Source organism: Spermophilus citellus (genome assembly GCF_964194105.1).
Source record: "Spermophilus citellus genome assembly, chromosome: 9".
NCBI lineage: Eukaryota > Metazoa > Chordata > Mammalia > Rodentia > Sciuridae > Spermophilus > Spermophilus citellus.
The window spans coordinates 121,882,377-121,951,376 of NC_138191.1; the positions used below are offsets into that span (position 1 = coordinate 121,882,377).

At 58.3% G+C, this 69,000-nt stretch overlaps 1 protein-coding gene across 1 annotated transcript; it reads left to right on the forward strand.

Annotated features, from left to right (window-relative positions):
- The first annotated feature begins 1,193 nt into the window (after positions 1-1,193).
- Positions 1,194-52,574, forward strand: RUNX3 (RUNX family transcription factor 3). The gene is made up of 6 exons (XM_081306700.1): positions 1,194-1,273; positions 27,328-27,596; positions 29,461-29,617; positions 36,503-36,607; positions 46,065-46,223; positions 50,054-52,574. The coding sequence occupies exons 1-6, from the start codon at positions 1,216-1,218 to the stop codon at positions 50,575-50,577; spliced, it is 1,272 nt and encodes a 423-aa protein (XP_081162826.1). The 5' UTR covers positions 1,194-1,215; the 3' UTR covers positions 50,578-52,574.
- The last annotated feature ends 16,426 nt before the right edge of the window (positions 52,575-69,000 follow it).

Here is a 69,000-nt window from a genome sequence, read left to right on the forward strand (position 1 = left end):
GAGAACCCCAAGGAGAGGCCCAGGTGGGCAGGCTGGGTACAGGGCCAGAGTGACACACTCAGGCTAGACCCCAGCTCTGCGAGGGCCTCCTGGCATGATCATGTGGCCAGCTTTTTCCCAAGGAAGGCCTGCCTCGGTGGGCAGGCTGCGGCCGCTTCATGTGTTTCCCATTTGTGTGGGATCCCAGCTCCCCTAAACCCCCTCGAGTGCCACCCAGCCGCACACGTGGTACCGTCCCAGGCAGCAGGGCGTGAGGCGGCTTGGTGAGGAGCCCTCTGCCCGCTGGTGGACCCGGGCTCCTGGCGCCTGGTGAGAGGCCTGGGGGCTGCCCTTAATTAAGCAGGAGCCTCCACACGGCGTCCAAACCGCGGCCCGATGCCCGCCCCAAGCTGCTTTCAGTTCTGTTTCTTGGGCCGCGTGCGGAGGCCGGTCCCACAAATAAAAACCATCACCTTTTTTTTTCTTTCTTTAATTTTCTCTCTTTCTTTTCTTTTTCCAAAAAAAAAAGAAAAAAAGAAAAAAAAAACACAGAGGGAGAGAGAGGGAGAGAGAGACAGCCACAAGTTCTTCTGAGAGGCCTGACATCACGGCCCAGGTGACCGCGGCCCAGCCAATGGGCCCAGGCCGCGAGCTGGCTTCGGCATCCTGTAGGCTGAGGCTGGGTGACACGGCGAAGCCCGGGCCTCGACCACAGAACCACAAGGCCAGGCCCTCACCGCCTCCAGGCCCTGCGCGGGAGCTGGTTGGCTCCTGGTGGTCCCCACCCCCGGCCGCCTGCAGCCCTGCTTGGTGGCCGGGAGGCCAGCCTCATTCATTCATTCCGGGCCACCGGGCCTGGCCGGCTGCTGCAGCCCGGCCTCCACTGGCCGCCGTCTAATGACCCAGGCTGCGTGCGCCGCGCTGCTGAGTCTGTGGCAGACATTCCTGTGGGACCGGGAATCCGAATTCTTGGGTACAAACAGCAACTTACTTTCCTCGGGGACTTTCTTCACCCTCCCGCGCACAGGCTCGGGCTCTTTCCTTTTTTCTTTTTTGAGCAGCCGGGGGGACACAGCCAAGAAAACCCCAAACAAACAAAGAGCCCCCCTGCCCCCCCTTTTATTTTCATAAGTAGCTAGAAAAAAAATTTAAAAAAAAAACAGAAAACGAGGACAGCTAACCAGGCAGCCCCAGCCCAGCCCCCAGGGCTGGCCTCTGTCCCCTGCGGACTGCGGCATGGCGTCCAACAGCATCTTCGACTCCTTCCCGACCTACTCGCCCACCTTCGTCCGCGGTGAGTAACCACGGCCCAGGCTCCCTGTCCTGGGCCAGTCCTGGCGGGTGGGGAGCTGCGGCCCAGGACCGCGTCCCTCCACTAACAACAGACCTGCTGTCCCTCGAGGGCGAGGTTGTCCACCTGAATCCCCTGGCCTCCCGCAGCCCGAGGGGAAGATGGGCTGGTGGCCCCCACGTCCCTTGGCTGTGGGACCTCCCCCCTCAGCAGGTGGGGACACTGTGCCACGAGTGCCGCGTGACCTCCAGGGCCAGCTCAGAGGGTCTGGGGTGGGGAGGACAAGGGGGAGTCTCCATGGCCCTTGGCCCCCGCCTCACTCACGGGCTCCAGGCCCTGCTGTCCCAGCCCCTGGCCCGCCAGAGCTTGGATCTGCCATCAGACGTGGGCTGGCCGGCTCAGAGGACAGCCGAGGAGGCCGGTGAGGGTGAGGCTGAGCCTCCTCTCTGGGAGGACCAGGCCGCGGGCTTTTGGGAGAACTTGTTCCGCCCAGGGCCGCACCGAAGCTGCGTCTGTGGAGTGGGGGGAAGGTCTCGGGGAGGTGGCGGACCTGGTCACGGTGGAGAAGAAAGTGTTTCTGGGGTGGTTTTTGCCTCTATTCATGACCCGGAGGGTCCCAGAGCTCTGGGCTGTGCTTCTCAGCAAGGATGGGGGTCCAGGATGCCCCCTGGAGCCTCTGACTGGGGTCCAGGCTCCGGGGGAGGGTCCCTGCCTGTGTCTGGTCCTTAGGGTAGTTGTCTGACCCTCGGGCACCTTTCCTCCCCAGCAAGAACTCCAGGAGACGGTGGCCCTGAGACTAGGGTCCAGAGCCTCTCGGCTTGAGTCCCAGGGACCAGTGGCTTCCTTGCTGAGTGACCTGACTTCCCTGTGACCCTAACAGTGTCCCCTGGGATTCTGACATTCTGAGGGTCTGAGGCGAGGGAGGGCTGTGGTTGGGGCTGTGCCGCCGCGTTATTTAAGGGACCCGTGTCTTCCAGTACAGGATGGCTGAGGGGGGCCGACGGTCAGGGTTTGGGGGTCGCACCGCCTTTCCTGAGCCGAGGTGGTCAGTGAAATACCCAGGTCAGCCGGGCCGTCCGCCCTTCTCTCCTGCCTGGCCGCTGGCTGACCAGAGCAACTCAGGGCCAGTCCTGGGGCAGCCGGCTCGGGGCCAGGGACACATTTGGGTGCTTGGCGATGAGCTTCAGCTGAGGCACTTCCCTGTGGGGGCTGAGGCTCAGAGGGGGTCCCAAGGGCCAATAGGGGGGTGGGGGAGATGGGCCCTCTGATCCGTGGCGGCTGGCGGCGGGGTGGGGGAGCACTCCCGCCAAACCCGGCTGTGGCTGGTGACAGGCAGCAGCGGCCCAGCAGCCCTGGGCTCCTTCCTCCCTCGGCTGCTGTTATAACACTCCCTTTGTAGTCCTCGGAGCTAATTAAAGGCAGCTCTGTGGCAAGAAAATAAGAGTTTATAAAAACCATTTGCCGGGGCTTTGTGATCTGTGCTTCTCCCTCCGCGAACAAGATGGAGAAACGCAGGGTATAAGACAAAGGGACCTCAGGAGACAGGGCTTTGGGGCTGGCCCGGGGTCCTCTCCTGATGAGCCCAGGAGGTGGCCGCTCACAGCCCAAGGGCAAAGGGAGGGGACAGCTGGAGGCTCTGGCCCAGTGTGTGCCCAGGACGCGAAGCCCTGGCAGAGCAGGCCGATCCTGGACCACAGGACGCGCAGAGGTGCCCCCGAGGCTGCGGTCCAGGGCGAGGCCCCGGGGCCCGGGCTGACCCTCGGAGAAGCTCGTTCACGCGGCTCTGGCCCTCTGCCTACATCACGCTCTCTCAGGGGTCTCTCAGACAGTCCCCCACACTGTCCCTAAGGCTCACAGGGCCACAGGTGCCAATTCTGTCCCCCACGTGCTCCAGCCCCAGGTCCCCTCTTCAGGGCTCTGACCCCACATGGCCCACGCAGGGTCCCCCACCTGTTTGGAGCGACCCACCTCTTGGGAGTCTTGGGAAGCCTGGAGGCTCCAAAACCAAGTCCAAGCCACCAGAGAACAGGCCCTGGAGAGGCGGGCTGGTGGGTGGTGACCCTGCGCTGCTTTAGGGACTCCCTGAGTGGCGGGGCCAGGGTGCCGCCGCGAAAAGCCAGAACGGTGTTGTAGGATGGTCTGTGACGACCCGCTGAGGTCGAGAAACACCTGTGACTTCCCTTGGTGACATGGTCACGGTGAGAGATGCTGCATTTCACTTAGAGGTGGCCCAAGTTCACGGTCCCCTGAGCCCCCCACAGGGCAAGAGCTCGGGTCTCACCATCCTACGTGGGGATGCTGCCGTCCAGGGGTCTTAATGGAGGGGAAAGGGCCCTGTTTGTCCTCCTCTCCCTCCTTCCTGCCACCTCCAAAGGCTGCACCACCCCAGGCCCGGGGCCAGGTGTCGGGATCCACCGTGAGAGCTTTTGAACACCACACTTCTGGTTCTCAGCTCCGACTGTGGAAACAGAACTGCTTGGGTTTGGGTCTGGGTAAGTCCCCCCAAGAGGTTCCCATGTGCAGCTCAGGCAAGCTCGGGGACAGCTCCTCCTCCTGGCTCTGCCCTGCTGTGCTGGGTGACATCTCTGGGCCCAAGGGGAGGAGTGGGCTGTACTGGGTGTTCCCCAAGGTGGCCCAGCCCCTGTGGATGCTCTACCTTGCCATCCCCCTCTACAGGGGGTCCCCAGCACGGTCACGGAGCTCCAGCTTCCCCAGAGACCACACTGGCCAGAGTGCGGCTGACTCTGTCTGAGTTTCCGGTGGCAAAGGCCGTCTGGGGACGAAGCATCCTCTCTCGTCCTCGTCCCTGCTGTGAGCACTGGGGCACAACTGGTGACAGGAGGCCTCCTGAGCTGGGGAAGAGCCACGGCCGCCTGGAGGCTCGGGCTGAGGGGCACCTCCCGACGGCACCCAGCTCCGAGGCTTCTCTCCATGTACGAGCAGGGCCTCCACCCGGCTCCCCAGCTCTGCGGAGGAAGGAGGTTTGGGAGAAAGGTGGAGAGTCTTTGGGGGGCCCCTGCCCTGCCCAGGGTGAGGCCAGAGCCTCACCCTAGGGCTGCACACAGATGGTGGCCTGTGTCCCTGAGATGGAAGACAGGGGAGGGTGAGAGGTCCCCAGAAGCCTCCCAGGCAGGACAAGGGGTATTTACCCCTCCTACCTGACAAATGGGAGGGGACCGAAGGACTGTCACATTCTGGGTCCCTTTCTGGGCCTCAGTTTCCCCATCTGGCAACTCAGGCAGTGGCCCTGAAGACCCTGGGGTAACACCCAGCTTAGGAGGGGCCAGCAGCTTCCTAGCCCCCCATGAGCAGGCCCCCGTCAGCACCTCTGCACCACACCCCGCAGGCAAAAGCTCTCTCCTGGGGACACGAGGGGGTCCCCTCCAGGGAGGGAAGGGACCTAAACCATCCCGTGTGGCATCCAGGGCCTCTGGAGAGGGCAGAAGTTCCACTCATTGACTCAGGTCCTCGCCACTCAAGTCCTGCCCCTGCCCTCCCTAGCTCACCTGGGCAGGTGTCTGCGCCTCAGTTTCTCCGTCTGAAAGGGGTGACGATGGCCGCAACCCCACGGGCTGTTGGGAGCACTGTGCCTGGAGCACCGGGCCCAGGGTCCTTGCTCAGAGGACGCTTTTGCTCTCCCCCCTACCTGCCTGGGCGGAGCTCCGCTCAGGGACCTGGGCCAGGCTCTCCGTCCTAGGAGCTCGCCGTCTGGTGGGACAAGGGACGGGCCCACAGAAAAGTGCACCAGGGCATGTGTCACAAGGGGGAAGACCCGGGGTCTGTGAGCTCAGACAGAGCCCCTGACCCCGGCCTCGGGGAAGGAGAGGGCAAGTCCCCCGAGTCCTGCAGGAGGTGACCAGGAGGAGAGGCTCCGCCCAGGCAGAAGGAGTAGCCCGGAGGGGGGTGCAGAAGGCAGGCAGGAGGGTCCTGGGCGCCACGGGGTGGCTGCAGGGCCGTGCAGGGCGGGGAGGGCCGGAGGGCCAGCTGCGGGCCTGAGCGGGGCCTCTCCAGTGTGGCCGTGGGCCTTTCTTTAGAGATGGGGTTGGCCAGCAACTCTGCCCCAGAGATGCCTGGGAGAGATGGAGACTGGACCTGTGTGGGGGCAGCGGGTGGACGAAATGGCCCCGGGCACGTCTAGCCAGGACAGGGCTAGCCGGTGACTCAGAAGCCACCGGACAGGAAGGAAGCTGCTTGGGCCAGTGAGGTCAGTGCCGTGTCCTGTCCTGAGCCCAGGCAGTAGCCCACAGCAGGGGACTCTCCGGGGTTTAGCTGCAAGTCCCCGAACCCCAGGCAGCCTGGAAGGTTGTTCACCCCAAGGATATCTGATGTGGAGGCCTCCTCCGCCCCCTGGGGCCCTCAGGATGGACAGGCTGACCGCAGCCATTCCGTACCTGCTGCAGGGCCTGCCTGGCGCCACGTCTGCGGGGCCTCTTTGATGGCGGCTCCTGAGGCCACCCGGCACACGCCATCTCCCCAGACCACCCTGCCTGTCCAAAGTGCCCCCCAGGCTGGAAGGGCACTCCTAGGAGCCCCCCACTGCCCACAGGCCGGTCATGAGCCGGCCCCACACAGTGGGGCTGTGTGTCCAGGCCTCGCCCGTGCCCACGACAGCCAGCGGCAGCCCCATCGGCCCTGCTGGTCACATAGAGGGCCCATTGACGCCCGGGCCCTGAGCTGGCCGCACCAAAGCCGAGCTTGCGGGTTACCTGTGGGGGAGGGGGTTAGGGCACAGATGCCCCTGAGCAGCAGGGCTTGAAGCCTGACCTTCCAGAACATTCTTGGAGGCTGGAAGGGAACAATGACTAGAGGGAACCCTGGCTTCAGAGCCAGTCCAGGCTCCTGAGAGGCAGGGAGGCAGGCCGGCCTCAAGGTGCAGTGGGGCAGCTGAAATCCGGGCCTTGCATCTCCTGGGGACTCCTCACCTGCAGGCCCTCCACTGAATCCACCACCAGCGTGTCCAGGGGTGGCCGGGAGTCCTCCCGATCTTCCATGCTCAGCTCAAACAGCCCCTCTGCCGGGAGTCTCCCCGGGCCACCTGCAGCCACCAGGGAGCTCTGTCCTCAAAGCTTGGTCCCAAGGCCAGCCTCAAGGCTCAGCCCAGGCCCGAGGGGGGAAGGGCTTGGGGTCTGAGTGGATTTGCAGCCTGGGCCTCCCAGGACTGGTCTTGAAGCAGCGCCCCCTGAAGGAGGCCCCTGGGGTGACAGGGCAGGGGTGCAATGGTGGAAAGACCCTGGTCTTGAGAAGGCACAGGAGCCCATCCAGGGGACCGTCGGAGCTGGGAGGCGGAGGGAGCCCCTTCCCCGTTTCAGACAAGGAACCTGGGGTCCAGGAGGGGTGTGGTCTATGGAAGACCCATCAGGCAACAGGACAGCCGCTTCTCGCAGCCACCAAGGACCCGCCACCCACCTTCCCTGTTGTTTAGGGGTCAGACAGACTCGGGTCCAAGCTGCTCAGTAGCACGTTGACCCGACCTGCTAATTAGCCCCTTTGCTCTCAATTTCCTCCTCCGTAAAACAGGGCTAGTGACACTGGCCACAGAGGGTGGTGGCACAGAGTGGATGGCCCCGCCTTGAGCCCTACCCGCCTCGTCTGGCCTGTCAAGCCTCAGTCAGCACGGGCCACCTCCTGATGGGCCCCTCTCTCCAACCCTGGCTCCGGGCTTTCCCCACTAGACAGAGCTGAGCAGGGGACCTGGAGATGGTCAGGCCCTGTGACAAGGGCTCCCCGGGGTGAAGGTTGAGAAGAGGGTGCTCTTTGGTGAGGAGGTGGCATGAAATACAACATAAAAGGCCAGGCTGCCTTTCCTCGCTGTGTGGCCTTGGGAGATGCACCTCACCTCTCTGTGCTCTGTTTTCTCATCTGTAAAATGAAGATAACTCACAGAACCCACTGGAGGCTCGTTGGGTGGACTCGATGAGATCATTCATACAGAGCCGGGGGCCGCGTCCAGGCTCCATGGACGCCAGAGATCATTGCTGCTCAGTACCCTTCCTTCCCTTGTGCAAAAAAAAAGTCTCTCTGACTCTGAGCTGAGACGGGGAGGTGATAGAGCTGCCCTACTGTCCCCTCTGGGAGCCCTGACCCCTTCCCCCAGATCTTGGGGGTCCTCTGGTCCTCGGAGCAGGGGCAGGCTCACGGGTGACATGTGGCTTCTCTCGCTAATGAATGGAGGGAAGGAAGAAGAGAGCGGTGAGTGACGGAAGGACGTAAAGGCCACCGGCTGGTCAGCCCAGGCGGCCAGCCCCCCACTTCCCCCTCGCTGTCTGGTTTTTCTTTGAAACGCCTGCCTGGACCAGCCCGGGGCCTCCCGGCCAATCGGGGCCGCGGCTCGGGGTTTAGGTTCCTCTTTGGGGTTTTCTTTCAAGTCTGGGAAAAGGGTTTTTGGCAAAAGCTTCAGACTTACGTGTGGGCGGGAAGGCGGCGCCGGGAGCTGCCCTGTGCGGGGAGGCCACCGCAGCCCCCCAGGTGCCCTTCCTCGTGGGACTTGGTGACTGAGATCCTCTGTGAGCACCGGGCCCTGCAGGGTGAGGCCCTGCCCATCCCGGCTCCCGTCAAGGCAGGTCCCCTGCCATCAGGGGCACCTGTGTGGCCACATCCTCGGGGCTGGGCTCAGCTGGGCTCAGGAGGGAAATGGGGAAGGGAGCTCAGGGGGAGGAGGCAAAATGAAAGCTGGGAGGTTGGGAGGGGGGCCATTTGGGGCATGCCCCTGTCTCCAAGCTCAACTCACCTGGGTGCCCGTGGCTGGGGACAGTCTACAGCCCCTACACCTGTCTGTCCTCAGGACTTGCCCCTCGGGGAGCCTGAGCCTGCCCAGCCACCCGCTGCAGGACACGGGGGATCTGTGAGGCGTCACCTGTGACCACAGCACCCTGGCATCTTGGGAAGAGGCACCTGGACAGGGAGGTGGTAGGGGTCCCGTGGGAAGCCCAACCCTGCACCCTAAGTCCCCACCCAGGGGCCAGGGCCCTTCCCAAGGGGCGAAGGAAGCCACCTCTGAGAACAAGGTCACCTTGGGAGCCTGGACAGACCACAGTCCATCCGTGCTGTAGGGTGCGACTGCCGCAGGGGAATGTGATTTGAAACTCTTGGTGACTGTGTGTTTTCCAGTCTCTGAAACACTGACATGTAGGACTTATAGATTTAGGAGGAAAACGCTTTTTTATTTTTTCCAAAGAAAGAGGAAGAGGCAGCCCCACCCTCCCAGGATCAGGGCGCCAGTTCCCCCCATCCAGGGCTCCAGGCCCCTGGCCGCCCTCCGCTCAGAGCCCCTCCGGCTTTTCCCCAGCTGCTGGGGCTGCTGCTTTCTTCCTGGGCTGGGCAGAGCCATGCATACAGCAGGTGCTCAGGACATGCTTGTGGCCTGAGGTGAGGTCCCTAGAGTCTGGAGGTGAGTCCCTGAAGAGGCTGTTCCCTCGGAGTCTCAGATCCTCAGTGGCTGGGTGATGTGATGTGACAATCATTCATTGGACATTTATTGCGTATCTACTGCATACACGAGCACTGATCTGGCCCTGGGCCTGCAGGAGTGAGCACGCCGGGCGGACACGCTAGCCACATGTGCACAGAGGGCATCTCTGGGAAGCCCCCTCCAGTCAGCCAGCACTGTAGCTGGGGAAACTGAGGCCCGGAGAAGAGGCGTCCCGGTCAAGCCCTGCGGTCGGGCAGTTCCAGACATGCTCTCAGCTCCAGGGTCCCTGGGGTTCAACCCGGACCCCCTGAAGGTCACCCCACCTTCGCAGACCCTCAGCCTCCCGGGGCGTCTATAATGCTCCCCTCTACCCCACCCAGGCCTCATCGTGGCTCAGGGTGGGCACCACCACCCTCACTGCGGAGACGAAAACACAACAGACCCGGGGAGGCGGTGCAGCCTGCTCACGTACATTTAAGAAGAGAAAAGGAAATGAGAAAGGGAGAGGGAACCACATTTGTCGATGACTTCCTGTGCACCCGGCCTCGGGGTGGCTCCTTTGCAAGAGCATCTCATTGTGCTCAGTCCCCACCCTCTGCGCGGTAGCTGTCACTGTTACCATAGTCCCATTCCACAGGCTGGGAAACCGAGGCCCCCAGCAAAGGCGAAGCGGCTAGTAACTGGCCAGGCCCAGATTCATGCCAGGGTGTGTCTGACGTCAAAGTCAGCCCGCCAGACTGTCCTGGAAGATGCCACCTCTTCCTTAGGGCCCAGTCACATCACCTCCGTGAAGCCCACCCTGATTGCCCCAGGTGAGGTGACATGTTCCCCCTCTTTAACCACAGAACCTCCAGGCCCTTCCCAAAAACTTCCAGAAGGCTTCTTAGAAAGGGCATGCACAGGGCCACGCTCTGAAGTAGACCAGGCCGCTGTTCCGCCCACCCGCAGCACGCCCGTCCGTGTGCGAGCGGCGCCCACAGAGCTCTCCGGCACCAGCCCGATTCTCACCACTCCCTACACACAGCCTTCCTCCCCGCTTCCTTCTTTTGACCCGTGCAGGCTCCCATCCTTCCTGAGGCCACAATGTAAACAACAAGAACAACAAATTAAGGCCTTGCCAGGACCATGCCCTGCAGATTCTAGAACCAGGAAGAACGTGAGGGGAAACCGAATCCAACACCAACGCCACCCCGGGGCACTCCATGTTGTAGAACACCTAAGGGGATCCAGGAGGCTTAAAAATAGACGTGGTGATCTCCATAGCCAGAGAGAGCCGCTGCGCTGGGTGTGTTTCCTTCTGGGCTATTTTTCTCTTGCATCTTGAGAAAAGATGTTTCTATGAGGTGGCTTCCCTCGTGGGAGGCCAGACGGAAATACGACCAAGAACATCATTAAGAATATCAATTAGGGGCTGGGGACACAGCTCAGCGGTGGAGCACTTGCCCAGCCTGACGAGGCCCTGGTTCAATCCCCAGCACCAGAAGAAGAAGAAGAAGAAGGAGGAGGAGGAGGAGGAGGAGGAGGAGGAGGAGGAGGAGGAGGAGGAGAAGAAGATGTCAATCAATGTTTTATTTATGTGTCAGGATACAGCCAGGAGGAATCTAGAACAGTAGTGTCTGAAAGGGCTTCCCACGGTGGTGGAAGCAGGAAATGAATTTTTGATCTTCCTTCATTTAAGCCTCGGACCCTCCAGGAAAAGAAAGCTTTGGGTATCGTAAGAGCGGGTCAGAAGGGAAGATGGATCCTGGCAGCATGGGGCCTGGTTCTCCCTTTCCCCTCGGTGGACAGGAGAAGGAGGGTGAGGTTCAGAATCAGAAGCCGTGACCTGCCACCCGTCGGCTGTGTGGCCACTTACCTCCCTGAGCCTCCACTTCTCAAGGCCGGCCTCCCGGGCTGCTTGGGGAATGAATGAGGCAGTGAAGCCCACGAGGCCCAGGTCAGCCATGGGTGCTCATTGCTGCAGGGGCTTCTGCAGAGACGGGAGGCTCTTTGCCGTGAGCAGCTGTCCCTCGCAGACCTTGCTCCTGTCTCCTAGAGACAGGGAGCCAGGGCGGCATCTCCCAGTGTGTGTCCAGCAGAGACAAGGGGGGCTCAGAGCCTTGATATGCTAGGAAGGTTCACCCCACCCCACACCATTTAGGGATAAGCTGTTCTAGGAGACACCGTAAATCTGCTTTAGGCCACAGGCACAGTGGGGGCCAGGAAATTATCTTTTCAAGGACCCAGGAAATTGTGTGAGACTTAAAAGGAAAATTTCTCGGATCCTAAATATATTTTTTAAAAAAAGGAAAGGACAAAATTGGAACTTAGAAATGAATAATTAACTGTGTGGAAAATAGAAATCATGATGACTCAACTCTTAAATAGTTACACCGTTGGCTGCAAACATTTACGCAGCTCTTACTGTATGCCAGGTCATGTCTGAGTGCTTTCCGTGTCTGCATATTTCGTCCTCACAGTGTGTAAGACAAATGCTATGATGAAGCTCATTTTATAAATGAGGAAACAGGCCCAGAGAGTTTGTGACACCTGCCTAATATCACCCAGCTGGGGCTCAGACCCAGACAGCCTGCATCCGGAGCTGTGCCTCCCCACATCATGGCAGCTCTGAGTTAACTCAGGTTTCCCCAGATCGAGGAACATCTGTCAGCTCCTGGTGGCCCTCTTCCTGGGAACAGCTGGTGGCTTCCATGAACTAGGGTCCTGTGTCCTCTAGCCACATCCAGAAAGGCTGGGGGGACATGGAGTGGGGAGACCCTGGGGGACCCGCAGAGCCGGCTAGCACGGCTAGCCCCAGGTCCACCCCGACGGCGCCCACTTGCGGCTCTGCTCCAAGTGAGAGGAGTCCAGGCCCGGCAGGAGGAGGAGGCCACAGCATGAGGACGTGGGGGTGTGGGAGCTGTCCAGTGGCCACGCTGTGGCCTGAGGGGCTCAGCCATGCCGACCCTCCAGGGGTGGCCTGTGCCTGAGCCAAGAAGGGCACCGGGCTTCTAGGTTCACGTGCAGCTGAGCCAGGCCCGAGGCCCTCCCTGTGTCCTTGGGCGACCTGGCCCGAGGCTGGTAGGCAGGCTTCTGCTGCCCTCCCTTTCCTGCGCACAAAGAGCTGAGCGCTGGACACACGGTGGCAAATCAAAAGCTTCTAAAACCCCTGGTGAGTGAGTGAGGCCAGTGACCAGCTCACGGTCAGAAACAATCCCGACCCGGAACCAAGCTGTGGCCACGATGGGGTCTCGGCGTGTGGTCATTTGTGGGCCCAGACTGAGGCTTCGTCCATCCGAGCTCCCCGGAGGAGTGAACCCCTGGGAACCTTGGCCAGGGCCAAGAGTCCAGCCCGGGGCCCTTCAGCCAGCCCACCGGCCCTGGATTCGAATCTCGGCCTCTACCTCTGCTGGAAGGAGGTCCTAGCCCTCCTGTGATGAGGGGAGGACCCAGCGGCCTTCGGGCCTGAACACCTTTTACCGTCCTTCTGTATTTTCAAGTGTTTTCCTTGTGCTCAAGGGATCTCTATCAGGGCCATGGGGGATCCATTCATGTCCTTATCCACACTATTGTCTAAACACACAATAAATAAGGAGAGGCTCTGCTCAGGCCTCCCCCAGGCTCCTGGCTGCCCCGAGGCCCAGACAGTACAGGGGCCCTCTGCTGCCAGGCCCCCCACCCCGTCCCCACCAGGTGGCCCAGCCAGCCCCAGCTTTTGGCGCAAGCCCAGCCCACCCGGTGCGCGCAGGATCACCCACACTGGGCCAGGCCACCCGGAGGCCATTGCCCCTGCTCTAGGCCCTGCCTTTTCAGGAACCTCCCTGGGGGACAAGGGACACCTGGTGGTATGGCCCGAGACGTGCTGCAGGGAGAGGCCGCCTGGCCCCCACCCAGACAGGTCTCTGCTTCTCTGGCCAGGAAATCCTCCCTTTTCCTGGGGGCCCCAGACACCTGCCGCTGGCCCCTGTCCACAGGCTGATGCGACAGTGGGGGGCAGCCCAGCAGAACCAGAGGGTGGCGGGGAGGCCCGTCCTGGCCGGACCTCCCTCAAACCGGACCTCGGGCTGCAAGGGGGGCTCTATGGGAGCCTCGGGGGCCCGGGCAACTCCAGTGAGTCCACACAGTTCCCTGGCTGGTGGGGGAAGAAGATGCAAATAGGGAGGGTCCCCAGGGCCCTGGGTCAACCCCTAATCTCATTTCTGGCCTCTTCTTCCTGTGGGGTTGGTTAAAAAATAGCCTGTCACCCTCCAGCTCTGGGGGGGCCGCCTCCATCTGGGCTAGTCAGCCCCTCCCAGCCCGGCCTGGGACCCAGACTCGCCTGGTCCAGCCCCTGAGGACCAGGCCGGCTGCCTGCGGTGAGGGGCGTCTGGAGAAGGTCCTTCTCCCTTTGACTCAGCACCGGGGGCTCCCCGCTCAGAGCAGCTGGGCTGAACCCCGCTCTCACACGGCAGCACAGGTGAAGGAGGTAAGGGCTGCGACCTTCCGGGCCACCGCAGAGCCAGGATCTGGCTGCCGGCTTAGGCCCAAGCCTGTCCTGGCCTCCTGGTGAGGCCTGGGCCACCCGCCCAGTGGTGGACAGCAGGTGTTGTGGGGCAGCACCTCTGCACCCTGGTTCTCAGGCCCAGGACTCACAGTTCCCTGGGGGCAGTAGAGGCCATCTCCAGGGTGACCCCATGATGTCAGAGTCAGCCTCATTCAGGGCTCAGACTTGGGTGAGTCCAAGATCCTCTGGGACCTGCCCAGGACATGCAGCACCTCAGACCCTCGGTATCCTCTTCCATGTGGTGGGAGACCCCATCCTTCCCTCTGGTGGTTACTGTAAGGGACACACAGATGCCCAGGGCCTGGCACACACTGAGCCCAGTCAATGATCCACGGACAGCACGATGTCTCACGGCCCTGAGGCCACAAGCGCCCTCAGTTAGTGGTGACCTCCTTGGCAGGTTCGGCTGAGACTGCATGTTTGACAGGAAACAGGGAGGCTGAGCCCAGAACAGAGCCCACGGCTGCGTAATGGTGTCTTGGCCTTGGATGGGCAGTGGCCGGCTCCCCTCTGGGGTCCTCGCTTCTTGCCACGACGGGTGTCCAGGCTGCTGGCGGGAGGGGGCTGGAGAGCAAGCAGCACGGGGTGACCGGCACGTCGAGAGCCTGACGGTGGCCACCATGGGGTCGTCCTAAGGGAGGAATGAGGAACAGGCTAAGGCGCCATACAGGGGCGTCCCTGCAGAGTGACAGAAATCCACAAACACCCCGACAGCAGACCCGAGGGAACACTAGGGTGGTCCAGCCCGGGGCCCCTCTGTGCCCCAGCCCAGGCCCCCCGTGCCCACTCAGCTGCCATCGGGAAGGGGACCCCGTGACACGGGGATCGCACATGTGAGCAGGTTCAGAGTGGCCTGTGCACGTGTTCCAACGCCACAGGAGACGGGGAAGGACAGGAGGGGGCGACCCACGCGTCACAGTTCACCGGGGGCTCGGTGCCAGATCCCTGCCATTATTCTGGGTGGCAGGATCCTGGGTGGTTTTCATTTTCTTCCCCCTAATTTTATTATTCTCCAATTTTTCTTTAATGAGTCTGTATTATTTTCATACTCAGAAAAATATGTGTTTTGTTTTAAGAGATGAGGGATTAGGGCCCCCGCTTCCCTTTTCATGGACTCCAACGCTCAAGACCAAGTGCGCGGCCGGCGGCGGGTCCACGCGCACTCTTGGTTCACCTTGAAACGCTCGGACCCTCCCCACCCCAGCCGCAAAGCCAGGCTCGGCTCTAAGTTCCATGGCCAAAGGACAGACAGTGACCCACGACTGTCCTCAGGGAAGTCACAGTCTGGGGGACAGAAGGACGCAACAGCCAGTCCCTACCGTCCCTAGGGACGAGGAGTCACGGAGCGCGAGCGCGGAGCTCTGGGGGCTCGGAGATGGTCTCACAAAAGGGGGATGAGGACAGGGCTTTGGTGTAGGAGCAGGAGTTTGGCGGTCACCGAATGGGGGAGCGTGTACCCAGAAAGACACCCTGGGCCGTGAGGAAGGACCGGAGGCGGGGTGGGAGAAGGCAGGACTGGTGCGGCTGTGAACCTGGCTCTTGAGGGTTTAGAACGGGCTCCGCCATCCGGTGGTGTGGGACCCCGAGCAAGTGACGACACCTCGTGAGGCTCCGTTTCCTCATCTAGAAAATGGACGCCTGACCTCCTGGGGTCACTGCCTGAATTGTGCTTTCGTCACTGGCTGCGGTTGACGCTTGTGTCCCATCAGCTTCCCGGAAGGCTGAGAGGCGCCCAGCTGGCAGGGAGGGCTGCTGCCCGGTTACTGACGTGTCACTCAGGTGTCTGCTGGGCTCCCAGCATGTGCCCGGGAAGTGTCCCCGCTGCCCGGGTGGAAGCTGCCGGACAACGTGCAGGACACCCCAGTTATCTGAGTTGCCTTGAGACGACTTTATCCTGCGAAAGTGTCCCTGGCTCATCTGAAATGCATCTGACAGCCTGTCCTGGGAGGTGACCCCAGCAGCCAGTGGTGCTTTTCAGGGAGAGAAGTGTGCTGAAGGGCTGGAGACCAGGGAAGGGACACCGTGGGGTCCCCACTGCCACCATCATGACAGCAGCAAGCCCCGCAGGTTGAATCGGCACAGCCTCACGTTTCCCGCGCCAGAAACCCCAGGTCAGGTGCAGCCAGCCGCCTCCCCGCCGAGGCCCTGGGGGGTTCATGTTGCTTTCCTGGCTCCGAAGTCTGCTCATGGCCGCCCTCCCCTGGAAGCCGACCCCGCCAGCCCCAGTGCTGTCCCCGGAGCCTCTCCCCAGCTTTCCCGCCACCCTCTCTGCTGTCCTCACCTGCCTCCCTCTTGCACCTGGAAGGCCCCGGGTGGTGGCACTGGGTCTCCCAGATAACCCAGGAGAGCTTCCCCATCCAGAACCAGGGACCTTCATCAGATCTGTGAAGTCCCTCTTGTCACACCGGGTGAAATATTCACAGGTTTGGGGATAGGCTATGGACACTGATGGGGGCCGTGATTTTGCCACCACAGGGGGCTCAGAGACAGCCTCTTGGAGGAAGTGATGGGGGCCGGGACGAGGTGGGGATGTAAGAACTTGCAGGCAGAGGGAAGTATGTGAAAAGGCCCTGTGGTCGGCAGCTGGAGACCTGGGTGGCTGGAGCCGGGAGGGAGGGGCGTAGTGGAAGGAGATGAGGACAGAGAGATGGAAGGGGTGGCAGGTCATGTAGAGCCCCGGTGAGGCTGATTCGGAGGGGACAATCAGTGATGCCTCCCACTTTGTCCCCCAGTGCCACCCTGTGCCTCCAACCTATACCAACTCCAAGAGGCCTCACTTCAGTGTTAGTCCACCTGCTGCGAAGCTCCAGGGTTCCAGACAGTGGCAGAGGTGAAGAAGGCACTGTAGGGTGGGGAGGGGCACATTCTCCCCGCCTCGGCACCAGGGAATCTGCAGTCTTTACTGACATCCCAGACCAAACTCTTCCAAGTATCTTCAGAAAAGAAAGTTTCCCTGCAGCATGGGGGACTCAGGTTAGACATTTTATAGGACTTTCAGTGCGCCAGCAGGAAACTATTAAAGTTGGTGACATCTGAGAGAAGAGGTCCTGACTAGATAGTCAAGCAGGCCACTGTCCTCAGAGACCTCACATTCAGAGGCCAGCTGGGCCTGGAGTAGTGATGAGGTCTGACCTTGGATTCCCCGTGCCCACTGGCCATCCTCCGCCTTCTGCACATTAGACCTGTGTCTCCAACACCCAGGCCTCTAAAGGCCCCTCCAGTGCTCCCCGGCCAGGGTCCGCACATCTGAGACGTGATTCTGGGGACCTTGTGACCTAGGACAAAGTCCTCGTGTGTATGTGACACAGGCTCCTCAACCGGGCAGGGCCTCAGTGTCCCGTCGGCCACCGGAGATGGGCCTAAACCCGCTTCCTGGGGCCCAGTGACCGAGTAAAGCCAGCGAAGCGCTCGGCAGGGAACGGCGGCCGTCAGACCAGGGCTCCCCCGTCCTGGCGCCCGTCCCCGTGTCCCCAGGGCCTGACCTTCCTGGCTGTGGGCTCCTGCGGCTCCAGCCCCCGCGGCCAGCGGGCCCCTGCCGCCCGGCCTGCCCCACGTGCTGGGTGGCATGGCTAGTGCGTGACCACATGAAAAGCCCTTCCCCCGGGGTGTCCCACACCTGGGGAAGCCGGCAGCCTGCCCGGCCGCCCCGCCCAGTGGCTGGAACACCGGGCGAGATCAAGGCGCGGCCGGGCTCCCTGGGGCCGCCACCTTGTTCCAATCAGGGCTGGGCGCCTTCCGCTTGCCGGGGACCCCCGCCCTCCCTGTCCAGCCTGGCTGTCCACGTGTCCAGCCCGGTGACCTCTCAGGAGAGGTGGCCGCAGCCTGACTCTGCAGGGGCCGCTCCGCCTGGCCCTGGGCCGTGGAAGCCAAGAGCTGGGGGAGTCCCCGGGGGAAGTCCCTCCTCTGCTCCTGAGCCAGGGTCCCCACTCCAGGGGGGTCTCCTGCACGCCCCTTCTGGCTCTGGGGGCTGATGTGGAAGAGGCACAGGACTAAAGGGCTGAGAAGAGACTGGGCCCCAGGCAGGCGGGGAGCTGATCCTCCTGAGCAGGGGTCCTCCGTGGGGTCCCTTCCCCCTCCCCTCTCCGGCTCCTGCTCCGCCCTCGGGGCTCACCTCCAGTGTCACCTCCTCCCAAGGCCTTTCCAGACACCCCAGGGTTTTTAGCATAGTGACACCACTTTCCTCCAGCACCTGGCCAGTCACGTTACCCAGTTCTCAGCCAGGACCGTTCAAGACCCCACCAAGCACGGGCATGTTCATTTACTGCCTTATTGGTCGATGATCTTCCCTGCTAGAGTCGAAGCCCAAAGGGCCAAGCCATCGCATCCCTGGCTGTATCCCCAGCAACTAAAATAACTCCTGGAACATAGTAGGTGCTCAGTAAGTGTTTGCTGTCTGCATAGATCCAGTGCCGCCCGCTCTGTTTCTTTCTTCTTTCCATTTCTATCTCATCCTTTACCCCATCTAAGTGCAGAGCTCCCTGAGGACAGGACTGGGAAGATTTTCCCCCCGGGGACAGGCTGGGGATGGGGACAGCCCAGGCCTCGGTGAGCTAAAGGGGCTCCAGGTCTTTAAGCCCTCTCTGAGCTCTGTCCTGCTCAGCTCTGACACATGCCTGGTCCATTAGGGACGTGGACACCTCACTTTTCTGGCTGTTAGCAGGGGGTGATGATGATAGTGTCTAATACACAGGACTGGATGAAATGAAATGTGAAAACGTAGGTGGCCTTCGCTGTGAGAGTCGAGGGTCTGGTGTCCGGCGTGAGGCCCCCACAGAGAACAGACTGGAATTTCAGCCTCAACAGATCTTGGTTCACGTCCCCGCTCTGCCCCTTCCTGGCTGGGTCCCAGAGACTTACTGAACTCACCTGTGATGTAGGCCAGGACAGGGCCTGGAGGTGCAGGGAGTCCCGGAGAGCCATATGAGCATGCTCAGTTGTGGGGGCTACCTCCAAGGGCTGTCAGGTTTTATATGCACCACTCCTGCTTGGCTGGATGCGTTTTGCTTTTGAGGTCATTTTCTATCTGTGAGGGCACAAACTTGGGGGCAGTGGACAGGCTCACATAGGAAGGTGAGCTGCTGAAGCTGTGGAAGGGTTTTGCCCTGGAGCGCAATGTGGGAAGTGACATGTTCTCCCGTTTTGCAGACGAGGACACAGGCTCAAGGAGGCCCAAAGTCACCCAGTTGGCAGGTGGAGGTGCCAGGTGTTGCTCTCTCGGTTGTTTGCCAAGAGCCGGGCCCCCTGGCACACACGCGCCTGTGGTCCCAGCAACAGGGAGGCTGAGACAGGAGGATCATAAGTTCAAGACCCGCCTCCACAGTTTAGTGAGGCCCTAAGCAACTTAGCGAAACGCTGTCTCAAAATATAAAATTAAGGGCTGGGGATGTGGCTCAAGCGGTAGCGCGCTCACCTAGCATGCGTGCGGCCCGGGTTCGATCCTCAGCACCACATACCAACAAAGACGTTGTGTTCGCCAAGAACTAAAAAATAAATATTAAAATTCTCTCCCTCTCTCACTCTCTCTTTAGAAAAAAAAAAATATATATATATATATAAAATTAAAAAGGGCTGGGGATGTGGCTCAGTGGTTAAGTGCCCCTGGCTTCAACCCCAGAACCAAAAAAGTTTTTTAAAAGTTTTTTAAAGTCCTACCCTATCTAGCACTTGAACTTCCTCTTAGATACCGATCGCACCTTGAATACCTCCCGTGACAGGGAGCTCTCTACCGCAGGCGGCCCAGCTTGTTCTGTTTCCTGCTGATCCTTGATGCTTCTCTCCCTGAGTGGAGCTCAACTCCCTCTGGCTGTAGCTCCCATATGGCCCTGCCACCAGTGACAGCCACATAAATCTGCAAGTGGAGCTGTTTTCCCCAGGCCTGCTCCTCTGCAGGACAGAGGCCCAGGTTACCTTCACATCATGTGACATGGTCCCTGGGGGTGTCACATGGGCCTTGGCAGAGGGGCTTGCACCGACTCCCCTCAAAGGCTGCCAGATTGGGACAGTGCCATTACTGAGGTTCTGTGGCCGCGACCCCCGCCCTTGCCCCGCTTTGAGCCTCAGGAATGCTCCCCATTCTCAGGGGACGGGGTGAAGCTCAGAGAGGTGACCTGCTCTGCCGAGGGCTGTCCGACTGCCACCCTCCAGCTGTAGCTATAGCATTGCTGTAACAAGACCCCTGAGACAGGGTGCTTTATAGACAATAGCAGCAACAGGCAAGTCCAAGATCAAGGGGAGCGCAAGTGGAGCGCCTGGTGGGGGCACCGCCTCTCTGCCACCAAGATGGCACATTGAGGCTGTGTCCTCCAGAGGGGACAAGCGTGAGTCCTCACATAACAGAAGGCAGAGGGCAAAACCGGCCAAGGCTGGTTCCCTTTAGACCTTCTATGAGACCCTGATTCATTCATTAGGGCCCCATGACGTTGATAAGGTCCCACCTCTGAATACCACCCTAGTGAAGGCTGTTTCGACCACTGCATTTGGGGGACATTCAGGCCCACAGCAGGTGACCTTCAGTACCTACCAAGGACCCGTTGCTGTGGCTTCATCTAACAGGCCACTCTGGGCTGATGGACAGCAGGACCAGGGTGAGCTGTGCCCGTGCGATGCCAGGGCCTCCGACAGGCTCTGCAGAGACAGTGGGCAGGCAGATGGGAGCCTTGGGCAGGGTCCCGCTGCCAGTGAGCACCCGGTGGCCTTGGGCAAGCCCTGACCCTTCTTGGCCTCGGCTTCCCCGCCATGGGATGGGAAAATCCACAGACCTGTCGTAGGTTAATCTAGAATTCTGGAATGCTGGAGACCGCCTTTCTGGGGATCGATACGATCCAGGGCACTTAGCTCCCTGCAGGGGAGTGTGAAGCCCAGGGAGGAGAGAGATGGGCCAGATGCACCCATCAAGGAGCCCGGAAATGGAGCTGGCAGCCAGGCACCCAAGTTGTAGGGCATGACAGGGGCTTTGCCCAACTTTCTGAGATTCGCCTGGAGTGTGGGCGCCTTTGAGCTCAGTGCAGCCACTTTCAAGCCAGGAGGCCGCGGATGGAAAGAGCCTCTAGTGGACGGTACAGGAAGGGCTTGGGGGACTTAGACTGCAGGGCTGGGTGGGGGCAGGGCTCCAGCTACCCCCAGGCCAGGCCCCCACAGGGAGAGCTAATCCGTTCACAAGTGGCACCACAAGCTATAAAGCTGGGCCCCAGCCCTGTGGACACAGGCCCCGGCCCACCTTTGCCCAGGTCCCCGATTCTTCATGATCTGTGAGAGGCTCTGGGCACCTTCACTTCTCAGGCCTCTGTTGTGCCGCTGGAGTCCGCCCTTCGCCACCCTCAGGCCAAGACGAAGGGCAGAGAGCCTGGAGAGGGGAAGAGCCTTCACTCTGGGTTTCAGAGGAGTCCAAACCTAAGCCTCCTGGCCACGAGGATGCCTCTCGGAGCCTCAGTTCTGCGTCTGCTCCGTTCACAGGTTGTTTGCAAGCCCAGCTCAGGTAATAGCAGCCAAGTGGATAATAGGTGCTCAGCAAACAGGCCTCCCAGGCCCAGAAGACATCCAGAGAGCTGTGGAGATTGGCTGATGGGGGACCAGGGTGGGGACTGGCCATGTCATCGGGTGCCCCAGTGCGAATATAAATGCAGGCCTCTTGTACAACAAGAGCATCCACCCCTGCTCCCGGGAAGCTGGCCCTGGGTGACAGCAGGGGTCACAGGCCCAGGACGTGTGTGGAGTGGTTCAAACCCAGCTCAGGTGAGGGGCTGAGCCCCCCCTCTAGCTCCTGCCACTCGGCAGCTGTGATCGCGACCGCTAGGCCCTGGCCCTGGCGGTGGCCGTGGAGGCGGCATAAAAGACCGCCTGTTCTCCACCCCTTATGCCCATTTTTATCTCTTGCCATGTGCACAGTACAGAGTGGATTTCTTTCCGCAAAGGGTTGCGCTTTTTTCTCTTCCAAGGGCGACGCTAGAAAGCCATGTGGCTTTTATTGCTGGCAGGAATGTCTGAGGCGTTCCTTCCCCGCCACATGAAATGCAGCCGTAATCTTCATCTGCGCAAGGCCAAAGCCCAGCTCCTCCAAGCCCTCGGCCTCTGAGGTTAATTAGAACCTCACAAGGACTGACAGTCTTTGGGACCTTTGGGGGGAGGTGGAAAATCCCTAATGGGACCGGCTGGGCCCGGAGCCGCTGGGTGGGTGGTAGGGAAAGGAAGGCCCGCAGAGGAGACCCAGGGAAGAAGGTGCGGGACCAGAATCAGTGGGAGGTGGCAGCAGCAGCAGAGACAGGGGACCAGACTCTGCCCTGGCCTAGGCTGTGACCCTGAGCCTCATTTTTCTGCCATTTGAAATATGGGGATGTAGACCTGATATCCCAGGGCTCTTGAGGGACACTGCAAAATTCTAACTCCTGCCTGTGGTTCCCATGCCAGGATTCTAATTCTATTCCATGATGGTAACTTCAAGCATCTGATTCTGGTCCATGAGAAAAGAACACAGGGGTCAGGAATGTGGGCTCTCAGGCCAGGCTGCCTGGTTGGAATCCCAGCTCCACGGTTTCCCAGCTGCGTGATCTTGGACAAGTTACTTAACCTCTCTGGGCTTCCATTTTCTCATATGTAAAAATGGGTGGTGGCAACGACTGTATCTACCCGTGAGACACACAGGGATATAAATGTGGGATGTGCCAGAGGTGACAGCCACTCAGAGGTGCCCTTTCTCTCCCTGCCTGCCATAGCTGCCCTCTCCTGGGACTGGGGAAGCGGCACATCTCTTCAGAAGCCCCCTCAGGCTCTGAGCCACCTCTCACAGTCCCAGGCCCCCCAAATGGAAGGGTTCTTCCACCAGGTGGCTGTGCACCAGCCCAGGATGGAGCCGGAAGCTCTGTCCCCAGCCAGCAGAGGTAGATGCTGACTCAGGGAGACCCATTGCGGGAAGGCTCCAGGGACCGTCCTCCAACCGTGGCTTGGGGTCCAGAGAGGAGACACACCTTACTGCCAGCCTGAGTTTCCCACTCCTTGAAGTGGAGAGAGTAAAACCTGCCCTGCAGAGGCACCCCGAGGTCCGAAACTCCGCACTCATCGGGTGTCCAAAAACCAGGGCACTGATCAGCCACAGAGCAATAACTGAGGTCACAGACCAGGTCATTTCCAACTAGAATTATTTTCTCAATGTATAGATCCCCAAAGTCAGGAGCAGAGAGGACAATTAGGCCCGACCAGGGCAGCAGAATCCAGAAGCCACCTCTGGGGTCCTGGGGAGTGGGGCCTGTGTGCTCTGCTGGGGCAGGAGCAAGCTGACCGCCACTCTCCCCTTCCCTCCCCCTCCCATCCCTGAGGCCCAGCGCCCCCTCAGGTCACACCCAGGGTGGGGGAGGAGTGGGGGAGGGGATCTGAGGCAGCAGGGACCAAGGGTGCTGACGCCCCCAGGAGGTGGCAAGGTGCTGGGTGTGTTGGAGGGGCAGAGACTCCCACCAAGGTCACAGAGAAGCCTGCTTGTTCAGGTGGGGACACTGAGGCCCAGAGGGAGGCGGTAGGCTCCATCCTGCCCCTGGAGCGCCAAGTGCTGGGGTCCCATCCAGCCCAAGGCCACACGGCATGGCCAAGTGCTGGCTCCAGCGGGGCCACAGGGCTTGCCCTGGCCTTGCTCAGGTTTGGAGCAGGACCCTGGTCAAGCCTGTCCCCACTTTCCCTGCCTCAGTGTCCCCACCCAGAGAGTGGGTGACAGCCTGTGCCCTCTCCAGAAGTCCCAAGGCAGAAGGAGGGCGGTTGTGGGTTGACGTCACCCTGGGACCCTCCCTAGTGACCCTGGCCAAACCTGTCTTCCAACGGGCCCGAAGGGTCTGCTGATTTCCAGGGTCGTGGCTGTTCTACAGATTTTACCTCCTCTTGGTCACCACCACCTCCATGGCTCATGTACGTGAGTCCTCTCAGCTCTATACTGGATTCAGTCAGCCAGGGGACGAGAGGGTGACATGCAGGACCTCAGGGGGCCCCCAGCCCTCACATTGGAGTCAGAGCAGGCTTTTTATCTGACTCTGGTCCTTCCTGTTGGTGGACTGCCGCAACATCCCTTTTCATTCAACTGGGCCAGACACCTACCACCGCCCATTGGGTGAGGCCTGCACCTGCCCAGCCCCAGCGTAACACCTGCACATGGTCAGACGCAGCAAGCCTGGCTGCCCCCAACCACCAGAGGGTGCAGGACCCGGCCAGGGCCACCCAGCCAATCGACAGTGGAATCAGCAGTTCCAAACAAGGTTCTCTCCCCTCGAGTCCTGCCCTTTCACACAAATCCAAATTGTGTTTGGAAAGCACAGCTGTCCTCTCTCGAGATTCTGGATCCTTTCAGACAATCGGGTGGGCAGTCTATCCAAAAAGGCACCCAGGAGGGATGACCCCGGAGCTGATTCCACCGTGCAGGAGACAAGCTTCAACTTAGATACATTACTATTCTCATTACTATTTCTCACAAGTTTTAAATTTACATACATATATATATATACACCAGGGTAGGGTACATAATGTGTTTACACATATATACACACAGATGTTAGACAATATATTTTATGCTCCTGTATAATATCCAAATTTATATGAATACACGTATCTGAACTGGGCTGCACAGGAGTCCCAGTTTACTTGGTCACATTTTCTTTCACAGTAAATGATAATGGCATTTGAGTTACACTGAAACACAAAGTCCCTCTCCTCCCAGAGGGAATCTCTACTCCTCCACACTGTGAACTGGAGCTGTTAGAATTACCTCCACTAGCAGAGTCTGAGGCTCAGGGAGGGACAGGGCACTAGGCAGGAGACAGGTTCCACCTTGGTCCCTCCCGAGGGGGACTGGAGACCAGACTGGAGAAATGCCTTTTGGGAAGAGTGTTCTGCGCTCTCTTCACTGGCCGTGGCTCCTGGGATATTTGGGATGGACCTGGTCCCTCCTGGGGAAGGGGGGGGGTGGCACTCTGGAACCAGATGGTCCTTCCCTCCCCAGGCAGCCTGGGAAACCAAGCTCTGTGAGTCCTGGCCAGCTTTGAATGTGAGATCTGGACATTTCTTAGATGGGAGGTATGAGTCCCACAGAGCAGAGGGGACGGGACTTGCCAAAGGTCTCCTTCAGGGGCAACAGGCCCTGGCACTTCCTCCCTCTGCATGGACCCTAGGGTGCTCTCACGGAGGGGCCATTTGAGACAAAGTGGGTTGTTTGTCCATCTGTGGTGCAGAAGGGAGAGGAGATGACTTTCCATGCAAGATGGAGAAAGGGGGTGCTGAGCACCCGGGGTTGGTGGAGAAAACTCCAGGAGGCGAGGAAGCAGCCTGGGTGTTGGAAATGGAGAACCAGCAGGCCTGCCTCTCCGTGCTCCCGCCCCGCTCCCAGAACGAAAGAGCGGTGCGTTTCTGGTGGGGGTTGGGGAGTTCTGCTGGTGGGAGGGTGCGGGACCGTCCTGAGGCTCCAGATGCGAAGGCAATAGCGTCTGTCCGTGGGAGGTGGGGAAGGCGGCCTTCCGTCTGACACTAAGCCACCGTTTGTCCAAGACGTGGTCGCACAGTTGGCGTGGAATCGGATGGGCAGTCTATCCAAAAAGGCAGCTCACAGGAGGAAGCCCGCAGCTGGCACACATGTGTGCAGAGGGCCAGGCCCGGCAACTCCGCGGCTGGCAGGGCGCAGGCGCCAACTAGCGGTGGCTCCAGCCACTACTCCTTCCCCCTGGAGGCCCCCGCGACCTCTGGCTGGGGACCCGAGTGCCAGCCACCCCAGTCAGTTGGTTCTGGCATCCACCAGCCGAGCGCCTTCCCGGGCGCTGGAGTTGTGCCGGGTCCTGGGCCGGGTTCTGGGACCCACAAGAGTCCCCTTTTCTGGAAACCCGTCTGTTAATTCTCCATAGAGGGAGAGGGAGAAATCAGGCGGAGGGACAAGTAAAGGGCATGGCTGCAAATAGAAACCACTCCACGAATGGAATTTACAAATCCTAGAAGCGGCAGATCATGGTTCCACCGCCGCTCCGGGGAAGAACCGGCGGCAGACCCAGGGCCCTACCTGGCCACGCCCAGGTGGGCCTTTCTCCTGGAAGCTCCAGAGGTCCGATCAGCCAGGGTCTGGTACCGCATTTTCCTCGGTTCTGCGGCTCCTGCCAGCGCTTCCGAGGACGCGTGCGCCTTGGCCCCGGCCACCGACAACTCCAAGGAGTCGTCTCTCTATAAAGGTCCAGTAAGAGACCACCCACTGTCCTTGCTTCGGAATGGGCCTGAAAGGCTAGGATGAGGCCCAGAGAGCGGTGTACCGGCCAGCTCTCCAGGTGGTGGTGGTGGTTGGGCCACAGCCCATCCCCCTGGAGAGCACTGGCGGCTTGATTTCGTTTGGCGAGGACGAAATGGCCTGCGCTGGGCAAAGGTCAGGTCCAGGACAAGATCTTACCACCTCGGTCAGACTCTGTGATGCTTTGCTGCGGAGGCTGGGAATTTGTCGTTTTGCACCTGTCCAGCGCCAGAGGCAACGAATATCCGCCCAGTCTCCAAAGCGCCGGGAGGCTCGGCACGCGTTCGTTCACCAGAGCCCAGGGAGCGCATCTCGGGTGATGATGCCGACTGAAAGGGGGCTTGATTTTTCCCTCCCCACTGTATCCCGTCTTAGGCCCAAAATCTTGGCCTAGGAAGCGGGAGAGGAAAGGTCTGTTAGCAGTGAAGCCCAGAGTGATTGGGAGTGAGAGCAGAGACGCCCAGCCCTGAGGTAGGCAGGGCCAGAGCACCGCGGAGGTCCTCACAGAGCGGCCCAGAGCGCATCCGCCCACGGGGACCACTTTCCATCTCAGGGAGAAAGAAAATCCCCTTCTCTGGAAGCGGGGCCCTGAGCTGTGCGTCCGCTCCTCAGTTTTCTTCTGGTCACGGACCTGCGTCCTTTTCCACGATGCAGGACAGTGGTGACTTGCGTGGAGGAAACAAATCCGGAAAGCATGCGTTTTGCAGGCCCCACCATGTTTTTCAAAGAGCCACGGGTCGCCACAACGAAAGAAGAACGAGGCCTGCGCCATCCTGAAACTTGTTTTGAGGGGAAAGTAGAGAGAAACGGGGTGGTCAGCCTCGGTCGACTGAGGGCCGGTGGGGAACTCCCTTCCGTCTGCCTCGAGATTGGCATCGGGGCCACCGAGGCAGGGACCAGAGCCGCGCAGGGCTGGGAGCAGCGCAGGCCACTGGCTGGGCACGTGGAACCCCGTGTGCGGTGGCGGCTTTTAGATCAAAATAGTTTGCGGGCCAGAGCTGGGCGTGTGATCTCTTTGGGGCTACTTCCCGCGCGGTGTCACCAGTCTTGGGGTCTCTGGGCGCCCAGCTGAGGATTCAGGCGTCACCTGCCCAAAGCAGCTAGAGTAGGGGAAGCCCGGCCGCGACAGGCGGGGAGGAGGAGGAAGGGCTGCGGCCCCGCGTCAGGGAGATGCCACCTGGGGACAAGGGCCAGAGAGCCTTCCGAGCAGTCCGGACGGTCCAAACCGATTTCCACCACTGTCCCCGGCTGCTCACAACCCTCGGGGGCCTGGGCGACAGCCCGGGGGCCTTCGACCCCGGGCGTCCTCCTCGGGGCGGGGCCTTCGGCCCCTCCCCGCCGCGCAGCCTTCGCGGGCCCGTTCCTCCCCCGCGAGCGCCGCCGAGGTGCCCGCGATGGGGGCTCCGATTGGCTGCGCCACGCGTCGCTCGGGCGGGCCCCGCCCCGCGGGCCCCGGGGTACTAACCCCGCGCGGGCGGCCGGGGCGCCGCCACTTGATTCTCTAGGTTTTGCGCTGGGCTGCGGCCGCCGATCGGTGGGGCGGCCGCACGGGCTGCGGGGCGGGAGGCGGCGGCGGCGGCGGCACAGCCCGCGCGTGCCCCGCCGTGGCCCAGGCGGCCCGGTCGCTGCGAGGGTCGGCCGCACGCGGGCCGCGCGCCCGGGATGCGGGACTAGCGTGCGGCGGCGCGCGGCCGTCGGTCGGGGCTGCGAGGCCTCGCTACGGGCCGGCCCGGTGGGGCGGCCACGGGCGCCGCCCCCTGTGCCCTGAGGCCGCGGCCGCGCCGCTTCTGCTTTCCCGCTTCGCGCGGCAGCGGCGGCCGAGGAGGCGCCCGCGCCGCCGCCGCCGCCGCCGCCGCCCCGCGCCCTGACGGCCGCGGTTATGCGTATTCCCGTAGACCCGAGCACCAGCCGCCGCTTCACACCTCCCTCCACGGCCTTCCCCTGCGGCGGCGGCGGCGGCGGCAAGATGGGCGAGAACAGCGGCGCGCTGAGCGCGCAGGCGGCCGTGGGGCCCGGCGGGCGCGCCCGGCCCGAAGTGCGCTCGATGGTGGACGTGCTGGCGGACCACGCGGGAGAGCTCGTGCGCACCGACAGCCCCAACTTCCTCTGCTCCGTCCTGCCCTCTCACTGGCGCTGCAACAAGACGCTGCCGGTCGCCTTCAAGGTGAGTGCGGGGCCTGGGGCGGGATCCAACGGCCGTGGGGCTCCGCGCGTCCCAGCTGCCAGGAGTGGGGAAGGGATGTGGCCCAGACTCTGCGGCCGCGGTCTGGGCGGCTGCTGCCCGGCTGTGCGCTGGGCACGGGGACTTCGGCGTTCCCCTTGGGTTGCGCCCTGAGCCGGTGACTTCTAGGGGCTGGCTCCCCTCCACCTGGGCTTCGTGGAGCCCTACGCAGAGACGTTGAGGCGGAAACGGCCGAATGGGGCTTCGTTCCCCTGAATCGGGGTCCCTCGGATACAGTCCTTTGGGCTGCCGGGAAGAGGACCCGGTACCGGCGAGGGCACCGGAGGTGGAGCGAGGAGGGTGAACGGGGCCTAGCCTCTGCTGCCAGCACCCCGCCTTGTGCGCCGCTACCGAAACACTTCCTGCTCACACCCTCAACCTCTGGGCTTCTGAAATTTTACACCCGGCGACCCTGGGTCTGGGAGTGGGGCACTGCACCCTAAAGGATTGTCCCCGGGATCTTTGCATCCCCAGTGACAGGCTGGGAGTGGGGTGCTTGCTCCCACCCCTGGTAGCCCCTAGTCATTTGGAGAGTCTTTTCCTCTATGCCAGAGAGTAGGAGACTGTTTCATTTTCATTTTTTTTAAGGGGGCAGCGAGATGAAACGAAAAACGCCTTGGTTTTCCCCTAAACCTCTCACAGCTGCCGTGAGAAAGGGCAGGGCAGGAAGGGCCGGCGGCTAGGGAGGTGGTGGTGCCCGAGGTGGCTGGAAACAGCAGCTGCTGGCAGCTGAGGCCATCCCTACTCCCATTAAGACGACTCCGAATTAGGGGGGAAAAAAGGATGAGTGGCTCTTTGAGGTCTCCCGGGTGACATCTTAAAATACCAGCGGGGAAAATCTCCCGGGGAGGAGGGGGGAGGAGGCCCGTGTGACTGTAATCGTCAGATCGGAGGTTTTACTGTCACTTGGAGCTTAAAAGGAATCTTTGAAATTAAAAGAAGACAGGATGTTGACAGGAAATCTGGCCTTTTTAATCAGACCCCAAACATTTTCTCCTTGAAATTTTTACCATCTGGATCGCGGAGTCCCTGCACGCGGCAGCCACGTTTCAATGGCTGTGACTCTGTTTGGAGTCTGATTCCTTTTTAAAAGGCATCTGCCTCTGGGTGCTCCTTTGGGGTGGGGGCTGGGGGGGCTGGTGCACTGGAGGACATCTCCAACCCTCTTGAAATTCCCAGCAGGTGCATCTTCCTGCTCTCAGAAGCCCTCTCTTGCTTTAAAGGGGCTTTCTGGGTGACCTCTCTCAAAGCGGCAGTTTGTTTTGTATTTTGTATTTTCTCTTCCTAACGAACCCAGGCTCTGCAGAAGCCAGTCCACCGGGCCTGGGCCACATTTCAGGACCAAATTGCATGCCCCAAACGGCTCTTGCGTGCACGGAGTGCAAGGAGCACTTCTGTTATTATTGTTGATATTCTTTTTACTTAGAGACTTGGTTGCTAGGCGCATACTGATTCCTCTTTTTGCTCCAGCCGAGGACAACAGGGGAACTACAACCCACCTTGGTAACCGAAGGCATTCACAGCTCGTGCTTAGGTTTCATAGAATTGGAAGGATGATTTCTTGGGACACGGGTTAGCCAGTTGACTTAGGACTTAGGTGTGGGAGGTGGCAGACTTTACGTCCTTGATTTTGTCCTAGTTGAGGGAAGGTCTTCATCAGCTTTAAGTCCCTTCCCTCCCTGCATTTGAGAAATCCGCAGTGCGGCCGCTGGGGACCTTGGGCAGCTGCTAGCGGCGGCCGGCCCCTCCTCTCATCCCTTGCCTTCCTCTGCCTTTCTAAGCTGTCCCTCCTGCCTGGTGTCCTCAGGTGGTGGCACTGGGAGATGTGCCGGACGGAACCGTGGTGACCGTGATGGCCGGCAACGATGAGAACTACTCTGCTGAGCTGCGCAATGCCTCGGCAGTCATGAAGAACCAGGTGGCCAGATTCAACGACCTTCGCTTTGTGGGCCGCAGTGGACGAGGTGAGGGGAAGGCTCTCACCAGGGACGGCAGGGGTGGGGCTCGGAGGCCGAGAGAGAGGCCGTGGGGTGGGGGCCCCAGAGCCGCAGGCGCAGGTCTCCAGGCCTTGCTGTCTGAAGCTGCAGACGTCCTGGCTTAGGGCGTTACAGACCCTTTGAGGGGGTAAGGAAAGTAATGGTCTCTCGACAGAAAAAGACCCCGCTTTCTCCCAGATTCAGAGGTTTGCTAGCTCCTGAAGCCTCCCAGGCCGCCCCTCTCCCCATTAAGCACCACGGGTTTCAGGGAAGAAACTGGGGGGAAGATTGTGGATTTAGGGGCTCCCAAAGGAAGCTCTGGGCCTTTTGGCTGGGGGCTTGGAGGACATACCCTTGATGTCTCAGCCACTGTGCCCCTCCCTAGGGCAGGAGCTCTCCGGCTGTCTCCCCAGCAGCTCTTTGAGCCCTAAGGTGTTTTAAACAGAAGAGAAAAAAGGAGGTTAGGATGCCGAACTTTGGAGAGCACCGCTTGAGGTCCCTGCCACCCTGCGGTCTCATCTCCCTGGGCAGTGGAGGACGCCGCAGTGGCTGCCGCCTGGGGCTGTTGAGGGGAGATTGCGGGGACCTGAAACCCATCATCACTTAACTCCAGGGTGGAGAAGCCTTAGAAACCCTGCCCTGGCGAACAGAGGCTTGCTGGCCCGCTGCTGGCCCTTTAAGATCCTCCTGCCCAGGGAGCCAGCTGAGCTGCAGCCCCTCCAGCTCAGGCGCAAGCCGGTTCCGGGGTCCTGACTCCTGGGCTGCAGCCGCGGCTGGAGCCGAATTGTACTTTTCATCACCAATCAGCGAGGCCTTCTCAAGGTCCTAGTTCCCTGGGAGCTGCCAGCCCTTCCCGTGCGGGCATCTGGGCACCATTTTGTCCTCTCCAGCCGCTCAATGTATACACACAGACGTCAAGCATATTTTGACTTTTCAGCATTAATTAAAACCAGGGCATTATTTGCATGTAATAACTGTTTACTTGTTACTTTTTATGAAACTGAAATAGTTTACATTCTTTCAGACATTTCCTGTTCCTGTTGGCTCCTTCCCCGTGCACAGATTTCTTTCAAACGTTGCCCTTAACTGGTTGCAGGTTGACGGATGGAAAATGTTTGCTTTTATGAATTAAGCTTTCATTGCTGCTCCTAATTAGTCTCCAAGCCCCCTTTGTCATCCCCAATCTCTCAAACCCTTTGCAACTTAATCCCAGCCTGGGCCTTGAGTGGCAGGTTGGTGGCGGGGCCAGGCTGGCCCAGGTGTGTGTTGGGGGTGGTTTTGGGCCACTGTGGCTGCCTCCCTCTCCCTCCCTCCCTCCCTGGTCCGCATTCTGGGAGGTGAGATATGGAAGGAAGAGAGGTGGTGAGTCTCTGATTTACTGAGACCTCATCCGGCCTCTCTGCACACTGAAAATATTTTCTCAGTGGCTCCCGTGCCCACAGACCTGTGCCCGCCACCCGAGGCTTGCAGGGAAGGAGAGAGGTTTCCAGATTACCGTTGACCTGCGTGCTCTAGGAGTGGGCAAGGCTGGGGCTGGTACTGTGGCTCCGGAAGGTGCTGGAAGCCGTTTATAAACCATTCTCACGTCCAGTCTCTGAGGAATCTCTGGGGCTGAGCAGGGGTGGGGAGCCCCTGCAGGAGTTCAGCACCTGTGGTTCAGCCCTCAGGGGCTCCTGGTCTTTTAAGAGTCTGGGCTTGAACCTGGCAGCCCCAGATTGAGTCCCAGCCATGTTAGTGACTTTCTGGAGGACGTGAGCAAGTGGCTTCACCTCTCTGTGCTGCGGTTTCCTCGTCTGTAAAATGGGTCTGAAAATGGTAGCCGCTTCATTAAGGGAGTCGATGTAAGTGTGTTCGTGGGCTCCCACTGAGACCTGGATACATGTTAGAGATTTTGTTACTTCAAATGCTTGGGACTGGAGGAAGCCTTTGAGGTCCCTTTGAGCGGTGACAGTCACTGATTCTCTGATTGCAGTGTGGTTTGGGCGGGGGTGGGGGAAACCCAGAAGGTGTGAGTGTGCAGTGGGAGAGGTGGAGGTGTCGAGGGAGGGCTCAGGGTCCCAGGGCTCAGGCTGCAGCCACACCCCGGCTGTGCCCATCCTGCTGACTGGGAAATTCCCACCAGAGGACCAACTGTGATTGACAGGGAGTCTGAGCCACTTGAGTCAGGACAGGTTGGGATTCAGGATCCAGGACCCCTCCCTGACCCTTTTGACTTTAGCCAGGACTAAGAATTCAGGTGGAAGTTTCTGCTTTACTCCTCCATTTTAAAAATCCCTGGATTCTGTCTGAACTCCTGGGAGAATAGCTTCCAAAAAGACACCCCACAGAGCTCCGACTTCGGGCTGCCTGTGTGGACCCCGGAAAGGACTGGAAAGAAAACCAGGCCCAGCTGCCTCCCGCAGCAGGCAGGGCCGGGCTTCCCACCCGCCAGGCACAGGCCCCTTTCCTAGGGTGGCCTGTGGTAATATGCCCTTCTCCTGCTTGACACCGCAGACACAAGGGTCTACCTACTTACGGTTGCAAAATCCACATCGTACCATAGCTACAGTGCAGGAAAAACAGGAAAGTAACTTACAACAAAATATTGACTTGAAGGTGTAAGTGTCAAGGCCAGACTCCAGTTGTCTAAGGTGGAGAAGGCCCTTGGCCCCATGGTGGCCACAGAAATAGAGCGGTCAGGGTTAAGGACTCCATGTCTGAACATAGCCTCACTAAAGATGTGGACACTCTTGGAAAGTTAGGGACAATTCTTTTTTCTTTTATGCAATGCCAAGTCACAAACCTGGGCTCCACACATGTTAGGCAAGCACCCTGCCGCTAAAAAAGGAAAAAAAAAAAAAAGAAACTATCTTCCCTTCTAGAAAAGTCCATAGATATTGAAAGTGCAATAACTATTTTTCTTATTCTATGAAAACTGAGTTGGGTCCAGGGCTCAGGGAATTTTAGCAAGTTTTTTTCTCCTAGAAAAAAAAAATGGCTTCTTCCTGTCTGGTGCAGTGCTGGGCTTTTACGGCTGCCCCCACCCCACCTCCCAGGGTCCGTAGTGCTTCCTGGACAACGCACCACCCCAGATCCCCAGATTGTCCTCTAGGAAGTGACCACCGGCCTCAGCACAGACGAGTCGCATGAGCCCCTGAACTGCCACTAACTGGCTGCCGGGGACAGCAGTGTGTGGAAAGAGTGGCCAGGTGTGTGGATGCAGCCCGGGAGCCACTAACCAGGGAAGGGACAAGGATGTCTTGGCCAATGTGGAGAAGACCCAGAGGTCCTCTGAGAGCTGGGCAGGGTCAGGGAGAGACAAGGGCACTTGGGGATGGCTTTCTCCTACCCCTGGTTCCCAAGGTCCCTGCTCTCCCCTCCACTCCTGCTCCCAGACCCCAGACCCTGGGTCCTCCTGACACTCTCATTCCTCTCTGTGGATACCTGGAGGGTGGTGACAGGTCTGGAAGCTGGGGGGAAGCTGCAGAGGCGTGCAGTGATCTCTGGTGGCATGTGGTTTGCTACTCCGTGGGGCAGGGGCTCCACAGAAGTGGGTCTTTACTACCTGTGTAGAGGGGCAGCTTCTAGCACATTCTAACCTTTCTGGGTTCTGCTTGACCTCGTCAACTCCCTGCCCCCCCCCCGGGAGGCCCAGTTTTCTTATCCAGTCATTTCTGTGCTGACTGCAGTTAACACATGTTTATTGAGCACCTACTACGTGCCCGATGCTAGTGGCTGGGGACATAGCAGTGAACAAGGCATAAATTCTCATCCCCAGGAGCTTACAGTTTAGTACAGGGAGACAAAGAAAAACAAATAAGCAGATGGATTATTAAAGCCGACGGGCATCCCGGGGAATTTCACACAGGTGCAGGGAATGGAGGGGGCTGGGGGAGGCTGCAGTGACCAGGCCAGCAGCTTCTGGTGTAAAATAAGCAATAGATGGCAGGGCCACCCGCTGTGCCCAAACAGCAAGGTGCTTAAGAAGTTGTGATAGCCTGTGCTCTGTTGGACATGTCAAATGACGAGAGCTGAGAGCTAGCACCGGGTCTGATGACCACGGTGATTTTAAAGTTGTGACGAGCATGAAAGTATTTAGAGAAATCTGCACGGGCTGTAACGTGAGACCGGAGTGTCTGCTGTCTGTTGGTGACAAGGTCGCAGGTACAGCCTGCAACTCTGTGGTTTGTTGCTTACGCTCTTACTTGAGAGATGCTAGATTTCAGTTAGAGGTTGGGGACAATACCATTCCTGTCCCAGTTCACAAGCCTACTCAGTGGTAAGAAGGTCCCCCGAGGAGGGCAAAATTAAAGATGCCTATTTTATTGTTATGTATTTATTTCATGGCGCCGGGGATGGAACCCAGGGCCTTGTGCGTGCTGGGCAGGCACTCTGCCACCGAGCCACACCCCGGCCCTAGAAGAGCCTACATCCGAGAAAGTGACAAGGGAAGCCCTCACTGAGAAGGTGACTTTTCAGTCCAGACCTGAAGGAGCACTTTAGTAAACCGTCAAGCAGTAGAGGATGGGGACCCGTGGGTCCTCAGTGTCCGGTCAGGCCACTAGCACTCTGGGTGTCCACTTGAGGTCCCCATCAGCAAGGACCCATGCAATCCAGGTGGTGCTGGGAAACGACTGGAGAATCTGAGACCCCCAAAGCATGCCTGGCTATTGTGGGGAAGGGGTCCAGGGTGGAGATGACCTCACAGCGAGGGGCAGAAGTGTCCAGGAGTCACCTACCCTGCATTTCCCTAGATGGTCAGCACTTGCTCTTTGCAGAAGTCTTGCCAAGTGCCCCTGTGGCCCGAGAGTGGGGGTCCAGGGTTGTTCTGCCTTAGGGACCCAGGGGGCAGTGCCTTAGTATTTCTATCCTCTCAGCCCCCGGCTCCACGGCCCCATCCAGGAAGCCTCTAGTTCCCGGTGGACCCCCAGCTCGGCCACTCTTTGGCTTTGAACTCTCCCTTGCATCTGAAGCTGTTGGGGTCATGGGCCTGCTCCTGCCACCTGCCAGGTTTGACTCTGTTTAGGCTGCTCCTGGGCTGGGAAGGGAAGGGACATTCACAAGTTCACTCAGCCAGCCAGACCAGACGCCCCAGGAGCATTTGGACTTGCTCACCCTGCTTCGTCCCCCACCTGGGGGTGGGCTACTGAAACCTGCCTGCTGGCCTCGAGGGCTGTGGACAGGACACAGAGGGAACCCGTGGCTCCCACTGCAGGCCAGCTGGGGGGGCAGGGTGCGCTTGGCCCTCGGTCCCTGCCCTCGGGGACTTCCCAGGCCCTTGACTGAGCTCCAGAGACCCATAGACGGGTAGGCACACAGAAGAGGGGAGGTGAGGTCTGACTTGGGGACCAGGAAGCTCCCTCCATCTTGAGTTGCGTGGCACTTCGGAGCTTAGCAGAGGCCAGGGTAGAAGAACTGGTGGCCCTGGAGGAAGCCCCTCACCCCAGACCCATCCAAGAAGTCACTCCAGAAAGCACAGGCCGTGCCTCTGCTGGGAACCCGGCAAAGTCACCTGCGGGCGCAGAGCTGGAAACCGAGGCCGGCATGGCGTTGGCGAAATGAGAAGCCAGCCACCGGGGGGGCTGAGGGCCACCGAGATGACACGGAAAATGTTGGACCTTGATGTACAGCGATTGTTCAAGGCGCTCAAACCCGCTCAGGAGAGCAGAGGGGAGCCAGAGCGGCCTGTGGGATCCTGGATACCAGCCGCCTCAGTTTCATTCTCACTAATCGCGGAGAACAGAGCAAGAGGGTTTGGAGATCTTCCATCTTGATAGACAGGGTCGCTGCCCGGCCCTCGGGTGACGTGCCGCCTCCGTGATGCTGGAGAGTCATCTCGCGCAGAGACCAGCGCCCGCAAGCACGTCTGTCCCCGGCTGGCCCAGGCGCTGCCATCGCTCGCCACTTCTTGGAATTTATTCTAAGGAAATAACTGAGATGCAGACAGAGATTTCTCTAAACAGAAGGTCATTTTCATTTTATTTTAAATGGTAAAAAAAAAAAAAAAAGGTATTATTCAGTATTATTTTAAAGGTTTTTTTTTCCCCCTCTCAGGAATTTTGAATGGAGACTTTGGAGCCAAATGTGTGTCTAAAAATAGAACAGGGCTCTGGAAATAACAGTTGTGTCTACAGAATGAAATGTCTGCAGCTCCCAGGTCTGTCCTTCCCCAGCTGGGGCTGCGCCCGCCAGCGAGGAATGGGCAGCGCGTGAATACCTGAGGGTCAGGGGACAGAGAGGAGGCGCGGCTTCCGTGAGCCCGAAGTGTTCTGCAGCCACTAAGGAAGGAAGCCTGGGGAGAAGTTTTAATGACACAAGAAAGTGCTTCTGATGAGATGTCAAATTAAGAGGGAAAAAAACGCTGGGGATGAGAACATATTTCAGTCCCACTGCCACCATGTGAATATGCAGAGTCACGCAGAGAGGCCTGGCGGAGAAGATGGTGACGGTGGTGATCTCTAGGTAGTGGAGCGACGGGGAGGGTCTGCTACTATTTTTTTTTTTTTTTTTATGATTTCTTTGTGCTCAGAATTTTCCACAAAGGTCACAGCTTTCAGAAAACACGTTGAGTGTGAGTGTGAGTGTGAGCGTGTCTCCTTGCCCCCCCACTCCAAAATCATGTGGGTCCCTGAACAGAAGAAATCGCACAAGAAAGGCCAGGATACAGGAAGGAGCCAGGGTGACGATGGGGGACGTGACGGCTTGTGCCAGTCTCCTAGGGACCGGGAAAGCCAAACCCAGCAGCTTGACTTTCATCCAGAGCCTCATCTTCTGCCCAGGACTCAAGGGGAGAGACCTGCCCCTTCCCGAGAGTCGGGGGCTTCTGGGGCGGGATCTGCGTGGGAGTCCAGGGTACTGAGTTCAGGTGCCAACCTCCTACCTTTGTCCCCCCAGGAAAGAGTTTCACCCTGACCATCACTGTGTTCACCAACCCCACCCAAGTGGCCACCTACCACCGAGCCATCAAGGTCACCGTGGATGGACCCCGGGAGCCCAGACGTAAGTGTCACTGAGCCCCAGGCCCGGGAGCAAGGGCCAGTGGGGGAAGGGCAGCAGCAGGGTCAGACAGATGTCCCTGGACCCCTGGGGCACAGGTGGGGCCGGGGTCCCCGGCTCTACACATGCCCCCCACACGTGTATCTGCAAGCAAGTTCCCTGTGGGCACAGCGCCAGGCTGTGGGAGGCTGGGGCTGGACGCCGAACCAGCTGGGTGACCCCTTTGCCCAGGGGTGGACAGCAGGGGGACAAGGAATGGAAAATTAGCGCGGAGGAGGCTTCAGATATGACGTGGGAGCCAGGGTGGTCTGGGGTACAGGTTGGCCAGGTTCTCCCACACTCCAGCTTCCTCTACCAGTGGCTGAGGGCAGGTAATCCAAAGGCAGGGGTCAGGCAGGCAGCAAAGCCAGGGCCCCTTTCAAACTGTCTCTTGAAATCTCAGCATCTGACTCTCAAGTCTCAGAGCCCAGGCACTGTCCCGGGACCCACCCACCCAGATGAGACCAATGCAGATTTGTTCTGCAGATATGTCCTGAGCATCTGCTGTGTCCAGGGGTCTCGGTCCCCCAGAGTTTATGGTTGACTCCTTCTGCCTGCTGAAGGGCCTGGAGTCCGCGGGTAGCTGGGGAAGCCGGTGGGAGGCCAGGGTCTGTGTTTGCTGAGTGAGTGAATGAACTAGCCCGCCTCTGAGTGAACTCAGGCTGCTCCTGAGCCCCGTTCCCGAGCTCTGCTCCACAGCCCCTCCCTGGCACACTCAACCTGGGGTGTGGAGAGCTGGCCTGTCCCTCGCCTTCTTGTAAGCATGGTCCTCTACAGTTTAGCAAAGCCCTTCCTGCTTCTTATTGCATGGGATCTCATGACAGCTGAGCTGAAGGATCAGCTCACTCCAGGAAGAGATGATGCAGCCCCGAGGAGGTGGGGTGCCAGATAGGGGCTCGTGCCGGGCCTCAGGCTTCCAGGGCAGCTCCCATGGCTGGCTGAGCTGGCCGGGGCAGGAGGGTAAGCTCGGGACCTCTCCCCAGTGCCCAGGAGCTTGGAAGGAGAGTTGCGTGCCAGGGCGGGTCAGTGAGATAAGTCGGCCTGGCCCTGGAGTCGGGGACCTCACTCCCCTGCATCTGGGTCCTGAGTCTGGTCAGCAGCGGCCACTTGGGTCAGGCTCAGAGCAGGGCCAGGCCACCCTGGGATGCCTCATGGGTCACCCCCTACAGCCACCCTGAGGCTTCTGCACATGGTCATCAGCTCCCAGCGGCTCTGGCAGAATTCCCGCCTGCTGGGATCCGACATGGACAGGTCCACACTCTTGGCCTTGGGCTTCGTGACCCGCCGCCAGTCACGTGTCCTTTTTGGCTTGATTTTGTCTCCTGTGAACTGGGTCAGTGAGCCCAGCAGTCTCAGGGTAGTGGTCACTGGGAAGCCCATTTGGTCTTCCATGGTGCAGAGAGCAGAGTCCCAGCCAGCCTGCCTGGTTAGTCGAGCCCTGGGCCAGTTACCTCCGGGCCTCGGTTTTCTTGTCTGAAAAATGGGTTCAAACAGGCAGCTACCTCATGGTGCTCTTGTGGGAAGACAATGCTCTCACGGGGGTTGACAGGTATTCCGTTGCCTTAGCCAGGGCTTCCATCTGCTGTGCAACCTAAGGCAAGTCACTGATCTCTCTGGGCCTCCACCCGTGAAGTGGGACGATCCCCCTCCCCCACCCCCCCGTAGGCAACATGTGAACAACAAATGGCTCTGTCAGAATCCTCATGAGTCACCAGGTCCCTGGCCCTCTGCTCTTCCCGGTGCCCACCCCCACTGACCCCCTCCTCCACCATCGCTGGATGGTGAGCTTCCCCAGGAGCCATAGGGCGGCTGCCAGGAACCAGGCCCTGCTCAGAGGGGCCGCAGTAGCCTCCACTGGAGGTGGCCACAGTCCTGCTGAAGTCCCCAGGGGCAGGATCAGATGGACAGGAGCCACTGCTGGATTCTGTGCGTGTGCATGCGTGTGCATGCGTGTGTGTGTGTGTGCGCACACAGCACTTAGGGCCACTCCTAAAAGAAGGAAGCATCCCGTTCTGGGGTCTTGTTTTGGTAGAAACCCCCCTGGGGGGACCTGGCATCCCTCAGATCCCTGTTCAGCCCGCCCCATCCCGCCCACTCTCCTCTACTGAGGGTCCTGGATGAGCTAAAGGCACGGCTCTGTCCCAGGGAGCCCCTAGTTGAGTCCCTGGCCTGCACTCCTCTCCTGGGGTCTCCCCAGCCTGAGATGGCCCCTTCTGGGTGAGTGGCCCAGAAGAGAGAGCACTGAGTTCAAGGGAGACAAAAAGAGGAGAAAGAAGCAGGCTGAGAGGGCGTCAGAGGCCAGGATTGCTGTGTGACCTGAGGCAGATGGTATCCCTTTCTGGGCCAGAGCAAGGGCCAGATTGGCAGTGTTAATGTGACTTGTTCAAACAAGATCTTAGCAGAAGCTCATTTAGGAAATAGCAGGAAGTGGGAGGGGCGGGCTCTCCAGGTCCCCATCCTCGGGCCCGGCTTGCCCCTGGCCCTGGCCCAGCCTGGCCTTCAGTCTGGGACCCTGGACACACCTTCCCACTTCCCTGGCCTCCGTCTCCCAATCTAGAAGAGGAAAGAGGCCAGTTCCAAAGCTGCTGGCCACCGTGGCCCTGTGTGCTGGGCTCCATGGATGTCCTTCACCATGGTCGGGGGACGGGCCCAGGGAGGCAGAGCCAGCTCCCTTGGTGCCCGGGGCTCGGCTGGGGCCAGGAGGTGTGGGCCGCCCAGCCCTCCACCCCAAACGCTGGCTGTGCCGTGGGTGGTGTGGTGTTCTCCTGCTCTGGGGAGCTGGGAGGTTCCGTGAGCTTCCGGCGCTCGGCCCACAGGAAGTGCCAGCAGCCCTGGTGTTGTCACCAGCCTCCTGTGCCGGGGTCTCCTCTCTGGGCTCTGCTCTGCAGCCCTGAGCCCCTGTGAGGCCTGGGCCTTTGTGGGGTGGCAGGCGGGAGCGGGGCTGGTCCTGGGGGCCAGGGAGCAGGAGCCTGCCGTCCCTGAGGCCGGGCTGTGGGTTCTGTGGCTGGGTCGTTCCCCTCTGATGCCCTGCAGAGCGTGCCCGACCTGCAGCCAGGTGGCCAGCTGGGTCTGAGGCTGGCTTGGTGGCTTCCTGCCTGTGTGGCCTTGGTTTCTGAGGTTCCTGGGGCTGGTGTCCCTCCGAGTCACTGGGGCTGGTGAGAACACAGGTTGCTGAGCTGGGTCCAGGGCGGGCGGGTGGCAGCTGTGGGCCGGGACCACAGTTTGGGAACCACAGTTTGGGAACGGCTGACCCCCTGCCTGTTCAGAAGGGCTGGCACTAGAAGGGTGGGACCCGAGTTCTAGTCCTCCCAGAAGCTGCGGGTCGAGGTACTCAGGATCTCCACCAGGACCCTCCTCTTCCCCAAGTCGTACCTGGAATGAGTCCAACAAATGCTTCCCTGGGCACCCACACCAGACCACCCATGCCACGTCAGGTGCCATTCCATGTGCTGGGGACACTACTGGGAACCCAGGCTGATGGCTTCCCACCTCCTGGGACTTGCGCTCCAGAGGGGAGAGGTGGAAAACAGTTTTGCTGTCACCATGGCACCTAATTTTTTCCCCTCTTCCTCCCCCGCTCTGGGCACCCTGGCCTCCTGCCTGGCACACTCCTGCCTCAGGGACTTTGCACTGCTGCTGCTCCCTAGATACCGCCAGAGTGACGCCCAGCTCCCCCCTCCCCACCCCGAAGGCTCTGCTCAACCTTCTCAGCAACTGCCCCATCTTACATGCCACACACCCAGCCGTCCTCACCTGCCCGGGTCCTGCCCAGCCTTAATTGTACCAAGGACACTCATCACCCTCCACTGTGCCCTCCAGCTCACTGACTGTCATTTATTTTCCATGCCACCCTGGGTGATGCTCACTGTGGAGGAGGGGCACTTTTCTCTGTCCTGCCGGGCACTGGCTGAGACCCCTGGGTGCAGACAGGAGCACTTCAGGTGCTCAGTAAATATTTGGTGAATAAATGAACCAAAACTTGTAAATACTTCATTTAATTTCAGGTAACGAGAGACCCCTCGAGGAGCTGGGGCCAGCTGCCGAGCGTGGGCCGGGCAGAGGGGCGGGTGGGGTCCTCGGGAGGGCTCGGCAGGGGCAGGAGCAGTGACTGAGCCTGCAGCCAGGTCTTGGTGAAGGCTCAAGTGGCCACAGCCTCATCCTGGACTCTGGGTGTGGGGACCGGGGAAGGGAGGCCTGGGCTGGGAGAGGCCAGTGCCCCGGGGACCCCAGGAACCAAGGCCACCGAAGCCCAGGAGCTGGGGCAGGCCCAGGGGAGCCAGGGCGCCGGCCCCGCAGCAGGGAAGGGGTTAACCTCAGACCTCCCGGGTTCCCCTAATCAAGCCCAGGCCGCTGGAAGCCCCATGGCGGCCCTGGGAGGGCGCCACCGCCTCCCTGCCCGCTGGCCCCCCGCCAGCCCGTTTCCCTGCCCAGCCGCCGCCGCTTTCATCTGCTCACAGGGGGCCGATTCACGGCAGACCACCCCGGGCAGCGCCGCTCCACTCCGCGGCCGAGAGGGTCCGGTGTAAATCTCCTGACAGGCCGCAGCCCCGCCGCAGACAGTGGCCGCTGTGTCTGGGTCCCAGCAACGAGGCTGCGAGTGGCCTCGGGTGGGCACAGGCCTGGCGACTGTGGCTCCCTCTGTCTTCAGCAGACGACACTGTCCCCTGGACCCCTGGGCCCTGCTCAACCCTGTTTCCCCTGCTTCCTGCGCCCTCCCACCTGGCTGAGCCTTGGGAAGCCAAGCCCCCTGCTCCAGCCCAGCGCCGTGGAACGCACTGGGGTTCCAGGTTGAATGTCACTGTGTGGCCTTAACCTTGTCCTCCACTTTCCTGTCCTTAAGAGGGGGTGATGGTGACCACCTCTCAAGGGCTGTGGCTGCGGAGGTATCGTGTGTGACGCCGCAGTGGACACTGCCTGACTTGTCCTAAGACGAGTGGGCTGTGTGCCTCCCTGGCAGGGGTGTGTGCTGGGCTGCACGGAGGCAGGGGGCTGGCCTTGATGGACACCCGGTAGGGAGTGGGACCCCGTGCTGGCCTGACTGGTGGTGATGAGCGGTGTCCTGGGGACAGGGTCAGGAGACCCCATGTGACCCTTGGTGATTCACCCAGCCTGCAGGGCCCCAGTGTTCTTCCCCACCCAGACCTGTGACCTTGGCCACCCCACTGTCCAGCTGTATCCTAGCGGAGCTGCTGGCTTGGAGAAGGTGCCCTTGTCAGAACTGGGGCCACAGAGGCCTCCCTTGAAGCCAGTGCCTGGCTCACTGTCCCCTGCTGGACCCATCGCCCCCCTCGGGGCTCCTTTTGCGTGATCCCACTTCACAGATGAGGCAGCCAAGGCCCAGAGCGGGAGGTGCCTTGCCCAGGACGACGAGCAGGTTGCCATGGGCCCTTGGGAGGCCCCTGGGCACTACTCCAGGCCATGTTGGGGAAGCCCAGCTACTGGCCACTGATGGCAGCCCCCCCGGGCACCTTGGGCGGGGGCTTCTCCCCAGCGTCTCCCCAGGAATTTGACTTCTAAACAGCTGTGCTCTGAACCCAGGCTCCTCCTCTGTCATCTGAAGACAGTGAGCCCCAGTCGCCAGGCCTTTGCCCACCCGAGGCCACTTGGCAGCCCCTGTGCGCTGCTCCCCCACAGCCAGGGTCCGACCGTGGATGTCGGAACTGAGGCCTAGAGTGGGGAGACTTGGCGGGCTGGAGCAGGATGTGACCGTGGACCTGCCCCTCCATCCCGGACCTCAGAGCAGGGCAGAGTCCTGGTGGGTCCCCTGAGAGACCCCAGCATGCCCTGCCCAGGCCCATCCTCCTGCATCTGCAGAAGCAGCCGTGCCCTGGCCTGGGCTGGGGCCGACACCCCTTGTCAAGCCCCAGGCTCCAGGGAGACCAGGTGGGCAGGTGGCTCTGTGTGACCCTGAGCACAGGACTGGCCGTCAGGGACGGGTGGCAGAGCTGCTCGCAGGACCTCGCAGAACGAGGCAGGCAGTGCTGGGCTGCTCGCCCGCTGTGGGGACAGGCACTCAGGGGACAGCGGCTGCAGTTGGTGGGGTTCCCACTCCTCCAGCTCCCACACAAGGGCCGTCGCGGGCTCCGTGGCCCGAGGAAGGGCGCTTCCTGGAGGAAGGGCTCTTGGGTCTGGCCCCGACAGTCAAGAGGGCCTTGCTGTTCTGAGCTGAGGCTCTGGAGTGTGGGGTGGAGAACATTCTAGAAGCTGGCCACAGCAGCAGCAGGAGAGGGGCCTGGGAGGCAGCCCCGCCCTCTTCCCAGGTGCCTGTGGGCAGCTGACCAGGGGCTGCTTCTTGCAGACCTGAGTCGGGATAACCAGAGGGGGCTCGGCGAGCGGCTGCGCAGGGGGACTGAGGCACCAGCGCGGGCCCAGGTGACCCCGGCGAGGGCCAGCCCCTGCCCGGCTCCCGGCTCCCACCATGGGAACCGCGATGAAAGAAGCCCTTTCTGCCACCCCGTCCTCTCCTCGGGCTCAGGCACTTCCGTTCCCTTGGCTCCCAGTGCAGGGGCCCCAGCCCCATGGCTCCCAGACTCTCTGGCGCCCTGGCCACGTGAGGCCGCCCGCTGCCCCCTGCCCCTCCCCGGCAGTGCCGCCCAGCACCGGGAAGCAGGTCCCGCAGGCTATGGAAAGTCCTCCCCCAGGAAGTCTGTCCTCTGCGAAGGCAGGACCGCCACAGAGCAGCCCCACTGTGGGGCCAGGTCACTGGCTCCCAGCTGGGACCAGCCACTGGGTACTGGTCCTGCTCAGAGCAGGGCGCAGAGGCCGAGTGGGTCCTGCCTCCTCGACCTGCATTCCAGACACGGGCAGCACCTGGCCTGGGCTTGCTGTCTCCATCCTACCCCCTCCCTCAGTGCACCAGCAGGGGCCGAAGGAAGGGACACTTGCGAGGGCAGGGACCCAGGGGAGTGGACAGGGACCCACGGGAGTGGACGGTGGCCAAGCCTTGAGGCCAGCACCTCGGCCCGGGAGGGCGGCCCGGTGAGGCCCCTGCAGCTTGGGGTGGGCATGCGACTTGAGCAGGCTGCAGGCAACAGGGCCGGGCCTCAAACCCGGGCTGCTGTGAACCCTGCCCTCCTTCCGCCAGCCACAGGGTACCTGTAAGCACTCTCTGTACGTGGTGTGACTCAGAAAATGGGGACTTTATTCCCCAGTGACAACAGTGACATGGCCTGAGGTTTTGCAGCAGCTTTTGTGTAGCCTCATTGGCTCACTTCAGGCTTGTGGTTGACTGAGACACCCAGATCCTTCGCACCCAGCTGCTGTCAGGTCAGTTTGCGGTCTCCACATCCATCCGGCTGCCTTCCTTCCTGTGGAGATTACTCTAAATTCATTTGTCCCCCGCCTCATCCGTGCCTCCCTGCCATGTCCAGTGGCTTCTTCTTGGAGCCATGGCATCTTCTTGGAGCCCTGTCAGGGCTTGGCTGACAGTGGCCACCAGCTAGGTGCCTCCCGTGGCCCCCTCTCCACCTGCCCCACTCCCCACCCATCCCTCTCACCCTGTTGCCGTGACTCACCCAGCACCCTGCCCAGGCATCTGAGTTCGCAGCCCCAGCCCTGCTTTCCCCTTCCTTGTGCAGAGGGGACAGCTGGGGAGAGGGTCTGGCCAGAAGCCAGATGGTCCTATTCCTGCCACCAGGTGTCCCTTCTGGAAAGGGGCCTTGTCACAGGACACAGGGTTCCCTGGGTCTCAGTGGCCTGCTGAGCCCCCGGGGCCCCTAGGACTCGCAGATGCCCATTGGAACTTGTGGCAGGGTTGTGGAGGGAGCTCGGGGTCTTCAGGGACCAGAACCCTGTGTCCCCATCTTAAAAACCAGCAGTGAGGCCTCTCCAGGGCTCCCGGCTCTGCCCTTAGTTCCCGGCAGTGGTGGGTGGTTGTTTCCCACTCCCAGCCCCGGCAAGGACAGCAGGGGACTGTCATACCCCCCCTACTTCTCTCCTCTGTCAACCTGAAAACTTCCACGTCACTCCAGGACTCGGGCAAACTTCTTCTGTCTTTCCCCTTCTCCCCACTTTTATTTTATTTCAAATATTTTTTTAGTTGTAGATGGACACAATACCTTCAGTTTATTTTTTTTATTGTGGTGCCGAGGATGGAACCCAGTGCCTCACACATGCCAGACGACTGCACTACCACTGAGCCACCACCCCAGCCCCCCTTCTCCCCACTTTTTTAAAGGGGCCCAGGTCCAACAGATCCCACCAACTTCTTGCTCTGTGACCTCTGGCAAGCCTGTGTGCCTCTCTGATCCACAGTGCTCTGATCTGTAAGAGAGGGCCTGGTCACCTTCATCAGGGAGGTGACGGGCACCTCCGGCAGATGTGACACAGAGCGAGGGACAGCCATCGGCACAGCAGTCCTCACACAGGAAACTGAGCTTGTCCTCCCAGACATGCCACTCAAAAAGGAAGGGACAATATGATATATCCAGGGTGACACCATTCTAGAAAGTTCCATGAGAGTCTTCCTGTATTCCATGCACATAAAACAAAAACAAAGACTGGGTAGAAAGCCTTCTACAGTGGGGGCTTCTGGAGGGGTCCTGGGATGGGTCAAAACGCCTCATCTGCAGTGTTTTGACTTTTGGAAACTTGATTTGTTGCTTGCGAAATGTAACCTGAGTGACTGAAAAAGTGTGTGTGTGACGGGGAAGGTCCCCGCAGGCTTGATGTCATTCAAAAAGAGCTCTTTTGGCCTTCAGCAGGCTGCAAGAGGGCAGGGGCATGGCCACCTTGACCCTGCCAGCTCCCTGGGGCCCGGGAGGTGAGGCTGGGGTTCTTCCTTGTGGCCCAGAACAGAGGGCTGGGAAGCGCCTGCAGTTTTCTCCAAGTGTGACGCCCCAGGCCAGGTGTGCTGGTCCCCTGACCCCAGCTTCCAGGAGCTCAGCCCAGCCCCTCCCTCAGGTGCGCCAGCCCTGCCCGGTGTCCTGGTGGCTTTGAGTTCTGCCAGAGGCTGAAGGGACGAGGGGGTCCCTGTGCCTTGGGGCTGGAGCAGGGCCTCTTGTTCTGTCGGAGGTGGGCACTGCTGACCTCTCTCCCTGCCACCCTTGGGAATGGAGGCCTCCCATGCCTGGTGCCTCCGTGTCCCCCTCTGCCTCACAGTAGGTGGGGAGCATTAGGCCACAGACTTTGATGTGAACCCTGAGTTTGGATCTTGGGTTCACAGGTTAACTGACCCCGTCCAAGAATGCCTCCCCGATTTGTGCAGTTAGCAGCAAGCTCCTGGCAGCCCCCGTGGCATGGAACCACCATGCTCTGTTCAGAGAGTCTTCTGAAAACCTCAGAGGAGGCTGGTGGTGACCTCAGGGTTCTCCCTGCAGACCTGAGGTTAGAACTCAGGAAGAACTTCCCAGGAGAGCGAGGCATTTCTGGGTTGCCTGGGACTCCAGGGAGCCAGTGGCTGATGGCTTCTGATGCTCCCCAGGGCACCGGCAGAAGATAGAAGACCAGACCAAGGCGTTCCCTGACCGCTTCGGGGACCTGGAGCGGCTGCGCATGCGGGTGACGCCGAGCACACCCAGCCCCCGAGGCTCACTCACCACCACAACCCACTTTGGCAGCCAAGGCCAGACCCCCATCCAAGGTAGGAACCGGGGCGTGGCCCGCCTGCCCAGCCGGGCCCTTCTGAGAAGCTCTGGCTGCTCTTGGTTCACGGAGGAGGCGCTGGGCAGCTCGCTCCTGCGGGTGTTTCCCCGGGGCCCCTTCCCCCACCCAGCACCCACCTCCTGACTTGGCAAACCACGTCCCCGGGATCACCGTGAGCGGACACAGCCCAGGATATGGGGTTAATTCCAGAGGACCAGTGAAAACTGGGGTGATGTGTCCCCTCTGTGCCCCAGGACTCTCCCCTGGCTTCAGCCTCCCATCTGAAAGTCAGGTGAGGGGGCTCCCAGGGATGGGGGGTGTTCAGGCCACAGGACTCAACTGCACTCAGACTGTGACGAGCGACAGCCCCCCGAGAGACACGCGGCACTGTCTGGGAAAGGCCTCCCCGCTGCCCAGAGACTACCCCAAACAGGGGCACTGAGGACTGGGGCTCTGTCCCCATTGCCCAGTTGGGGACAGCAGGCAGGTAGCAGCCGGACTGCAGGTAGGTCTTCCAGAGTGTGTAGGTGCCCGCAGGCAGTGGACAGAGCCTGTCCTGGCCTCCAGGACTCAGCCAGCGTGTCGGCTGGGGGCTGCTGTTGGCTGGCAGTGGTCAGGCAGGGGCAGGACTCCGGCTGGAGGGCGGGGTGCGGGGACGGGCTGCCACAGCACTCTGGCCTTCTCTCCCAGTTAGCAGAGCTGCATGAGGCCCATTTGGCAGATGAGTGAATTGAAGCTGAGGAGGTTAAGAGTCACCCAGGTCACACGGCCCATCAGTGACCAGGTCTAGTCTCCACAGTGCTGCCCCCAGGAGGGTCTGTGCTTCAGGAGGCCTCGAGAGGGGGCTGCAGCAGGACTGCAGACTGGCTCCCCCCTGTCTCCCCCTCCTCCCCCTCCTCCTCCTCCAGCTGACCAGAGGCCTGGCCCAGCCCTTGCTCTGTGCTCCAGGCCTGACGCAGCAGCTGGGGGCTGGATGCAGCCCCTCTAGCCTGGGCTCAGTCCCCTCCACCCAGCTTTCAGCCCGAGCCCTGGGGAGCACAGGAGCGGGTCTGGCCCCCAGATGGGCTGCTAGGGACCCGCACACCCTGCTCTCACCCCCCTGAGCCAGCGCCTTCGACGTGACAGCAGCCCCAACCCAGCTGACCTCCCCTGCCTCGGGCAGAGCCTGGCCTAACGTGTGGGGGACCGAATCTGCCCTGCCACAGTCGGAGGGGCATTGTCTGGGTCCCTAAGCAGACCTGCCCATCCTCCACGCAGCCCCAAGGGGTTTGGCCTGCCCCGCAGCAAGCACAGCCCCTGCCTCTCCTCAGGTCGGGGGAGAGGAGGTCAGCAGACTGTGCAGGGCAAGTGGCTGACCCGTCCTTCTCCTCCTGCCACATCCTGAAATAGGGCCTGGCCCCTCATGAGCCACCCACAACACTGGGCTGTAAAGTCCCCCTCTTCAGGTTTGTCCCCTTTGGGGTGAGAGAAAGAGCCCTTGACCAGGACAGCAGAGGGGCAGGACCGGTGCAGTCAGGTGGGCCTGGCTACGAGCTTGGCTCTGCTTGTCACTGGCTCTGTGTTCTTAAGCAAGTCACCAAACCTCTCTGAGCCTCAGTTTTCTCATCTATAAAGTGGAAAGAAGGATGCTGGCAGCCCAGGCATGAGGACTGTCCCTCATGGGCCCTCCCTTGGGGTGGGACCAGCCTTTCCCTTCAGGCATCCTGGGATGCCCTCAGGACACCCACCACTTCCCTGGTGCCTGTTACTAGCACTGACCCCCTGGCCTTGGTCACGGGGAGCAGTGCTGAGCCCGGCCCCCCAGCCACAGCCACCCACAATGGGGGCTTCTCACCACTCAAAGGGCCATTCAGCCTCCACGCAGCAGCTGGGGCAATTTGGAGAAGAAAATAAACATTTCCTCCCACTGTTGGGATTGGCTGTTGGACAGTGGCCGCCAGCTCGGGTTTCCCGGGGCGGTAAGGCTGGGGGTGGCACAGGAGACTCGAGGAAGCTGCTGGGGGGTCCAAGGCGTGCTCAGGGCAGGTAACCCCCACCCCTCGAGGAGGGAGGCAGGGCGGATAGTGGCAGGTCCAGGCAGGCCGAGCTTGTCGTCCCGTGCATGTGGACTCGGATGCCACACTCCAGGCCCAGGCCAGCCACTGCAGGACCTCGTGTTCCCAGAGCCCGAGACCTGCTGTCCCTTACTGGGTTCCATTTGGGGTTCCTTTGCCCTGAGGATGGGAACCACCTCCACCCTGTTCAGCAAGGAGGTGCCCACCTCATGCTCTCTGGAGGGCCTGCTCCCCTGGGGTCCTAGATGCAAGCTGCCACCAGGCACCTCTGACCTCCCAGGCTCCAAGGCAGAGTGACCAGCCGGTGACCACTGGGGAGGGTGTTGGACATTCCAGAAGGTTCCAGCTGCCCAGAGGCACTGCCGAGGGATGTGTACCCAACTGCCTGAGCAGACCCCAAAGCCCCAGAAGGGACAAGTCTCACCTGAGGAAGCAGGAGGCCTGAGCCAGGCCTGTCCCCAGCCAGGCCTCAGTCCTGGTCAGCAGTGCCCACCAGCTCTGGCACCAGCCCCACTGGGACAGGGGACAGAGCTTGGTTTCCTAGGCCCTCTCTTCCTGGCTCTTTGCCGTGGTGGGTGAGACAGAGAGCCGGGCGCCAAATGGGCTTTGCTCCTGGACACTCCCAGGCTCCCTCACCCCCGCTGCTGCTGGAGTGCAGGAAGGGTCTGGGTCAGGCCCTTCTCTTCAGGGTCCTGCAAGGCCCATTCTCCTGGGGGTCAGCAAGAGATGTCAGAGCAATGGCAGCAGTGCAAAGCCCCACAGGAACTACCCTTTGCCCAGCTCTGTTCTAAGGTCTCTGTCAACTGAAACCTTACAAAAGGCTGTGGTCCCCAGGAAACTGGTACAGAAGGCTAAGTGACTCATCCAGGGACACACAGCTGGATGTCTGTCCAGTTCTGGAGGCCACGTGGTTAGCCTCAGCTCTGCTGCCTTGATCATGAGAAGGCTACGTTGGGGCTCCACCCCAGAATCCCTGGGGTTTTATGCTAGAACCAATGTACTGTGGGGTCCTCGTGCCTCGCCCTCTCTGGGCCTCCATTTTTCCACCAGTTGGGTTAGACTCAGTCCCAGAGTCCATTTGAATGTGAGGCTCCACAGCCTGTGACCACAAAAGTAGGGTAGAGGCTGGGACGCCCTTGTCCTCCAGCCCACTGAGGAGCCACACTCCCAGGGGAGCTGGCACAGGGCCAGGCTGGACACTGCCCAGTGGGGGCCTGGACCCCAAGGTCCCTCTAACTGGCCTTTCCTTTGCTGTCGAGGCAGGTGTGGGTAGCTGCTGGTCATTGTGTGGCCACGGTCAGCTCCAGCCTGCAGGAGAGGGGCACAGAGCCGGGAGGTAGAACCCGCAGAACTGCAGGGCGCCAGCTCCATCCCGGATGTGAGCTGAGGCCCGCAGCCTGGGCGCAGAGCCCAGTATGCACCTGGGCACTCACACTACCCCAGGCCGCGGGGGTCAGGGGCCTCCAGGCAGGTCCAGTTCCTTCTGTGTCTCTCTCTCTGTCTCAGTCACCCTATTCTCAGAGGCAGGGTCCCCCTCGGCATCTCAACAGACCCCTAAAGGGGGTCACAGGCCCTTTTCATCCCCCGGCCTTGTCAGCCCTCGACAGGGAGCCGTCCCGAGCCGAGCCAGGTCCCCAGTGGCCACCTGCGGCCCAGGCACCTGCCCCCTGCGCTTCCCAGGGATCCCCAGGGCGGGGGTCCCCTAGTGAGCCCTGTGAGCTCAGGAGGCCCTGCGTGGCCTGGCTGCGACTGACCCTCCTCTGCTGTTCCCCAGGCACCTCGGAGCTGACCCCCTTCTCCGACCCGCGCCAGTTCGACCGCTCCTTCTCGGCGCTGCCGCCGCTCTCGGAGAGCCGCTTCCCCGACCCCCGGATGCACTACCCCGGGGCCATGTCGGCCGCCTTCCCCTACAGCGCCGCGCCCTCGGGCTCCAGCCTGGGCGGCCTCGGCGTGGCGGGCATGCCGGCCGCCAGCCGCTTCCACCACACCTACCTCCCGCCGCCCTACCCCGGGGCGCCGCAGAGCCAGAGCGGCCCCTTCCCGGCCAACGCGGCGCCCTACCACCTCTACTACGGCGCCTCCTCCGGCTCCTACCAGTTCTCCATGGTGGCGGGCGAGCGCTCGCCCACGCGCATGCTGGCCTCCTGCCCCAGCGGCGCCGCGCCCGCCGGCAACCTCATGAACCCCAGCCTGGGCGGCCAGGGCGACGGCGTGGAGGCCGACGGCAGCCACAGCAACTCGCCCACCGCCCTCAGCACGCCGGGCCGCATGGACGAGGCCGTGTGGCGGCCCTACTGAGCGCCGCGCCGGGGGACGGGACCTCGCTGGCCCGCGGCCCCGCGCGCCTGTCCAGCCACGGCTTTGTACAGAGGGGGCGGGGACCCCCGGACACTGCCCCAGCCCAGGCCCAGCCGACTCGTCCTCCTGCGTCTCCCGGGACCACCGCCCGGCTCCAGCCGTGCCCAGGGCTAGCTCCTGGGCCGGAGGCCATCTCCATCCAGAGAAGTGGTGGGGCCCTGCCCATAGGAAAAGCCCACGGCCGGCCTCCCACCACACCTGCACCCCGGGCCCGCCCGCCCTCGCCATTAACAGGAGTCAGAACTGGAGGCCCCGCCCCCGCGGGAGGGTCCCCTCACTGCCCACTGGAGGGGCTGGACCTCGGGCAGAGAGCAGAGAACACACCCCAGACAGTGCCCCACCCCGCTTCCCGGAATTCCTACAGCCGAGAAGTACCCCCACCCCCCGCCCCGTCCCGTCCCAGCTGCCTCTGGGTCCCAGGGGGCAGATGAGCTGTGGCAGCAGGTCCCTTATACAGGGGCGCACTTACAAACGGGCCCCTCGTGCACTTTTCCAGCCCAAGGCAACCACCCTCTGTCCTCTTGGTGGCTGGTTTCATCATTTCCATTTTTGGAGAGAACTCAGGGCCCAGATAGGTCCTAGCAGCAATTGTTGAGGAGAGGGGCGGTAGGGTCAGCCCCGCGGCCCTGTGCGCTGGGTCTGGGATGGCCTGGCCACGCCCCTCTGTTGCACTGCAGAAGCGAACAGTCTTGAACCAAAACCAGTTTTTAACCTTCATTTTAGAAAAAGCTTTAGTCAAACATTTTCAAACAGAAGGGCTCTTACAGATGAAGCACTGTGGCTGGGAACAGCACCCCCACCCCTGGCTGCCATCTGAGTAGGTCATTGGGATCCTACCACCTGCAGATGTCCTGATCCTACAGCTGCACCTTCCTCAGGGGGTCCCTGCGAGAACCCGGTGGTGAAGTTCCAGAGGTGCTGGAATCTCACATCTGTGTTCAAAGACATTGGTCCTGGAGGAGGGGGGGGGGTGGCACTGGCTGTGTGACAGCAGAACAGTGGTGGAGGACTCTCCAGTCCTGGCTCAGCCACCCTGTGCTAAGAGGTCACCTCTGGAATCTGCAGACAGGAAGCAGGCCTTGCCCAGGGGCTCAGGCTGCAAGGTCCTCACATCTGAGTTCCTTAGTTCTAGAAAGGACCAAGGAAAGGAACAGGAAGCACACAAGGGCTGGTGAGCAGGTGACTTTTCATGACTGCTTCTGCCACATCCTCTGTGGATGTGAAAAGTCCCCTATCCTGCTCCTTTGTGATGGTCTCTATCATAGCACTTGTCCTGCCCTCACTGGAATAAAGGCATTCTCCATCTCTTCAAAATAGTGTCTGGGGGTGTCCTACAAACTCCCTGCACCCAGGGGGGCCTCTCCACCCCTTCTCAGGAAGCAGCTATAAGTCCACTGCCCTTTTACCTGCTTCACTCCCATTCTGTGGTCATAAACTGGCCCAGGTCAGTGGGGGAGGCGCCTTTGGGTTCCCAGTGCCCAGCACTTTGTAGCCCCTCCCCAAGTGACTACCCCTTCCTGATACCCAAGCCCCGAGTGGGGCAGGGACAGGAAATAAATTGATCTCCAACCCCACCCCTGACTAGCAATGCTGGCAGCCAGGTGGAATCTGTCAGGCCCACAGTGGGTACAGACAACCGGGCTGGCAGAGATGGGTCCTTATTTGCAAGGCTGGTTTAAAGTTGTGCTGGGCGAACACACTGACTGGAAAGCACAAGGAGGGGAAGGTGTTGAGCCAACGTTACTGTAAGCACGTGGGCAGCGGGTGCAGATCCTTTGTGACATATTGTCACGCTGAGGCCTTGGTGTCTGCTGTGCTCACGTCTTGTGTAAAACTGTCCCAGAACTGGCGGGGAGGGTGGGGGGAGAGAAACTGCTTTGCACTATTGTTTGCTTGGTGTGTTTGTTTTTCATGCACAACTTGCTTGTACAGTAAACTGTCCGTCTTCTGTACTATTTAACTGTAAAATGGAATTTTGATTTGTTACAATAATATAACAGATATGTTGAAGGATCCGGTGCCAGGCTTCTAGGGCTGTGGGCATTGGCATGGGGGGTGGGGTGGGCAGGGGCCTCCTGTCCTTGGCCAGGAGGAAGCAGGGCAAGGCTGCTGCTCAGGGGAGCCTGGGGCCCATGCCTCGTTCCCATCCAGCTCGCTCAGGAATGGTGGCAGAGACCCCCTGCGGCCCAAGGACAGCGCCAGTCCTTCCGGTGTGGCCAGGACCATGAAGAACCTCAGGAAGCCTTCCAGGTGCCCCCACTCCTCCCCTCTCAGTGGCATGTGTTCACCTCATAGAAGACACTGCACATTGTCCCAGATTGTTCCCCAGATGCAGACTTAGGGAGAGGGCACCTGGGGAGAGCCCCCTCTGGGATTTGTGGCTAGTGCACTGCAATGAGATGGCAGAGTAGGCAGCTCTTGGGCACCCCAATTTTGTAGAAGAGGGGCCTGAAGTTTTCTGAGGGAGTGCTTAGGGTTTCACGTCTGATTGGGGCCGCAGGGCTAATGTGAAGGGACCTGGACTGTGGGGCCACAGGGCTAATGTGAAGGGACCTGGCTCCACATACCCCTACTGGCCCTGCCAGCAAGGAAGCCCAGCCTTTCCCAACCCAGGACCCAACAGCAGCCCTGTGCCAGCCATTTGGGATGTGCAGAAGGGAAACTCCCATAAACAGATCTTTGAATGATGCCCACTTTAAAACTAACCCCAAAATTTTGCCCTGTTCAGTGGGTTGAGACCTAAACCCAGCACCCAACAAGAAGCTCCCATTTCCCCAACCTAAACCCTTGATCACCCCTCACCCCAGCATACAGGGACCAGCAGGTTCCTTCTGAGCAGGCACAGCTGCGGTTTCTCCGCGTGTCCGCGGCACCTCGGAGGGGTAAGCAGAGCAGGTTGTGCGCAGTGCCCACATGGCCAGCGCTGCTTCCTCAGTGGATTTTTACCCCTGGGGAAGGGAGGTCATTTTGTAGGAGCTGATGGCAGAGGCTGTGAACTCCAGAGCCTCTGACCCCATCCCCTGTGCCCCACTTGCCAGGCGGCAGCGGGCGCCCGGAGAAGCCCCAGCTGTTGGAGGTGGCCCCTGTGGGAGGAAGCGCCGCAGTAACCGCCGCAGCCTGCAGGGGGCAGCAGCGCAGGGCCGCAGGTGGCGCCGCAGCCAGCGCCGCCCCCCCCCCCCAACACCCCCAGAGAAGGGTGAGCAGGGCCCGCCTCCTGCGCCAGAGTCCCGGCGAGGCCCAGAAAGAGCCTCCTTGGAGGAGGGTTGGGGAGGCCGCCAGCTGCCCTCTTGACTCCCATACTCACTGCCGCGTGCCAGGTTGTGGCAGAGTCACAGGACCCTGAACCCCAAAGCCCCCGCCTCAGGCCGGGATTTACCTGGCTGGAGGGGAGGGCTGGCTTCAGAGTCCCCTGAGCCACCGGCAGCCAGTCCAGGGTGAAGAGGCCATTTCTGCCACCCCCTAGGATCCCGGAATTCCATCTCAGAGGCCACAGGGACCCCTCTGATTTGGGCAGCCTGCGCTGACCCGGTGGGAGGCTGAGCGGCGGTGCCCGCAGGGGTCCCCGGAGGGGGACTGTGCTGGGCTGGCCTGGGCCTGGCAGCGTGCGAGGGGGACGTGGCCCCGAGACCCGAGCCAGCCCCCCTTTGAGGATGGGCTCTGGCCGTGGGAAGGGCCACCCCGGCAGGGTGTGACTGTGACGGTGACACACACCGCGGGGAGCCTCCGGTGGAGCCGACGCAGCGAGGAGGGCAGGGCTGAGCACGGAGGCGGAGGCGTGTGCTGCGGAGCCGCCTCACCAGCCCTGTCCCCTCCCCTGCCCCACACAGCAGCCCAGCACAGCCCAGGGGCAGCCCTCGCCCCGCCACCTGAGTGGGGATCTCAGCTCGTGGGCCGGCTGCCCCCCACTTTGGGGTCGTAAATGAAACGAGCTGTCACCCAGGAGAGGGCGGAGGCAGAGGCCTCGAGCCGGAGTGACCCGTCCTGGCAGAAGTCCAGGAGCCTTCCGCCTCCGCGGCCGCAGGCTGGGGGCGGGGACGCAGCCCGCGACATCCGCAGCCGCCGCACCTGTGTGGTCCAGGCCCATCGCAGCCCCGAGGCCCCCGGCTTCCTATTTTTAGTTTGGGGGCTCAGAGCCACTGATGGCTTCAGACATTTTACATCCACCCGAGAGCCTGCCCCCCACCCGGCCCAAAGGAGCCGTCCTGCGGAGGGGGCGGCGGCCTCCCATGTGCCACCGTCACTGATGAAGCAGGAGAGCGCTCTGGTGTCCCAACAGTGGCAGCTGCTGGGCCACCAGCCCTCCTCTGTGCCAGGATTCGCTCACTCACTCACCCCGGGTGCCAGAGGCAGGAAGAGGAGGCCAGGGCAGAGCAAGCCCCGGAGGCTCCTCAGAAGAGGCGTCCTCCCCCAGACAAGGTGGAGGAGGTGACTGGAAATCCGCCCAGCAGTGAAGCCGCAGGAGGGCCTTGGGCAGCAGCGTCCATGCGCACAGGCCTGCGGAGCCTGAGTGGGGCCCCGCGCTGGAGGCGTGTGGCCGGGAGGAGTAAGGGACTGTGGGGAAGGGACAGGTCCAGGTCAGGGGGCACGGGGAGCCGAGCTGAGGAGAGTGTGCCGGGCGCAGGCCTGGGTGTGGGCCTGCGGAGACCTGGTCACAGGCTACTGCAACAATCAGAGCACAGGAGTCTGACATCTGTGCAAACTGATGGGAGAAGGAGCTCCTGTGGCCTCAAAGACCCTTAGCACTCGGGTCTCAGGAAGGACACCTGGCCCCAAACTCCCGTGTAAATGCCTCCCACTCCCGGGGGGGGGGGGGGGGCAGTGGCTTTAAAAGGAGCCCCTGGGGATAAGATTTCAATAGTAGCCAGTTAATCCACAGTCAGCCCTTGCCTGCACCCGCCCCAGCCCAAGAGTATTGGGGCAAGCCTTAGGTCCTGCTTCAGTTTCCTTAGGACAACCCCTGACCACACCCAAGGTCACAGGCAGCCTCAGCCTAGAGAGCCTGGGGCTCACAGTCTGGCCACTCACTCGCCTCTGGGGTTTGAGGAGATAAAGATTATGAGATGGCACCCAAGGTTCCCAAGTTCCATGCATTATGTTTAATTATTATTATTTTATTTTTTATACTGTACCCTAAGGTTCCTTCAGACTTTTTCAGTTTGACTCTTTTCTCCCCACCACACACACACACTTGTTTTTAATTGGTGCATTATAGTCCTACAGACTCATGGGGTCTGTTACATCTTTGCACATCCGTGCGCATGGACAAAATAACAATATCCTGGGCTGGGGATGTGGCTCAAGTGGTAGCGCGCTCGCCTGGCATGCGTGCGGCCCGGGTTCGATCCTCAGCACCACATACCAACAAAGATGTTGTGTCCGCCGAGAACTAAAAAATAAATATTAAAAAAAAAAAATATCCTGTGGCTGGTGTCACTCCCCTGCGCTTCCCCCTCCCTCCCTTTCCGCTGCTGACCTCCCTTTGGTTTCATGAGACTCTCCCCCACCTTTCCCCCCTTTTTCCTCTCTAGCTCTCACGTATGAGGGGGAAAAAAATCTATGTATTCCATTTTAAAATGACACTAAGTAGCACATGATCATGAGAGGAGACAAAGACAATATAGATCCCCGAAAATAACACAAGAAACATGGCTGCTAATCCCACCCCCAAAGATAACCAGGTCAACATTTTGGGGGTTTCCATTGCATTTGGATGTTTGTTGATTATAACTATATAAATACTTTTTAGGAATACACATTTGTCTAGGGCTGGGGATGTGGCTCAAGCGGTAGCGCGCTCGCCTGGCGTGCGTGCGGCCCAGGTTCGATCCTCGGCACCACATACAAAGATGTCGTGTCCGCCAAAAACTAAAAAATAAATATTAAAAATTCTCTCTGTCTCTCTCTCTCTGTGTCTTTCTCTCACCTCTCTCTTAAAAAAAAAAAAAAAAAACATTTGTCTAACCAGAATCACGCTGTATGTAGCTTACCAGCTAATATGGTAAAGATTAAAAATTATCTAGAATAAAGTCTCTGGCAAGATGGGACGATAACTGTTTTCTCTTTTCCTCTGTACATCTTTCTGTCCTTTCCAAGTTTTTCGGGTAAGCACCCTGCATGGAAGGGCGTGTGTGTAACTCCCAGACTGAATAAGCATCCAGACAGAAGGGATGGAGATCATGCTGGCTCCAAGACCTGTGTCATCGACCAAAATGCCTGCTCTTCCAGGGAGCCTTCACTGATGCTCCGTTGGTGGGTTTGATGCCTTCCCTTTAGCTCTGGAATAATAATACTTGCTAATACTTAATGCTTAGGCTAAATAGTTCACATTTTCCAACTCAGCTTACTGATCCCCATTTTACAGGTGGAAAAAATTGAGGAACAAGGGAAGAATTCACTCCAGTCCTCACTATGGAAGAACAATAGTTGAAAAGGTTGAATTTAAATTTCCTACCAAAGAAAGGGACTGGTAGCTCAAAGTAAGAATAAATTTAGCCTTGGAGGAAAGGCAAAGTGCCCCAGAACAGTCTTGTTATAAAGACAGTCATCAGGGGAGAAAGAACGATGAGAAAATGTCTTCTTGAAAACAGATGCAGAAGCCAGGTGCAGTGGTGCACACCTATAATCTCAGCGACTCGGGAGGCTGAGGCAGGAGGATCCCAAGTTCAAAGTCAGCCTCAGCAACTTAGTAAGACCCTATCACAAAATAAAAAAAATAAAGGGCTGAGGGTGTAGCTCAGTGGTAGAGCACCCTTGTGTTTGACCTCAGTAACACCCCAAAATGAAAAAGAATCAGCAGAAAGGACACAAGTGGAGCTGGGGTGCAGCTCAGGGGTAGAGCACTGGCCTAGCATGTGCAAAGGCCCTGGGTTCCATCCCCAGCCCCACAAAAAGAAAGAAAGAAAAATACAAAGAGCATGGTATTTATGGTCCTTTCTTTGATTCTGAAAGTGAGGCATCTACCTTTCTGAATTGTGTTTCTAAGGCTTCACAAAGCATGAAATTGAAAGACAAATCACTGTCTCTATGTCCCCCCAGTCTGCCCTTCCCCACTCCAGGGGGTGCCTTGCAAATGAGGCCCCCCTGGAGGGGCTCTGGGCCTCTTGGTTAGTTGGTCGGTGGCAGCTCACCCAGGCTGGCTGTGCACATGGTGGGAATACCTGCCGAGGTGGCCCTGGTTCCTGGCCACAAACAGGTTCTATTTCTTTTTCCACGAAAACGACTCAGTCCTAAGTCACCGACGCCTGAAATTAGAAAAATACGAGGCCCATATTATCATAAAACAATTTTAACACAGCGGGGCCCTCTCTGGGGTGGGAGGGGTGGCGGAGCCCCCCACAGCAGCCCCTTCCAGTTGCAGCCCCTGGAAATGCTCAGAGGGACGAGAGAAATTTGGTTTTCATTAGTGGCCAATGTGAGGAGTCGGTCGCTCTGAATGGACCTTTGATTCCGGCTCACCGTGGCCTCCTTCCAGGGCCCAGCGAGTTCTGTTTTGTTTTGTTTTCCCTGTAGAATGGGCCAGAACCTTCTACTTATACTTCCCGACTACACGGAGACTGGGCAGCCCCCCAAACTCTTGGCTTCTAAAGTCAACAGCTGGGCCAGCAGGAGGGGCACGGAGACCCCCGCCTTTATGGACTGAAAGTTTATTAAAAACGTTGTGTTTCCTTGAGGCCTGGCCAGACCCAGCAAGGCCAGCCTGGAGGGGCAGCCAGCCAGCAGGGCCTTCCCCACCAGGAGACAGCCCGCCTGGGCCTCCGCTCCCACCCCAGGGGTCCCCCCAGATGATCTCTTATGTAGAATCTTCACAGAAAGCCCCACCTCCCCCCTTCTGTCTGGTTTGAGGGAAAGAAAGAACCTGGGGGCCATCTGTTATTCACTCAACACAGAGTGGGTTAGCACTGACCGCGATGCTGGGGGTTTGGGGTACAGCTTTGAAGACGGCAGACCTTGTCATTGGTCCCAGGGAGCTGTCACCCTCATTGGGGAGGAAGGTCATAAGCAGATAACCATATGACACTGTGAACAGGATAATGAGATGGAGGAAGACTGGAGGGGGAGGGGTCCACAGTCTGGGAGGCCCAGCAGCACCGTCTCTGTGGGACCCGGCCGCAGGGAGGCCCCCAGGTGGTCTGCCCTTCCATGGCAGGGACGCCAGCGCACCTTCACGTCCCAGCCCAGGACCACAGACTCTGTCCTCCATCCTAATGCCACGCCCAGGGACCAGCGTGGGTCGGCCCCCAGGAAGCAGATCCACAGACGGGGACAGTGGGAGGAAAGTGAACCCAGGGAAGCCGGGAAGGAGCCAGTCCTTGCCCCTTGGGCGGGAGTCGCCTTGTTGGGTTCTCCGGGGTCTCTGCAGCACGAATCTCACTCCTGAGTTGCCCCCGTCCTGTCCCCAGCCAGGGAGTCAGCCTCATGTGGCCCCAGGTCAGCCAGTCAGTCAGGACTCCCCTGTCCCCTGCAGGGGTGTGGCCTGCCTGGTATGACGCTGGCTACTTAGAGAGCAGTCTTCAGAAGAGGGGCAGCGGCACTTCCCCGGTGTCTACATGACCAACCTGGGTTGTGTCTGTGGAACGTCAAGACCATCGAGGATCCTGCCACGGCTGCTGTCGGCAGATCCTCAGACCCTCTCTGGGGCCCGTTGCCTCCAGGGCCCTGCTGCTGTGAACCCAGAGAGCGGGACGTGCCAGAAACCAAAGACCCCTTGGTAAGAGGCACACGCAGCCCAGAGCAGAGGACCAACCCCGTGAAGGGCGAGGTCCCCACACCAGGAAGATCTCCAGAAGCCAGTGATCCGAGACCTGCTTCATGCCCCCCCAAGATGAAAGACAGGTGGCTCGTCGTCCTGCACCTCCGCTGTGCCAGCTCCTGTTCTAGTCACTGGAACCCTTGCAGGAGCTTGGGTGGGAAGCGGGTGTTTGCAGATGTAATTAAAGAGCTCGAACAAGGAGATGCTCTTGGACTGTCCAGGCAGGTCCTGAATCCTATGACAAATGTCCTTATAAAGAAACATGGAAGCCTGGTGTGGGGATGCACGCCTGCAATGCCAGCGGCTTGGGAGGCTGAGGCAGGAGGATTGAAAGTTCAAGTCCAGCCTTAGCAACTTAGTGAGGCACTTGCCACTGACGAGACCTACTGGGCTGGGGACGGGGCTCAGTGGTTAAGCACCCCTGAGTTCAATTCCAGTACAAAAAAAAAAAAAAAGGAACACAGAAAGGAGGAGGGACTGTGTGACCAAGGGATGCCTGCAGCCACCAGAGGCTGGGACTATGAAGAAGAGGCCTTTTGGGGGGACCACGGCCCTCCAGCACCCTCATTTCAGACATCCAGCCTCCAAAACGAGAGAATGAACTTCTGGGGTCTCCACCACCCTCTTGGTTCTCTTTGAATTTCAAAGCAGCATATACCATGGTTGGGAGGCCACCCGCATGTCCACTGGGGAATCCGAAAGCTGTTTTAAGACAGAGCAAGTGACCTCTGTGGCCACCCTGCTCTTCCAGCCTCGGGGTCAGGAAGGTCCACATGCTGGACGAGGAGATTGGGCAGAGACTTTGACAAAGCCCCTTAGAGGAGTCCCAGGGCAGACGCCCTAGAATTTTCTGCAGAGAGATCTCGCCTCCTTTTGAAAAAATTTCTAGGGCACTGCTAGGCCCTGCAGAGACCCGGCCTGAGCACCAGAGGCCAGCAACTCGGCTCCCAGGGCCTCCTTCCTGGCAGGGCTGGTCATTGTCGGACCCATCTCTATGTCACACTGCAGCCTGAAGGGACCAGCAGCCAGCCCTTGTGCAGTGGGAAGGACTCGCTGGTGTTTGGAGCCCCCTGGGCAGATCCAGAGGGCACAAGCAGGTGCCATGCAGGCCTGTGCCAGAGCCCCGGGTTCCCTACTTCTGTTGCCTCTACACCTACCCCTCAGATCCGTGCTGATGGATGTCCTGTAAGACAGTCCCACACAGACAGTTCCAAATATTGAAATCCCCAGAACTCGAAATTCCTAAAGTTGAAATCACAATCCCAAGAGATTTAAATCCTGAATGTTGAAATCCCAAAAGCCAAAACGCTGAAAACCACAATTCCCACTAAATAATGTTAATAACAATAAATAAAAATAAGGAGTCCACATAAGAGGAGCAGAAAATCAAATTCTGGGGAAGGGCCGGTGCCTCTGGGCTGTTTGCAGGGCAGCAGGGGCACCCGCTGGCTGGGAGGAGTCTCCAGGGGAAACCGACTGGCAGCACGGCTCCTGGTGGTGAGAGCCCACCGGGAAAGCGGCCTGTCTTAAACGCCAGGCCCACAGCCGTTCCTGACCTGCACGTCTCATGCCTCATGTTTTCTGTCTCAGGTTTTGTTACTGTTGTTGTTGGGCAGGGATTTTTTTTTTTTTTAAGTCTCTTCACCGCTATCTTAAATTGCCAGCGTTACTTGTTCCTAGGTTTTACCCTGGTATATATTTCATGTTAGCATCATTTCCAATCCTGGAGGAATAAATTGCGTAGACTTTCAGAGAGTTCTCGTTCTCTCGAGGCACCCGGGGTGACGGTGCACTCCTGCAATCCCAGCGACTCGGGAGGCCGAGACAGGAGGACCGCCCGCTTGAGGCAGAATAGACAGGGAGGCTGACAGGCCACACCATGGTCATTTGTCCAGAAAGACTCATATGTTCCAAAAGCCAAATGGGAAGACGAAACCACACCTTCCACCACCACCTGGCCGTGAGGAGCTGTGACCCCCACAGAGGAAGGGAACCCAGGTCCAGGCGGGGGACGGCAGCACCATGAGTCCGGGCTGGAAAACGATGTGCCAAGGCTTCTGAGGCTGTTTTGGGAACCGAATCTGGCTTCACGGGGAGATGCCGGGCCTGGCAGGGGGAGGGGAGGGGGTGTTGGGGCACCAGTGAGAGGTGGTGGCCTGGCGGTGGGGGATCCCCTCCTCTGCTTCAGAGACCCTCGTCCATGGATGCAGGGGAGGGGGCCGGGCTGGGGTCTTGCCGAGTTGCCTCCTGCACGGAGACCAGAGGCCTTGTCTCCTCAGCCTGCCGCACTCTGTTGAGGGAAGCATCTTCCCAGGCCCCGGGAAACCCTCAGGGAGCAAGAATCCCCAAGAAGCAGCACTGCCCAACCGTCACTCATGGTCCACCTTCACCCTGGTCACCCCATCCGAGAATCAGCTGTGTGTACCAGTCACACTAACATTTGACCAAGCATTTTCTTTAAAATGTGGCCTCTTTCTAGCCCCTTCAACACACAGTGCTGGGACAGCTGATTTCCACATGTAAAAGAAGGAAGCTGAACCCCTCCCTCAGGCCACGTTCAAAAGTGAGTTCACAATGGACCACAGGCTACGGAACTCCTAGGAGAAAACTCAGCAGTAACTCCTCAGGACCAAGGGTTTGACAACTGATTGTTAGACATGTCACCAAAGCAACAAAGAAAAGCTGGATTTCATCAAAATAAAAATAAAGAGTGCATCCGTCAGAAGACACTTTCTAGAAAGTGAAATAAGCCATGTCACCCACCGGTGATCCCGGTGCCTCAGGAGGCTGAGGCAAGAGGATCTCAGCAAGTCAGCAAGACCCTGTCTCTAAATCAAAAATAAAAAGGGGGAGGATGTCACTCTGTGGTGAAACGCCCCTGGGTCCAATCCCCCAGGACCACAAAAAGAAAGTGAATTACAACTTAAAGAATGGGAGAAGGGCTGGGGATGTGGCTCAAGCGGTAGCGCGCTCGCCTCGAATGCGTGCGGCCCGGGTTCGATCCTCAGCACCACATACAAACGAAGATGTTGTGTCTGCCGAGAACTAAAAAATAAATATTAAAAATTCTCTCTCTCTCTCCTCTCTCACTCTCTCTTTAAAAAAAAAAAAAAAGAATGGGAGAAAATACTAGTAAATCATAGATATGATATGGGTCTAGTATCCAGAAGACAGATTATAAGTAGATAATAGATATCTTAAAACTCAACAATAAAAAGAAAAATATACACAGCCCAATTTAAAAGAGAGTAAAAGGTTTGAATTCCTATTTCTCCAAAGAAGAGAAACAAAAGGCCAAGAAACACATGGAAAGATGCTCAGTACTGGTAGTCATTAAAGAAATGCAAATCAAAACAATGATGAGATCATTTGTATCCACCATTGTGGTTATGATTTTTTTCTTTTCTTTTCTTTTTTTTTTTTTTTTTTTTTTTTTGGTACTGGGGATCGAAACCAGGGGGTCCTTAACCACTGAGCCACATCCCAAGCCCTTTTTTATATTTTATTCAGAGATTGGGTCTTGCTGATTTGCTAAGGGCCTTGATAAGTTGCTGAGGCTGGTCTTGAACTTGCAATCCTCCTGCCTCAGCCTCTGGAGTCGCTGGGATAACAGGTGTGCGCCACCCCACTTGGCTGATTTAAAAGAAAGAAAGAAAATAGCAAGAGCCAGTGAGAGTGTGCAGCAACGAGAGCTTCCACACGTTGCTGTGGCCACTTTGGAAGCAGGTGGGCAGCTCCTCAGAATGTCACCATGTAGCCCAGCAACTCTGTTTCTGGATGTCTATGCAAAAGAACTGAAAACATGTATTCAAGCCAGATTTTGTACACAAATGCTTATAGCTGCACTTCTTGCAACAGCCAAACGTGAAAATAACGCCAATGTCCATCAACACAGTGTGGTATGTCCACACAGCAGAACATTATTCAGCCATAAAAAGAAAAGCTCCAGCGTCGGGGAGCACTGAGGACATTATAACTGAAAAGAGCCAGACGCAAGCCAAGTGTGGTGGTGCACACCTATAATCCCAGCCGCTCTGGAGGCTGAGGCAGGAGGACTGAAAGTTCAAGGCCACCTCAGCAACTTAGCAAGGCTCTACGCAACTCAATGAGACCCTGTCTCAAAATAAAATATTAAAAAGGGCTGGGGATATGGCCCAGTGGTTAAGCACCCCTGGGCTCAATCCCTAGTACAAAAAAACAGCCAGACACAAAAGATCACATGTATGATTCTATTTATATGAAGTATCCAAAATAGATTTGTGGAGTCCAAAAGCAGATCAATGTTTGCCCGGGGTGATGGAGGTGGGGAGGGACTGCTGTTTCATGGTGTTGGGGTGTCCTTTAGAATATTTTGAAAAAAGACTGAGGCATGGGTTGCCCAACACTGTGAATGTATTAAATGCCACTGAATTGTATGTTCAGTATACAGTGGATTAACAAAAAACAGGACCAATCCAAATGTCCATCAGCTTACGATGGGATGAACAAAACGTGTCATATCCATACAATAAATATTATTTGGCCATAAAATGGAATAAAGCAGACTATGTTCTGGACCACAAAACACACTTTAATGAACTTAAGAGAACAGAAATGATGTAATACCTGCTCTCAGATCACAACAGAATTAAAATAGAAAGCAATAACAAAAAGAAAATGCCAAAATACATGGAGATTAAATGACACACTTCCAAATAATGCATGGGTCGAAGAAGAAATCTCAAGAATCATTTTAAAATATTTTGCCTAATGAAAATCGAAACACAACTTATTAAAGTTTATGGGAGGCAGCAAAAGCTGTGTTCTTAGAGGGAAATTCATAGCATTGAATGTAAATGTTAGAAAAGAAGAAAGGGCCAAATCAGCAATCTCTGTTTCTACCATAGGAAACTAGAGAAAGAAGATCAAAGTAAGCAAAGAAAGGAGTGAGACCCAGCTCAGAGGTACCGTGCTTGCCCGCCATGGGCAACCCTGGGTTTAATCCACAGGAGGAAGGAAGGGAGGGAGGGAGGGAGACGGGGAGGAAGGAAAAAGAAAAAAGAAAAATTAGAGCAGAAATGAAAAACAGAAAATCAATAGAGAAAAAGCAATGAAATTAAAACCATTTCTTTGAAAAGATAATAATATCAATAAGACTCTGATCAGGCTAAGAAAAAAGGAGAGGACATAATTCCTAATATCAGAAAGAAAGGAGACATCTTACAGATACCATAAACACTAAAAGGATAATAATGTAATACTATGAATAACTCTAGGCCCAGAAAAAAAAATTTTTTTTGGTGTGTGGGCACCAGGAATTGAACTCAGGGGCACTCGACCTCTGAGCCACATCCCCAGCCCTATTTTGTGTTTTATTAGAGACAGGTTCTCACTGAGTTGCTTAGTACCTTGCTAAATTGCTGAGGCTGGCTTTGAACTCATGAAAAAATTGAATCAATAATTAATAACCTTCCAAAACAGAAAGTCTGAGGTACAGATGGGTTCACCAGAGAATTCTGACATTCAAAGTATCTCCAGAAAAAAATCTCTACGATCTCTTTCAGGAGCTGGAAACAGAGGGAACATTTCTTAACTCATCCTACAAAGCCAGCATTACCAGAGGCCAAGACCAGACACTACAAGAAAACTATAGACCAATACCTTCCTTGAACATAAATGCAAAAAATTCTCAATAAAATATTAGTAAAATTGAATCCAGTAGTGTTTAAAAAGAATCCTATACTATGACTCAGTAGGACTTATCCCGGATGTGCAAGGCTGGTTCAACATTTGAAGGTGAATTAATGTAGCCCATCAACAGGTTATAAAGGAAAATGCACCTAATCATATCAACAGATGAAGAAAAAGCATTTGCCAAATCATAAGCTCATTCATGATTAAAAAATTTTTTGATTTTTTAATGCCTCAGTAAACTAGGAATAAAGAAGAACTTCCTTAACTTGATGAAGAATAGCTACAAAAAACCTACAACTAATAGCATACTTAATGATGAGAAACTAGAAGCTCCACTAAGGTCAGGAACAAAGTAAGGATGCTCCCTCTCGCCCCTCTTTTTTGGTACCTCACTAGAAATCCTAGCCAATGCAATAAGATAAGAAAGGGAAATAAAAGGTATACAGATGAAAAGGGAGAAATAAAATTGCTTTTGTTTGTGGACGACAGCATCATTTATGTAGAAAATCCAAATGAATTGACACAGAAACTCATAAAACAAATACATGATTATGACAGGGTATAGGGTAGAATGTTAATATACAAAAGTCAATCATTTCCTCTATACTAGCAATGAGCAAGTAGAATTTTCAATTTAAAACATAATGCCGTTTACATTAGCATCCACCCAAATGAAATGCTTAGGTATAAATCTACAAATGTACAAGACCATATGAGGAAAATTACAAAACCTGGAAAAACAAAATCAAAGAAGAATGGAGAACAGATATTCCTTGTTCATTAATAAGAAGACTTGGGCTGGGGACATAGCTCAGTTGGTAGAGTGCTTGCCTCTCATGCACAAGGCCCTGGGTTCAATCCCCAGCACCAAAAAAAAAAAAAGATTCAATGTTGTCGAGATGGAGTCAAGGCAATCACAATCAGAATCCCAATAGATTAATTTGTGGATATTGATAAACTGATTCTAAGATTTATATGGAAACAAAAAGACCCAGAACAGACAACATAGGATTGAAAGAGAAGAGCAGACACTGATTGACTTTAAGACTTCCTCTGAGCTACACTCAACCAGACAGTGTGGCACTGGCCAAAGAACAGACAGATGGATCAATAAAACAGAATACAGAGCCCAAAGCAGACGGAGATCTTTGACAAAGGAGAAGGCAGAATAATGAAGTAAAAAGATATTTCAACAAATGTGGCTGGAACAACTGAACATTCACATGCAAAGAAGTGAACCTAGACACAGATCTTACCCCTCTCATAAAAATTAACTCACAGTGTATCATAGACCTAAATGCAAAATGCAAGACTAAAAATTCTAGAAGATAACACAGGAGAAAACCTTGATGACCTCAGGCACAGTGACAACTCTTTAGATACAACGCCAAGGCATGACCCCTGGAAAACAAAACAACGTATAATTAAACATTAAAATAAAAAGACGTCTGTGAAAGACAGTGTCAGGAAATGAGAAGCCATTTAGGGAAAATGAAAATGCTAGCAAAACACACACCCCATAAAGGACTGTTGGTCCAAATCTATCCTGAAGTCTGAAAATTCAACGACAAGAAAATACATTTTAAAAAATGGGGCACCGATGAGGCCATCTCACCAAGAAGATGAAAAGATGCTCTGCGTCCTCGGGCAGCAGGGACCTGCCAACTGAAACAACCACAGGGTGCCACTGCAAATCCGTTAGAATGGCCCAAATCCAGGACACTCACCAAGAACCGGGGTGGTGTGGAGTCGCGGGAACTCTCATTCACCCTTGGCGCGAGTCAAGGGGGCACAGCCACTTGGAAGACAGTTTGACAGTTTCTTACAAAGTTCACCGTACTCTTACCCTACCAAGTCATGAGGACAGTGGGGGGCCTTACACCCATGTCACGTGGACAAAGCCAATCTGAAAAGGCTAACTAATGTGATTCTCTTTCTGTGACACTGTGACGTAAGGTGAGTCTAGGGGGAAAGAGGGACGACTAGATGGAGCAGAGGGTTTTTAGGGCAGTGATGAATACATGTCACATGCATTTTTCCAAAACCCACAGGACATACAACACGGGGGAGCCTGATGTCAACATGGGCTTGGCATGGCAGCCATGTGCCCTCAGGGGTTCCCCAGCTGTGGTGATCGTGCCACCCCAGTGAGGGACGGTGCCGATGGGGAGGCCTGTGTTGGGGCAGGAATGTCGGGGAGTCTCTGTATTTTCCTCCCAATGTTGCTGTGAACCTAAACTGCTCTTTAAAAATCTTTGAATGTACTAATTTTTTTATTTTAAAAGAATAATATTCTTTTACATTAAAAAATTCGAAGCTGAGCATCCTTCTCTGGCCTCCTGGTAGTTGCTGCCTTCTGGGAGCCTCAGTTTCCCCAGTCAGGGAAAACCAAGATCTTATCCTGGGTCTTGCATACAAGGGTGGCTGTTCCCCACCTCCTCCATGGTGGCATGATATTGAAATTTTGCTCTGGGGCTTTGAAGGGGCTTGGACACTTCACGGGTTAATTCCCAAAGTCTGATCGTGGCTTGTGGTAGCACACTGCTCAGGAGGCCGAGGCAGGAGGATTGCAAGTTCAAGGCCAACCTGGGCAACTTCAGGAGGCCCTGCCTCAAAATACCCTGCTCAGTGGTAAAGTGCCCCAGGGTTTAGTCCCCAGTACTGAAAATATATATATATATTTCTTAAAGGAATGAAATATGTTTCACGGGTGTGTGTACGGATACATGTTATACCTGGATGAGTCTTAAAAACAAATAAAAGACCACACACCTTGTGTAATTCCAGTATGTGAACTGTCCGGAATAGGCAAATCTAGGGGCAGAAAATGGGCTAGTGGTCACCAATGACCAAGGTAAGTAGGAATAACCACCAAGGAACAAGGTTCCTTTGGGGAGCAATGAAAATATTCTGGAACTGATGGAGGCAGTTGCCTGACCTTTTGGTAAATACACTGAACACCACTGAATCACACACATTAAAAGGGTTGATTCTGTCTCTGAGTTGCCTTCAAGTCTGGAGACGCTGGGGACCAACTGGGATGAGGGACCTGGCCCTGCATGCTCACGGTCCCTGAGCAGAACCACCAGCCCCTGCCTTGGTTCTCCAACCTTAGGTTCCAGTAGATTCTCCTGGAGGGTTGGCTAAGTCACAAACTGCTCCCCGCCTCCCTGGAGTTGGTGACTCAGGGAGGGGAGCTGAGAAGCTGCCATTTCTGGTAAGTCCCCAAGTGCTGCTGGTCCCGGGATCAGGCTGAGAATCATTTCATGTCAAGTGTCTGCCCCAGAGCACGGGCTCCGCATCCCATGAGCACATTCCAACAAGGTGGAGGAGGGGAGAAACCAGCCCCCTGCGCAGGACCAGGGATATGAGTTGGTTTTCCCCGACTGGGGAAACTGAGGCCAAGAGAAGGCCTGGATGTGGTGGAGCTGGGTCTTGAGCCCAGGTCTTACAAATCCAGATTGAAGACGCTTCCCAACCTGAGCCTTTAAGTTCACTTTCCTCAAAATTCTCAGTCAGTGAAAGACACCGGGAGATGCTCAGCCCCCTCCCCATCCTCAACAAGCCCCTGCTCTCTCCAGCCCCCTCTGGGATTGTGTCTAAGGCCTGCCCTGCCCACCTCCCAGCTACCTCAGTGCTGGATTCTGCTTCCTGCGACTTCCCTTCCCCCACCGTCTCTGAAGCCGGATCCCCCTTGCCACCCTCTGCCTGGCCTGGGACCCAGGCCTTGGCCCCAGAGCAGGGTCAAGGGAGGGCAGCCTGAGCCACGAGGCAGAAGGCATGGCCCTGAGGTCTCCAGGGAGGTCATACAGGTGCGCACAATGAACCCCAAGTGCAAAGCCGTTTGGGATCAGTGTCTCATTTGCTCCTGTGGCTTTTACAGAAAGTGACTTTCCCAAGGGGCAGCCAGGCAGGCAGCCTGCAGAGTGAGGCCCTCCTCC

What these genes read in the sequence shown, in the direction of transcription:
- RUNX3 (XM_081306700.1), top strand. Translation starts at nt 1,216, where the DNA reads ATGGCGTCCAACAGCATCTTCGACTCCTTCCCGACCTACTCGCCCACC. An exon ending in CGCTGCCGGTCGCCTTCAAG is followed by an intron (nt 27,597 to 29,460) that starts GTGAGTGCGGGG and finishes TGGTGTCCTCAG; the next exon opens with GTGGTGGCACTGGGAGATGT. An exon ending in TGGACCCCGGGAGCCCAGAC is followed by an intron (nt 36,608 to 46,064) that starts GTAAGTGTCACT and finishes GATGCTCCCCAG; the next exon opens with GGCACCGGCAGAAGATAGAA.